The sequence below is a fragment of the Pinus tabuliformis genome, chromosome 4_1, assembly GCF_031772625.1.
Source record: "Pinus tabuliformis cultivar Carrire ecotype Pingquan chromosome 4_1, CPIR1, whole genome shotgun sequence".
In the NCBI taxonomy this organism is placed as follows: Eukaryota; Viridiplantae; Streptophyta; class Pinopsida; order Pinales; family Pinaceae; genus Pinus; species Pinus tabuliformis.
The window spans coordinates 700264262-700336350 of NC_142303.1; the positions used below are offsets into that span (position 1 = coordinate 700264262).

Consider the following 72089-nt stretch of genomic DNA (forward strand, 5'->3'; position numbering starts at 1 on the left):
ATCAGTTTCATGTAGATGGTTGCGTAGCAATGGCATGCAACACAGAAGGATTGGTGAGTCGGGATGATGGCGAGCTCTGGCATAGGAGATTGGGTCACCTTCACCATGGAGCCTTGAAGATACTGCAGCAGATTTCTACAGGGCTTCCTAAAGGCACTCTTGCACAGTCAGATCAGTGCAAGGGGTGTACTTTGGGAAAGTTTGTGAAAGCCACCTTTCACGAGAAGGATAGTTGTGCCACGACAATCCTTGAGAGAATTCACACAGATGTGTGTGGACCTTTCTCAGTAGCTTCGACAGCAAAGCACATGTATTATGTGATCTTTGTTGATGATTTCTCTCGAAAGTGCTGGATCTTCTTCATGCAGAAGAAGAGCAAGACATACTCAAAGTTCTGTGAGTTCAAAGCACTGGTCGAGAATTAGTTGGGGAAGAAGGTGAAGGCTCTTAGGAGCGACAATGGTGGTGAATACATCTCTGGCGAGTTCAAGGATTTCTGCAGCACAGAAGGGATTCGAAGAGAGCTCATAGCTCCCCATAACCCACAGCAGAACGGGGTTGCTAAGCGGAAGAACAGAACGATCGTGGATGTTGCACGGGCGATGTTGCATGATCAGAGCCTACCCCTTCACTTGTGGGTGGAAGCATGCAATACTGTAGTATATTTGCAGAACTGTTGTCCTCACAGGATACTTGGCATGAGTACACCCGAGGAGGCTTATTCTGGTAAGAGACCTGATATTTCTCATTTGAGGATTTTTGGTTCTAACGTTTACATGCATGTGATGAAGGATGCTAGGAAGAATTTGGAGTCGACCGCAGAGGTTGGGATATTTGTGGGGTACACTGATATGCACCACAACTATCGTGTGTACTTTCCAGACAATGGCAAGTCTTTTGTGCGACACGATATAAAATTTCAGGAGGAGAAAGCCATGAAGTGTTCACTTGAGAGGGAGCCACACTTGCATGCAGATGAGGAGCTATTAGTTCTTAAGGATGAGCTTTAGGACGTGGATCAGCCACAGGACGAAGTTCATGGAGTGGAAGAGACCACTCATGCAGCGCCAACCATCAGAGGGCGAAAGTGCTTGACAGAAGCTGAGCGACTGGCTCATAATGCAGAGAAGGTTGTAGGACCACCTACAGCTCAACGTAGACAGAAACAGTCACCTGATCGGGACACTAGATAAATGGCTCTTGTGAGAAAATGTGTTGTGACTGAGCCATCCTCTTTCGAGGAAGCTACGGAGGATCCCGCATGGGTAGATGCTGTGGTCGAAGAGTATGATTCGATTGTCAGAAACAATGCATGGGAGATTGTCCCAAGACTGGAAGGGAAATCAATGGTGGGTTCGAGATGGATCTACAAAGTTAAGCAGGTAGCTAACAGGAGTGTGGAGAAGTAAAAGGCAAGATTTGTTGCCTGAGGCTTTTCACGGATAGAGGGGATCGATTATGAGGAGACCTTTGCACTTGTCACAAGGTATTCTTCCATACGGATGATTCTTGCTCTCTCAGCGCAGATGGGGTGGCACATTCATCATATGGATGTGAAGACTGCATTCCTCAACGGAGTCATTGAGGAGGAGGTGTACATAGAGCAACCCGAAGGTTTCGAGATCTTCAGTAGCGAGTCGCACGTGTGCAGGCTCAAGAGATAACTGTATGGGTTGAAACAAGCACCACGTGCTTGGTACACACGGATAGACATTTATTTCACCAAACTTGGATTCTCCAAGAGTGAGGCAGATCCTAACCTATACCAGATTGTGGTGGAGGGTAAGTTGCTTATCATTGTACTTTATGTAGATGATTTGATTCTAACAGGTGATGAGATGTTGATACTTTCATGCAAGGATGATCTTGCTAAGGAGTTTGAGATGAAGGACTTGGGCCTCCTTCATTATTTCCTGGGATTGGAAATTTGGTAGCGCAGTGATGGAATATTTGTTTCTCAGGGTAAGTATGCTCGGGAGATACTAGAGAATTTCAACATGCATGGCTGCAAGCCTGTTGATACTCCTCTTCCTGGAGGTTGGAGGAACGAGGATGCTACTTCAGCAGAAGTAGTGGATGCCACTGGTTATCAACAGTTGGCGAGGTCGCTTATGTATCTGGTCAATACACGACTTGATATATGCTATGCTGTTAACCAGCTTTCACAAGCTATGGTTAAGCCAACCAAGCTCTTCTGGAAGGCAGGCAAGCATGTATTGCGATATCTCAGAGGCACATCGGGATATGGATTGTGGTACAGACAGGAGGATGAGGTGAAGCTATGCGACTTCACGGATGCAGATTGGGTAGGGAGCCCAATGGAAAGAAAGAGCATATCTGGAGGGGTCTTCAGTATCGGGTCTACAGCAGGAAGCAGAGATCCGTGGCACTCAGTTCAGCAGAGGCCGAGTATATGGCAGCAAGTTTGGATGCATGCGAGGCTATATGGATGAGGAAGATTCTGGTTGGGTTGTTCGGTTCTTACTTGGAGCCTACAGTGATTTATTTGGATAACCAGAGTTGCATTAAACTCTCGGCTAATCCAGTATTTCATGATAGATCTAAGCACATTGACATCAGGTACCATCATATCAGAGATTATGTGCAGCGGAGAATTATGTTCGTAGCCCAACAGAGTGGTCAGTTGGGAGTGTTTTTGTTCCTAATTTTGTTGGAGCAAGTGGACCGGGCAAATGTGTTGCATGCAAAACATTCCAGAGTTGTAGGATAGGGGTTGCAGATAATCCATATCTTGTTGAGAGGGAGTGTTGAAAATGCAACAAGATGATGGAGCTTAGTGAAACTAAGTCGCCTTCACTAAGTGGGCCCGCAAGGCGATTTTTGGCACAAAGTCTATTTTTAGACATATGGATCATGGTCTATGAGTTGCAGGATGCTATTTGTGGATGATTGGTCATGTTGGTAAAAATAGATGGACTTCTATTTTTAGACATATGGGCGGAGTCTATTTTTAGACTGCCAGGCTAAAAGTAGAACAGTCGAATATTATTAGCTCATAATAATATTTGGACTATAAACATTATCTTATCCTCTTGAAGCACTTCAGTTCAAGCTACGGATGTGGCACATGCAACTGTCAGAAGGAAATATGCTTTTCCTGGTTCAGTTGAGCTATTGCATGCAGGACTTCAGTTAGAACTCATGTGGTTGAGTTTGGTGGAGTTGATTGTGGAGTTGATGGAGTTGTGTTCAGTTTGACTTGGTTAAACTAGTTGTATTTAGTCTAACTGTAGAATACACTAGTGATGAGTGATGTGAATTAATTGTTAAATTAATTCACTAATTATTAACTCATCAAGCAACTAAAAAATACATCAGTTAACTCAGTGCATGAACAGTTTAGTGGAGACAGGTGTTAGAGGTTGAGATTGCTATCAGTTGTGACTATAGTTATGCATGAGATCTTGCACAATCAGTGGGATTGAGTAATGCCAATGAGGATTGCGTGGTTCAGCCAAGGAAATACGAGTTTGCTTCATCCATTCATCATTATGCTCTTGCAGGATTGTGTAGTGGAGGCAGGCAAACAGTGGAGGAGATTTGAGGCATCAGATCTGAGCTAGTTTGTGTATAACAGGTGGAGATAGTACTGAGTACTTGTGAGGAGTATTGTACTATGTATTGTTACATGTTCTCAATCATTATAATATACAGATAGTGTGGGGTTTTCAGTTGTATGCTTTCCCCGGGTTACATATTGTGTTAATGTGTGCATGCGATTGATGTTTCATTATTTTTAATGCTGCTAAATTGATGATCAACGTAGAGGAGGTTATGTATTATGCATGTCTTCCACAATAGTGTATAATCGGGATAATCTCTGTGAATAAGTGTCATATTATTCAAAATTTCTACACCTTCTTCACCATTATTCCATTCATCCCTTGCTTTGTTTATCAAATTTGGTTGGATAATTATACCCACCTCTACCATTTCTGCAACCATATGTTCAATTTCACTCCTTTGGGCATTTGGATATCTATAAGGCCTGACGTTTGGAGGAACACTTCCTGGAATAAAATGAATAGCATGATCATGATCACGAATACATGGGAGACCCTTGGGAGTCTCAAGTACCTTGGAATGATTGTCCAAGACTTTTTGGAGATCTGGAGAAATAAATAATTTTGATGTGGGAACCATTAGCGAACATAATTGTGCAATTATGCCTTGTTGTTCTTTCTTTAGGAGCTTTTTCATTATTCCAGAGTTGACTGTCTTTCCTGGTTTCCCTGTGATACCCCTTAATTCAACTTCGTTTCCTTCCGAAGAAAATTTCATGAAAAGTTCTTGAAAATTAAAAGCTATTGTACCCAAGGATTGTAGCCATTGGAATCCTAGTACAAAATTAGTACCACCCATTGGAATGGAAAGCATTGGGCTATTCAATACATATTATTTCATGGATAGCTTGATATTATGGCAATTTTTAGAGAAATTTATGGTTCCTTACTTACAACCATCACTTGACACTCTGGTGCTGGATATAGGAAGCAATTCAATTCGTTGGCTATTTTACAATTAATAAAATTATGGGTACTACTCGAGTCAATCAACACTATTACCTTTTTCTTCTTGATATGTCCTTCTATCTTTATAGTTTGAGGAGTGGTAATTCTGACTAATTCATTACAAGATATGGTTGGATTCATTTCTTCATTCTTTGGTGTTGGTTCCTGGTGAGTATGCTTTTCTTTTGATGTTTCTTGATAATTTTCTTCTTGATATTTCACTGCTTGAACCTACTTCCTCTTGATATTCCCTTCTATCTTGGGAGTTTTAGGAGTGGTAATTATTGTCATTGAAATACAAGCTATGGTTGGATTCATTTGTTCTTTCTCTAGGGTTGGTTCCCAATGTATATCCTCTTCCTTTGATGTTTCTTGATCCTTTTCATCATTAGGAGGCCTTTCTTGTAGTGGCTTTGTACCACCTTCCATCAAACTTTCCATGTATTTCTTCAAATATATATGCCTTTCTTCCAATATGCTTTCATACCATTGATATCAGCTTCCATGGCATAGATAAAACTATTTATCTTTTGCTTCTCTAGATTATCATTTACCCTTATATTCAATTTTTGAAAGTCCTCAATATGCTCTTCCGTTGAAACCTTTTGTTTGAGATTTATCAATTGGTTAAAGAAGGTGTTTCTCTTGGTATCATTATAGTGTGATATCATTTCCTCCGTGAAAATTGACCACGTGACAAGTGGTTTACAAGAACAAAGCTCTTTATACCATAAAAATTGATTCGGTTCTAAATAATTAGACGCAATACATACCTTTTGTAGTAGTGGTACACCATGTATATCAAAATATTTCTTCATCTGTAATATCCAATTTACCAGATCCTTGCCATCAAAATTCCTCATCTCGCTTTTTCTTGATTTTAGGAGCTCGATCTTGAAATGATTGAAATCTGTACTTTAGAATATTTAAGCTCTAAAATTTCAGTCTGTAATATCCCTCTGAGTCCTCTTTCTAACCCCACAAGTCTGATCAAGATTGGATTCTCCAAGGAAGAGTTATGCAAAATTGCCCACGGTGACCTGATTATAGACTTGTTCAGTAGAGTGAACTTGTATGACATTCTGCGGATCACTGTTTCAACCTTAGGTTCTAAAACTAGTACCCAAAAAGCTACAGTCCGTCCTCTTTTTGTAACTTCTTACGAAAATTCATTTTGATGCTCACAGAGAAACTTATAACTAATTTCCCAAGCTGACCTGTTTGGAATGTAATTCAGGGGTCTACAAAAACCCTAAAGTCCTCAAATTACATCTTTGAAAATATAGTGCAACAGGATTTGAAATTCAAAGCCAAGGTTCAGACCGATGTCTACTAAAATGGGTTTTGTTTTTAGCTTCTTAAACGTTTTTGCAAAAGAATTATAGCGAAAATTCCATGATGACCCATTTTAGATGAAATTTTGAAGCTTGCAAAAATCCTAATTTCCTTAGATCATATCTCTGAAAATATAGCGAGATAAGATATTCAATTCAGACCCAAGGTTCACCAAGATTTTGTCTCAAATGGGTTTTTCTTTTTTTACTTCTGAAACCTTGCAGGAAAAAAGTTATAGTGAAAATTTGATGATGACCTGTTTGGAGCAGCGAAACCCTAGAATCCAAAGCTCTGATACCAAATGTTATGACACGAACTCACAAAAAGATAGAAAATATAGATGAACACCTTAGAAATAAGGTTCTTCGAGGGGGCAACCTCCCTTACATTACACAAATGAACAATTATTGGATGATACAAATGACAAGACCTCCTTTCTATATATAGGAGTCTAAGGGGTCATAATATAAGCAGAGTCGACATAACAATAATAATGTGAGGGCACAATAATAACAACAGTGGGCTTCTATGGGGCACAATAATAACAATATTTGGACTACATGGGCACAACAATGTAATAAGGGGGTTGTACTTATAACAGTAAGATTCAAGAAGCCATATTAAAGGAAAATAATGATGTTGGATCAAATGGGAAAACATAATCATATGAAACTATGACAAAGGTGAAAGGGATGTTTTGAAAGTTTGAGTCTCGAAATAAATTTCAAAAGAAATTTGACTTTTATAATATTTAGTGCTATGAATGTAATGAATATATGAAATTCAACAAGAATTCTCCTAAACTCAAGAAAGGGAACAAGAAAAGGAAAGAAAAAAGTGAATCCCATTTTACTGAATAAGTAGAAGAATCAGAAGAGAAGAAATCAAAAAAGGAAGAAGTAAAAGACCTCTATTATTGAAGGTGTCACATAAATTTGGTTTATTGTTAGTATATAGAAGTTATAAATGCATGATAGGGAGCATTACAATTATAATAATATGCATTGTAGTAGCATCGAGATGGAATCATATTAGAAGCATAGATAAAGTAGCAATTTGCTTGGTTGAAGCAAGTCATCTAGAAATATTAGAAGATAAGAGGTCATCACACCTCATCATCATTAGAATAAATTATTTGAAGAAAAGGGATCGTCAAGATCCTCCACAAGAATCATTTCTAAAAGCGTTCATCCCTGCTTCAATGATAAAATGATACATAAACAATCTACATTTCACTTAATGTGTGATCCACAATTTAGAAGGATGAAAGCATGATGATGAGAAGTAGAACATAATGATTTCCCATATTCAAACAAAGAAAAAAGGAAACTACTAAAGGAATTCTATATGACCATACAAAGAAATAGGTATGCATACATTTGATAACTTTTTGATACATAGAAAAAGTCATGTCTTCAATTTGTTTCTGGAAAGAGTGATTTAAATGCTATATCTCATGAGCATGTTCGAAGAAGAAAAATCTCCTATGGTTGTTGCATGATGTCATACATATAATGTTCCTTGCACTGATCTACATATTGATAGAATCAACATTATATGAATCCATGAATAATATGAGGTAATGGGAAATAATTGTTCCTTTAAAGAAAGATTTATGAATAAAAATCTTGAGGAAACATTATGTGAAGAAGTTGAAAGGAAAGTCTATAAGATGCATTTATAGATACATAGATATGGATAATAAACATATGATGTAAACAAGGATTTGTTATGACATCTTCAAGAAGTGATGAATACCTTGATAAGTATGAAGGACAACCTTGGTAGTGAATATGTTAAAGATGTATATGTATAATATGTAGGATGTTGTTGCAGAAGCAGATGATATGACAAAAGGAAATCATCAAGAGGTAATTATATTATTGATATTCACATTTTTCATTTTTGAAAGAATGCATCTGGTTGTATTCGAATAGGGTTACATATAAGTGGTTCTATAATAAGATTCGATGGATTATTCTAAGAGGAATATGACTTGTAAGAGGTAGTAGTATGAAAGACAACTAGATGATTAGAAAGGAAGGTCACTTTTTGATGAAAAGAAGATGACATGACTAACATTACTTGGTTCAACATTATGTTTCGCTGAAAAGAAAAAGGGGAAGTGAAGTAGAAGATGGTGAAAGCCATATAAAGAGGTGATGGAAGAATATGGCTTCATGATGAAGAAGTTCAACTTTATTCAAGACACGATGATGAAGAAAGAAGATTCCTACGAATAGTTGATAGTATCATGATCTCCACCAATGAGAAGACAACTGTTATTCGAAACAAGTCCCAAGTTAAGAGGGGGCATGGGTATATTCCTTCTATAGCAATGAGTAGATCCTACCTAGTTAAGAGGGAGAGATAGACACATCATTACTGTATTCAAATTATGAAGAAAGAATGGATTATTGAGTAAGCAGCTAAATTTTTACACTCTTAGAGGATGAGGTAGGGCATCCAATAGGTAAGAGTAGTCGAAGAGTAATTTCCTTGAGGATGTGTAAATCCAAGACAAGAATGGTCTTAAAAGTACATACCTTGTGAATGTATGTATGGGGTATGTGGCTTGAGAGACAATGATGATGGTGCTTATAAATCATTATCTCCCAACCATTTTACTCTAATAAAGTGGAGATATATATTTGTTAGTCAAGGACTTTCTATATGACAAAGCTAGTTGATATGATGAGATGCATCAAGGTAAGTAGAAAATATAGCTTTTGATTTGGCCTAACAATACAACTCCTCTTATAGCATGGGTTTGATGCTCAAATCCAATTTGTTCTAGATCAAAGCATTGATTGTGTGATTTTAGGGTTTTTCATAGAGTTAATGATTCAAAAGAGTCCATGTAGTATGTAATAGACCCTATTCGACATCTTATATGACGTCAAAAGAATTAGTTTTAAGTGAAATGTTTTAGTATACCACTTCAACATCAATTAGGTCTACAAGAGAATAAGTTTTCCTACAGAGATGAAGTCCTCCTCATTAAGGGCTATTCAAGTCTCACATAAAGGGTATATATAAGAAGCCTTCAACCTCACTTGAGAGATAGTCAACCAAGTTCATCGAAGCAAACACAAGGAAAAAAATAATAGAGAAGAAGAGTATAACAAAAGGAATAAATATAGAGGTTTTGAAGATTGATTTTGGGCTACATCCTCTAACACATGCGAAGGAATTATGACATCATTTTGTTGTAGGATAATCCAAATTGAAACTATTTAAAGGGGCCAAAGATTGGAGTTAAAAAGATGAAGCTTGAAAGTCAAATCTCTAAGGAGAAGGTAGCACCCTAAGAGAAGGAAGAATGAGAATTATTCTACCATATTTCACCCACACTTACAAATTATGGTTTCTATTGTAGGTCCAAATCTGCAATCAAGAAGTTGCAAGTTCGAACTTGTGATCGAGAGTGAATTTGTTGCAAATTTAGAAAAATTTTACTTGGGTTTTATTTGTAATAAAATGGATCACCAAGAGAAGCTTTATGTGATCTTGGAGATCTCTTTGTATCGGGTCTAAATATCTTGGCATTCATCATTTGAATATTCTATAAGAAGAGAAGAATTTATTGTGTGTTTTGCCCTCTAGGAGAGGCTTTGGCCCTCTCTAGAACCCTATATCTTGTGTCCATTTTGGTTATTGATATTCATAGTTTTGTAGTTTTTTTATAATAATAACAATGTAATAATCAATAGAAGAAAAAAATATATAAATGCTACAACTTGAAGTAAATAAAATCACAAGAATTTACCAAATTAATGAGAAATCACCATAATCCAGCTGCCATAGATTTCTCAATAGAAGAGAGGGAGGGAAAGGAACATGGAGAGAGAGATATGGGAGAGAGGGTGAGGGTAAGATCGAATGAAAAATATATACATAAATATAAATACATATATTATATAGTATTAATAGTATTGAATATAATTAACCATAGAGGAAGAAGAAGTAATGATTTTACAAAAGGTAAAAGAAGTTAGATTTAGAAATCCATGAAAATTTTGGTTTCTAATTTAAAAAATGCATTGAATTTAGTGTATATTTTTATTTCCAATCATATTTTATTGATTGGAATGGGAAAATTTATTTATGTGTATATGTTACCTTTGAATTCCATTTGATTCCTTGCACTAACTACATTTATCAGTGTATTTATTGATTCCTAGTTCTATTTAATTACTAGCACTAGATGCCATGATATCAATGTAGATTTTGATCTATGATATGATGTAACCATATGTATGATGTACATTAATTTCAAATTAATTATTACTTTGTGTTTATTTTAGTGTAAGCACAAACAATTTATTAATGACCTATATTGGTTTTTGTGTTACATTAATTCAACCACAAAAAAAATTAATTGAACCTTCATCTTAAGTAAAATGTTCACTTACAAGACATTTCTACTTGTTGAAACAGTAAATTACTTGTGATTGACTACATTATTATTATTCCCATTTTCATTCATTTAACATTGTTAGTCACTACGCATTCAAATGAGGTAATAAAAAAAATGTATCATTGAAACATACTTGGGGTTTAATACTACATAGGTCATAATGATTATTTTAGGAGAAAGCTACTATTAATATTAATGAGAGAGAGACAAAGTATGATGTTTACTAGAATATCTCGAGTTAAATATTTGAATGGTCTACATTTGAACCACCCTATTCATATGATTGACATGAAAAGATGGAAAAACTAACATGTGTGACAATAGAACTATAGAATAAAATATTTTGTGATTTATCACAATGAAGATTATTTGTAAATGACTACATTCTCATTATTTTCATTTTCTATCTTTCAACATTTTTTCATTACCACTTTTCATTCAAAAAACATATTTGATCATTTTTCATCATTTAATTTATTAACAGTTTATATCATCTGAAAAAATTGAGGTAACTGAGAAAATTGAAAATTAAAATGCCCAAACTATTCTTAGACATATATACCATATTTAAAATGATCATAATAATCAATTGTTCAATATATTTTGTGTGATCACATTTGAGTAAAACTAATATACTTCCACATTAACCTAGGATTTATCAAGTGCTAAGAGGGGTGAAATCTCTCAAGGTGAAAACCTCTCCTCAAGTTTTTCACTCAAAAAATAGGTTTGCACCTCAAGGCATTTCATACCTCTTAATGCTTGATATATCCAAGATTAATATGGATGTATTTTGGTTTTAGTCATTGATGGTAACATAAAATATTTGTATATATCAGTGTTTATATATGTTTTGATACTTTATGCGAATGTATTCTAGAAAATGAGCCTTTTATTTCTGGGAATTCTACGAGCATAAATATAAAGACAATGAGTGAATTCTAACTAACACAAGCTTTGAAAAATCCTTCTAAGTGTAGTTTAAACCCATTTTCAAATATAAAGAGTATTATTTAATTTATTTAAAATAGGCATTTATAGTAACTTAAATAAATAATTAAATAAATATTTCATATTACCTATTATAATTGACAATTTTATCATTTTAAATATTATATAAAAATTAATAATAAGAATAATTTGATAAAGTAAAATAGTGCTATAGTTTAAATGCTTGGTAAAGGTTGCTAAGCATCAAAACACTTACTTTATCACATATTTATAGTTTCTACAATTAAAAAGTAAAGCCATGAGAGTTAACTAAATTATAATTTTGTTTAAAAAAATTATTATTATTATTAAAGTTAAAAATAATTAATATATAAGTTAATAATATATACATTTTAGAAAAACATGTAATAGTATTCCTAATAATGAGATTCACCCTCACTTTATCTTGGAGATCCGTAATCTCTAAATATGTCTAGTTATAATACTATGGCTTATCCATACCACATGCCTAAAAGACCATAACTAATGCCATATGAAATTTCCTTTTTTAATTCATGAATTTAATTAAATGGGGAAAAATGGCATAACTACTTTGGAAACAAATCCAAACCTTTGATTGGTGTATACTACTATGAATATTTTATAGTATTCCATGGAGGTGAAATCCCTACAATCCGCTTAAGATCATTGATAATTAAATCAAAATTCTAAAAGTCATATTTCAAAATAGACATGTCTCTCGACGTAAATATAATTATTTCCCAAGCTAAGTAGCTCTACTAGGGTTAGGATTTGATTTTGTAGAGTTTTTCTCCAAACTCCATCTGTTGCTATTGACTATAGGTATTCATAAATATTTGATTTATAATTAGATACCTCCACTATAGTCATACGTAATTTATTGTATGAGTTCCCATGTGGGGAGGTGTATCATACCTCCATTTACCCAAGATTTTTTTTTTATTACTTTAATTATAGCAAAAGTAATATCCTAATTCCCTTTTTTCTTCCATCACTACATTGGTTCTTGTGGATTCGTTAAATGGTTTCCATAAATTGTGCATATTTTGGTAAGTATATCTTTCGTCCTTTTATAATATTAAAATTTTATATCCTAATATTTCACTATTTTTCTACAATTTATTTTCACCGTAACACATACTATAACATCTTGATTCTTATGTACCAATAAGTCAACTCTTTATAATTTATAATGGGTACCCATGTCAACCTTAATAACCATGTCAATGAGCATTACATTGATTCTCAAAGAGGAAATTCCTTGAGGATGTGTAAATCCAAGACAATAATGGTCCTAAAAGCACATACCTTGGGAACATTTGGACGGGGTATGTGCCTTGAGCGACAACAATGATGGTACCTATAATTCATTATCTCACAAACATTCTGGTCCAATCTAGTGGAGAGATATATTTATTAGTCAAGGCCTTGCTATATGACAATTCTAGTTGATATGATGAGATACGCTAACATACACTAAAAATATAGCTTTTGAGATGGCTTACCAATCTAACTCTTCTCATGAGAATTATTCATTATGAGAATGTCGATGTACTTTCTATGTATTATGAATACCTCCCTAGTTAATAGGGAGTGCTGAAATAAATTGTATCTAGGATCGGTATTCATAACATTTTAAGTAATATTGATTTTATGTAGTAGATGTAAATGAGAAAAGAAAATTATCGTTGATACTTTTATAACATGGGTTTCAAGCTTAAAGTAAATTTGTTATAGGTCAAAGCATCTAGTTTGTGCTTCTAGGGTTTGTCACAGAGTCAAAGATTCAAAAGAGTCATTGTAATATGTAATAGACCTAATTGGGAATCTTATATGAAGTCAAAACAATAAATTTTGAGTCAAATGTATTAATATACCCCTCCAAGGTCAAGTCGGCCTACAAGAGAACAATTCAACTTGAAGAGATGAAATCAGCTTCATTAAGGACTATTAAAGCCTCACAGAAAGGGTATATATAACAAGCATTCAACCTCAACTGGAGAAACAATCAATAAATTTCATCGAAGCACACACAAGGACAAAAATACTAGCAAAGAAGAGTAGAAAATAAGGAATAAAGATCAAATCTTTGAAGATTGTTATTGGGTTAAAAATTTTCACACGTGCGAATGAATTACAACATGATTTTGCTGTAGCAAAATTTGAATCGCAGTTATTTAAAGGAGCTGAAATTTGGAGTTAAAAATTTCAAGCTAGAAAGTAGAATTTATAAAGAGAAAGGAGCACCCTAAGTGAAGAAATAAGGAGACTTATTTTACCATATTTCACCCACACATACGAATTAGGGTTTCTATGTTAGGGCCAAAATATGCAATCAAGAAGTTGTAGGTCTAACCTTGTGATCAAGAGTGAAGTTGTTGTAGATTTAGAACAATTTGACTTTGGTTTTATTCATAAGAAAACAACTCACCAAGATAAGGTTGATGTGGTCTTGGAGGGGTATTTATCTTGGGTCTCAAGGTCTTGAAATTAGTCATTTGAATATTCTAGAAGAAGAGAATAATTTATTGTGTGTTTTCCTCTCTATGAGAGGTTTTGGCCCTAGCTAACAACGTATATCTTGTGTCCATTTTTGTTATTGATTTTCATTGTTTGGTAGTTGTTTGATAATAAGCAAACTATAATAATCAAGGCAAGAAGAAACTAATTATAAATACTAGAAGTTGAAGAAAAGAAAATCACAAGCAATTATCCAAGTAAAGAGAAATCATTGTAATCCAGCTGACATAGATTTTTCAATGAAAGAGAGGGAAGGGGAGGTACAAGGAGAGAGATATAGGGGCGAGAGGGAGGGGGCGAGAGGGACGGAAAAATATACACATAAATATAAATACATACCTTATATAGAATTAATAATATTTAACATTATTAACGATAAAGGAAGAGGAAGTAACGATTTTGCAAAAGGTAAAAGAAGTTGAATTTACAAATCCATGAAAATTTTTGTTTTTCATTGAAATAGATGCACTGACTTCAATGTAGATATTGATTCCCAATCCTATTTGATTGATTGCACTTGGTGCATTGATTTTGGTGTAGATGTTAGTTTATAATCACATTTGATTGCTTCCACTAGATGCATTTTTTCAGTGTATATGCTGATCATGGAAAATTTTAGGGGCTAATGTTTGCCCAGTGGGCTAATTTTCCATGATTTTTCCAAAAAATGATTCGCCAATTTCCATTTTTTATAAAAGATGATTCGCCCAAATTTTAGAATATAAAATTATTTTATCTTAAAAATCGCCAACATTATATAGAGACTATATATAAAATCATTATAAATTTGAATAATTTTGCAAATATATCATTAAAAAATTTATAGTTTGCATATTAGGGATTAGTGAGATTCGCCAATGTTTTTAAACTTCCAGAAAATTTTCCATCCTTAAAATTTTCCTTGATGCTTATTTCTAGTCCTATTTGATTGCTTCCACTATATGCATTAATTTCATTGTTGATGTTTATTTATGATATGATGTAACTAGATGTATCATTCACATTAATTTCAAAGCATTTATTAGTTTATGTATAGTTCAGTGAAAGCACAAACAACTTATTAATGATCTACATTGATTTTTGTGTTACATTAATTCAATAATAAATAAAATACTTTAAATTTTATTTTAAATAAAATGTTCACTTACAAGACATGTTTACTTCTTGAAACTGTACACTATTTGTAATTAACTACATTATTATTATTCTGATTTTCCTTCATGTAAAGTTGTTAGCCACTCTTCATTCAAATTAAGTAGTAAAACAATTGTCATTGAAACATACTTGGGGTTTAATTTTTTAACACTACATAAATCATAATTATTGTCTTAGGAGAAATCTACTATTAATATTGGAGAACAAGAAAGACAATGTATGATGTTTACTACAATATCTCAAATTAAATATTTTAATGGTCTACATTTGAACCACCGTATTCTTATGATTCACATGAAAATATGGAAAAACTAATAGGTGTGGCAATAAAACAATACAATAAAATAGTTTGAGATTGATCACAATGAAGATTATATATACTTGACTACATTCTCATTATTCACATTTTCTATCGTTCAACACTTTTTCATTATTACTTTTCATTCAAAAAGCTTATTTTCTCAATTTTCATCATTAAATTTATTAACATTTTGTATCATCTGAAGAAATTGAGGTAACTGAGCAAATTTGCAATTAAAATGACGAGACTAGTCGTAGACATATATAACATATTTAAAATGATCATAATAATCAAATTCTCAATAGATTTTGTGTGACCGTGCTTGACTAAAACCAACATACATCCATATTAATGCAATACTTATCAAGTGTTGAGAGGGATGAGATATCTCAAGGTGCAAACCTTTCTTCAAGTTTTGCACTCAAAAAATAGGTTTGCACCTCAAGGCATTTCATACCTCTCAGTTCTCGATATATCCAGGACTAATACGGATGTATGTTGGTTTTAGTCTCTCTCACACACACACACACATATATATTGATATTGTATCTGAAAATATTCCAAAAGAATGCTTATTATTTCTAGGATTTTTTATGAGCATAAATATGAAGACAACGAGTAAATTCTAACTAACACAACCTTTGAAAAAATCCTTCCATGTTTAGTTTAAACCCAAGTTCAAATATCAATCCTATTATGCAATTTATTAAAAATGAACATTTTTAGTAATTTAAATAAATAATAAAATAAATATTTGATATTACTGATTATAATTGACAATTTTGTTATTGTAATGTCCTCTAATAATAATAAAAATTATAAAAAGAAAATAAAAAACTATAATATTACAATATAGACAAATAAATGACATACAATGAAGAAAAGATAATAATAGTAAATAAAAAATAAATAATGAAGAGAATATAATAACAATAAATAAATAAAATAGTAAATAACTAAACTAGAGTTCTAAATAAACATATATACAAATGAACTATAAAAATAGTAAAAATAAATAAAGTTAACCAAAAAAAAGAGTTAAACTAAAAGAACTATAAAAATAGAAAAATTATGTAAAGTTAAAAAAAAAGGAATAAAATAAGAAAGAATTAAATTAAGAGAAATATCAAATTAAAATAAAATTAAAATAAAAAATAAAAATTTCTTATTGAGACATGGAGTGTGTGCCTGCAGAACCCTTTCCATTGTTTGGTTTATTTAATAGATAATGAGGAAGATGAGATTCATCATTCCTTCCCTCATTCTCCAGGGAGAAAAGTGTCCTAAGACAGAGGATTTATTGGTAGTAGTACGTTTATTGAGTGCTCTGGGGTGGCCAACTGTATAAAGATTCAGTGTAGGTGAGCCTATGGTTAGGTGAAGAGCCGTCCCCAAAATTTTGTTGTGGTTAGCGAGATTCTAATAGCGTTCGACTTTGAACTTACAAGTTGCCTTTACTCTTATTTCTAAAACATTCTATGATAATTAGTTGAATAAAGGTGTGTTGATTGTAAATGTCATAATTGATCTAATTAGTTGTATATTTTAATTTTAGGGTTGTTATATATAGTATCAGAACAAGGTCACAACCCTTGAGACCTATAAATCTTAATATAAATGTCTACTTTTGTTAAATTCTATTATATATATAAATAATTAAAGCTTATTTACCTATAAAAATATAATATATATAAATGATATAGACACAATTTTATGTCATTATTCTCTTTTTTAAAATAATAGAGGATTCAAATTATTTTATTATATATTTTATTTTGAGAGAGGGAAAATAAATTGAATAAATATTAGAAATCTATTTGAATATAATATGTAAGAATTTTTTATTACATTTAAGAGGCGAAGAGATATTAGTGTTTTCATATAAAAATTTAATAAGAAAAAGTATGAAAATTATGTTTCAATAAAATATGTAAGATCTTATTATTAGGAGGAGAGATCTTATTGTTTTTAAATAAAAAAATGAGTAGGAGAAATAATATTGTTTTTATATAAGAATTTAATAAACTATGTTTTTGTTTTTTAATAATAAAATAGTTAGTTTATATATATGAAAGAACAAAATTTTGAAGACACCTACCACATTCACGCTTACAAGTCCTGCTTATAGAAATTACCAACATCATAATCATACCAAAAAAAATTATTTAAAAAGGGTTTGTTGAATCTTGGAAAAAAAAATCTAACTCAGTTTAATGCCACGAGATCTTCTTTATATTTAAAAATGGGTTTGTGTTCTCTTGAAAAAAAAAAAATCTAGCTCAGTTTAATGCCACGAGATCCAAGAAGGATGCACTTCACTAATGTTTACCTAAATTTTAAGATCAAGTTTGATTCCTCTAATGCTAGCAAATTAACTCGGTGCCACCAGTTTGGCCTTAACTTATGGTTGGGCTAATGTACAACATTGCCTTTTCCTTCTGCTCGCAACTAATTGACCTCCTCACATTTCATGCAATATATATTTTGACATACAAATTAGCGAGGACCGTGGCTGGGTACTGTATAATACCGTTGCTGAATCAAACTTTCGCCTTCTTATTACGGGGTTGCAGTAAATACCTCGTGCTAACGACGAAGAACCTAAATAGCTATTAACTAGCAATTGTCCCAAAAGGTACAAAGAGAGGCTGATAGGATTAGTGAAAGGAAGAAAGTTCTATAGATAGTCAAGCATATGTAAAGGTAAGTAGTGACGAAGGCAATAACCACGTTGACCATCCTGTACCAGTACATTTGATATTAGAAGAACAAAACCAAAACCAAACCATTCATATTAATATAGTAAGTGTAGAACGCGTTCATACTTAAAGCTCAATAGGTTCAATAGATTATTGGCAGCATGGTTTTTTTCTAAATGAAAAGTAAATTACAACGTTGTACATGGTAAATGACATTACTGGTTGACAGTAGAACTAAAACATTAACATTATTAAAATTTTGAAACCGATTTTAAATTCATGTATTGTATTTTTCAAAGTATTTTGTTTTACATACTTAAGTCCTCAAATATAGTGGTTTTAGATTCCATTTTGGCAAACCCACCATTCAAAACAATATGTATTTCTCTGGCCCTCAAAGCAAGCTTTTAGCACTTATTAATCTATGCTCTGTCCAAGATACAATTCAAACTTTCATTTTCAAGCATTTTAAGAGGCAAAACAGTGCAAATATTTTAAATGTTCTATTTACTTGTCTGAATTTCTACAAATAAAATATATATCTTACATCCCCACCCCACCTTTAAGGGGTTTAAAAAGAAGAAAGAGCACTCTCAAAAAAATAAACCTTTAATATAAGGTGAATTTTTAAAAATTTACATCAAGAATTTGATTCTGGAAATTTCTGCAATCCCTACACATCCTTCCTTTAAAGGGCATTTTACAATTTGGCTTTCCAAAAATGGAAATAGTCTCAACCAAAATTTTCAGTTATACTCTAATCTGTGTCTCCAGATAACAACTCGCAATGATCGCCAGTTCACACAAAACATTGGTCACACACCAGTTGCCCCCACTTAACACTGGTTATGCATCACTCATTCGCAATAGGTTAACAAGTTTCTTTGATATCCAATTCTAACAATAGTTTTAGACCATATTTGTGTTTTGCTTCCTCACATAATCTGTGTCTCCAGATATTTTTCCTTCTACACTCCCATACTCCCATACACTCGTTTTCCTTCTACTCAGACCAATCATCTTCAACTTTGATTTCAAACCAAGAAAGGGGTTCAAGGTTTCTACAATTTCAAATTCAATTAAAATGATTTCAATTTCTTGGAATTTTCTCTGGATCAATCTTTGTTGCCCCAAAACTGTTTATACCCTTTTCCATAAGTAGGATACATACGCAGCGACATTTTTCACTCAAACCCTGAAAAAGAACAAGCCTTCAGGGAATTTCGTCTGGATCTTTTATCATTAATGTAAACAAAGAAACACAATCTATAAATTCTCACTGTTTTCTTGAAAAAGGAATCATAAGAATTTACATTTTAAATGGCAAATATGAATACTTTCGAAATTGTGATGAGTTTCTTCTTCCGTATCTATCACATAAGTAGTTTTAGTGCCACCCCATTGTTGGCCACTCTTCGCCGCTACATCTGTAACCTGGACACTTTGCCTACTTCAATCGCCCTGCACAATTCACATCTCTCTTGCTACAGGATCTACGCATAAATTCTGCACTCAATGGCTCCACAATTATAGCCCCAAGCATAATTTGTCAGGGATTACCCTAGATTTGTCACGGTAACAATCTAGAAAGCAAATACTCAAAACTAATTGATTGAATATATATATATATATATATATATATATATATATATATATATATATATATATATAACAATAGTGTGGAGTTATTTCAACGAGGCTTGTCAAGGTAATCCCAGCTATTGTGGATCATGAGGCATTACTTTAAGAGACAATTACGAGATCAGTTTCAAAGCAGAGCTGTAGGAGATGGATCAAACAACAGAGCAGAACTTAATGCTTTTTGGTAGATTCTGAAAATAGCAATAGAGAAAGGTTTAAATTGTCTACAGGTGATAAGAGATTCCAAATACATTGCAGAGAGGTCAAATGGAAATTTCAATCAGGAAAATTTGCAGCTGGCCCATCATTGGACGAAATCAGAGAAGCAAGGAAAAATTCCATGTCATTATCTTTTCAGCATGTCTGCAAGGGATATATATGAAGGCTGATATATTGTTCAAGTAAGCACTGAGGATGCAGAACAGATGGATGGAGACGATTGAATACCCCATCTGGACCTTCTCATTCAATTTATTTCTAATCAAGCTATTATAGTAATGACCTTTTGGATGGCTGTTTTGGAAGCAGTGTCAAAACTTAAACATCATACTTACCCTAAAATTATTATAATTGTTTACATGCTTTCCACGACTTTAATTGCATACCATAGTTACACATAAAAGCCACGACATTAATCACATAACAGTTTGAAATAGTTCAGCATGCCTTCATAACATTGGAGATATTCCAACTGTGTTCATATTTGTCACTAATCCTGGATGACTTTAATTATAGTTCTCAGACCCTCTCCTTTAAGCATGTGATCAAATGCCTTGTTGATATCAGCAAAAGAAACCTTGTCTGTAACAAATTTATCCAGTCCAAGCTCCTACAAATTTAACAATAAAGGAAGGAAAGATTAAAACTGTAATTATAACTCTAATTAGATATGATAAGCATAGATTGCTCCCGTCATGGTACGGACAAAAAAAAAACAACTGGGAAATATGACCTGTTATAGACATTTTTGTGCCTTACAGGATGAAGCATGAAATGTCGATAATCTAAGGGATCCAAAGTCCCTAAACATGTTGTTCCTACCCCTAGAGGAACAAGGTCAGCAAACCACAGCACTGAAAATCAGTTCTCCACCTGAAAACACTCAAAAACAAGCTATTTCTGGATCATGTCAGCTGCTCCACTGAGCATCTGCGCTGAATGTCAACTGCTCCACTCTGTACCTGCGTTGAATGTCAAAAGCAATGAAGGCTACCTGCACTGGGCGAGATTGGCCAAGTGGCACAGTCATTCTGCAAGGTGTCAAATGCCCAGGAAGCTTCCAAAATGACACTTGGATCAGGGAATTCGCCTTGTGATGAGTAAGAGGATCTAGATCTCCAAGTGGAAGCAAGAAACTCCAAGTGGACTCAAGAACTGAAGTATAACTGAAGTGGGAGAGGACACTAGTCAGCTTCATGCCAACCTCAAGCTGACTCATCCTTTCTCCAAATCTCCTATATATAGAGCTCTCTCATGAGGTCTATGGAGGCTGGAATTTTGTGCAAGTAAGGAAGTGCTGTTGGTTTGAGTATAGAACTATTGGGTGATTGCTTTGAGGGAGGTGAAGAGGAGATTTCTTTCTGCTGGGAGGTGTTGCTGGATTGGGCCTCTTATGGTTGTAACACTCTCAGAACTTTACTTCTTCCATTAATAAAGCATTTGAGGTTCTTCTATATGCATGTATCTTTATGGTGTATTGATGCTTGTATATTTGATTTATTCTAATCCTTGAATCAATTATGGATGTATGCTTCTTGTAGTTTCCCTTTCTTGTGCTTTTGCAGGATCTTTGTGTAGCTGGGACAGTGAAAGAGCAAGGAGCTGGGAGCAAGCAGCAAAGAAGGAAGATTGGATCAACCATTAGCGGAAGATAACGGTTAGTGGATCCCTTTCTCCTCTCTCTTACATCTCATAAAGAAGTAATCTTGAATAGCTTTGAATTCAGTTGTTGCTGAGGTACTATCACCCTTAGAGTGGGATAGGGTCATTCCGTATTGGGTACTTTTCCCAACAACAAATTGGCGACTCCACTGGGGATCGTATCTTGTTGGTTGTTTGTGTTTTTTCTATTCATTTCATAAACAAAGGGAGTACCGAATCGAACTGTATTTGAATCTTTCAAATGCAAAGTAGAGGGCAGCTACTCTAGCTCAGTTTCTGATTTGAAGAGCTGATCCACAAGGACTCTAATAAGCTCTTAGTGATAGCTTTTCATCCTCCTTGTCATCCCTTAGTGTGTCCTTGACTGATAGCTTCTGATTTGAGCAAAAACTGTGAATTTTTGAGCAATCCGTGACCCGGAAACCAAGAGAAACGAAAGTTTCGTTCTTCAGTGCAGGCTGTACAAAGGCTGTCTGCATTTCAGCGCAGTTCTCGAAGGGGCTACCTGTGCTGAAGGTCAAACAGGCAGTGTACCACCTGCGCTGGACCAGTCCTGCCTTGTGCTACTGGGGTTTCCTGCTGTTTCTTGCCCTGTTTTCACTCTTGTTTTTGCTGTTTGTTACCAGTCAGTGTGCCTATCTGAAACCAACTTTCCTTGTCACTATTCCGCCTTGGTTGTATAAAGAAACTGTGTTTGTTCTTTGTGTATTTCTTATACATTTACAGTTTCCCATAACGAAAGTGAACTAGTCTTGCTGTGGCCTCTTAGATCTAGACCTGTGATAAAGTGTCGTTTTGATCTTAAGAGTTAGTTTGTTTGCTGTTCATAGCTGATTGAGCTTTTGCTTTCGTCATTTGGTTTGAGTTTATATATTTCTAGTGTCGAAACAAGTAAATCTTAAGGTGTCTTTTGATTTTGGACAAGCTTGTTTGCTTTCACTTGAAATTGAATTCAAAATTATACAACAGCTTTCTTTTTGCATTACACCAACATTAAGAAAGAGAAAAGAAATACTTGCATTGTGCATGTGCATTATGACAGTTTGCATGTTGATTTAGGAAAAAGTGCATTAGTGTGTGCTCTATGATCTGTGTGAAAAGATGTTATCTTTCTTTTCCCTCAGTAGTTAAGATTTTCAAAGTTGAAAGATTGAAAAGCTTGCTTATCATCTTAGACTGCATTTAGGAGTGTTATCATACATCTCGTGGTGATCCATAAAGGCAAACTGCTAAACAAGATCAACCTTAAAATAAATTGAATTTACATAACAACGCATTGAAACATAACACAAACACATAGAGGTCTAAGCTAGAGACGTGTTCCGGCGTCGTTAAACGTGATATCTTAGCGCTGAGTGGTTGGGTGATTCCTCCACGGTGAAGCGATAAGTATCAATACGGACTTGTGCTCCCACGTACCGTCGCGTATATATTGGGAGACCCCTATAGGAATAAAGCCTTTATCCAATAGGAAACCGTGTCGGCCGCCCTACTGATCGCAATGCAGTGAACACAACATTCACGAAGATCGACCACTCATACCGTAAAACGTATTCTGTGGTTTTGCGAAAAGTTTGGCACACCCTCTGCCTAGAACTCCAGAGCAGTTTCTTTTGGCCTTTTTCAAACTCTATAACTGAAAAAGTCCATCCGAGCATTTGTCACTTCGGGCTCGTTAAAACATCGAAGGAGACTAGAGTCATCTTTAGCTTTTTCTCGACTCTTAAAAAGTGAAAAAGCAAGTTGTGTCTAAGCATCGTTATAAAATTTATTTTAAACGGAACATAATCACCTCCTATTCCCGCGTTGATCTTAAGTTGAGAACATGGAACGCCCCAACCAAGGAATTCCACATGATGGAAATCCTAGTCCATTCTCCTCTTGGGGAGAAGTTGGTGCGCCCCACATGGCCACATTGTCACTTCCAGGACTGACAATTGGCCTGCCTATTTGGCTATTCTCAACCAATGTAGTTCAGAACACCATAGTTCCTGAACAGTCGAGTCAACAGTTAGATGAGTCTAGAGCTGCCCACCAGCCTTCAACTTCCTATAACTCTCCCTCCAATCCTTCATCTTCGCAAGGTAGAGCCGGCAAAAGCCAAGCTCCCATGGAGAAGAAGGAGAAGAAGAAGAAGGAGCCTAAGGCGACTGGGGGCAAGCAAAAGACATCTGACAAAAATCCACACACAGCACAGACCGGGCCTAAATCGCCATGTGTCATATGTAGAGGAGACCACTTCCATAGAGATTGTCCCTGTATTCCCCGGATACTAAGGGACTGGTCACCTCGTTTGCACAATTCGGGAGCATCAACCTCTGATAGCCACGTTGATTGCTTACCGTCAACCAGCGAAAGTGAAGGTTCAAGACAAAGAGGGGGAGCAAGATCCCCCTGCAGACTGTGTGAAGGCGATCACGCCATCCACCGTTGTCCCTTCTTAGACGAAGCGAAGAGAGTTTTGGAATATCGTCCGGTTTCACCGGTAATGCTTCCTCCTGGATACAAAAAACTCGTGCCAAGTCCTTCGTTGGTTGAAAATACAGCTGGCCCGCTCAAGTGGTCAGCTGAAGCGTCAGTCATTGAAAATGAACCTACTGAATCCAGACCAGACGAAATTCTAAAGGTCGATACAGCAGTTGACCCGGTTCTTCCTTCAGAGGTTTCATCCTCAAATGACACCGTCACTCAAGATTCATCTTCAAATGACACCCTCACTGAAGAGAATAAGGATGACACCATCCAGATTCTTTTCATCAACACAGATTCTGATGAGCATCAGGGCAATGCGCCCATTCCTTTATCGCAGGAAGGAACATCGTCAGGGTCATATCCGGCCGTATATTCGGTCCCACCACCAAGCAACCTGGTTGTGTCCTTTGATTGGAACCAACTAGGTAGACCCCGGTTACCAGCCAGTATACCATTCAGAATCATAGTCCAAATCTACAGAATGGTAATGGCTGGAACTATCATTGATGAGGGGGCATCTGTGAGTATCCTTTCCTCTATTGCTTGGAAATCACTAGGTTCCCCAGAGCTTTTGCCTGAGATAAGAAATCTCTCGGGTTTTGATAAAGGAACCAGTCGACCGTTAGGGATCCTCCCCAATGTACCTGTTACATTGAAAGGGAAGACCGTTCAAATGAACGTGATGGTCGTTCAAGGACCCTTGGATTATAACCTACTCCTTGGACGAGACTATATATATTGCATGGGAGCTATAGTCTCCTCACTCTTTAGAGTAATGTGTTTTCCTCACGAAGGAAGAATGGTCAAGCTCGTAGACCAACTTTCATTTCCGGGATCACGCATCGGAAATAGTCACATACCAACCCTCAATGGTCTATTCACCCAAGAAATGTCTCCACCCCCAGTCCTCCTTCCTGATGAGTGCGAGTGATTCAGAAAGATGGGACTGGAACCCAGGGGGCATGCATCCTGGTCTGCTTTGGGCAGAAGAAACCTTGGGTATAAGGTAGAATTTCCGCGAAAGAATGTGACTAGTCCGTACCCCGTCCATGGATGGAAGAGGGGTTGTTCTAGAACATAATTCTTTTGATAAGGTTACTTGTCTGAAAAAGGTCATTCACCATTGTCTACTTCGGTAGACAGTGCCGAAGAAAGAGATTGATTTGTGGAAGCAAATAGAACCATCTTTGGGTAACCAGGAAGAGGCAAACCTCACCCTTTAAAAGAAATGTTTTGACGGATAAGCAGGGGCAGCCTTGAAATTTTACTTTATACTTGGGGGCATGCAACCTTTTGGAATGCAAGCAAGGGACGACTATTTATTTTTTTAAATTTTTAGGTCCTCCCTTTAAACCTGTAGGTCTAACCCTTTAAACTCGTAGGATTAGCCGTTTCCAAACTTGCATGAAGAAAGGAGCGGAGCATAGCTTCGTGAGATAAAGCTCCATAAAAAATAGCTATCTCATAAGAGACATTTCTTATCTTATGACTGGTATAATCGAGCAGTTTTACCGCGGAATTTATGCTCGTTAAAAAATAGAAAAGCGAGATCCGAGCAGTTTTAGCGTCATAGTTCATGCTCGTTAAAAAATAAACATAAGCTTTTGAGCAGTGTTTTGGCGCATTCAAGCTCATTAAAAAATGAACCCATCTCGGTAAATAACCACTGTGATCGTAAATTTATTAGCCATAAAAAGCCTTGGTCGTGTTTACACCCGCCACCTCCATTTCATTTGGCCAATCGTTCACCTCCATATGATTGTTTACCCATTTTGAGGAACATCTGCGAAGAGTGATTTCACTTAGCCATCCTTGTGACACTGCCGTGATTGGAAAATTCCAACCTGTACGTGGAATCTGCTGCTATCCCTGTTTATCACTCGTTCCTCAAAAGACGAGTCTTCTTTGAGCTCTTTTCTCCTGACTCGTAAAATATGAAAAGTTTGCCGAGTTTTGGCCTTCCAGCTCGTTAAAATGACCGGAAGAGCTATCCCTCCTCTAGATTTTAATCTTTTTGGACCTGAGGGATTATTGCACAAAAAGATCGAGCGCTTGTTTTGTTCGGCTCGTTAAAACTATCGAAAACGCATCTCTTCTGTATTGTTTTATACTTTTTCGGACTTAAGGGATTAGATGAAGAAAAAGGAATTTTGGAGTTAACTTTCTGTACCTTTTCAGACTCTCTAAAAATGAAAAGGACCGAGTTTTCCTTGTCGTTAGACTTGTTAAAATGATTAAATAGCGACAAACTTGTCTTTAGACGAGAACGAGTTTCCCTATCGCTAAGCTCGTTAAAACATAGCGATGGGCTTGCCCGAAGGGCAGGTTATAGAACAAGCATATGTTATCCTCCTCAAGCTTGACAAAAATAAAGAGGTACTGGTTAGAAATGACTGGGGAAAAATTGGGAGAACCTCAAAGCTTTAATGGTAGCAAGTCGCTCTTGAACATGACACTTTGTCCTCCGTATCACATCGGGTTGGGTTGTTTCATTCACCGGTCTCGTCACCATGGTCCTCGCCAAACCATCCACATTTGGGGTAATGCTACCGATCCATCACATCAGTGTCGTTATATGTTCAAGAGTTGTTGTTCAGAAAGAGTCAACCGTGTCCCATCCACTGCCATATATTATCCTTCATCCACCCATGATCGCCACCCTGAATCATATTTCAAAGATTGTTTTCACCTCCACTAAAATTAGCTCCGTTCCGCGTCACTGATGTGGGATTCATTAAGGCCCTCCTTTGACGGATCGCTTCTTGTCGACTTCAGCTCATTATCCAAGAAGTTGATCTAGGAACAACCCGCTCAGTACTTTGAAGCTTGCATGCCTCAATGGCAAGTTTCTCACTTCCGGCGACAGGTATACATCAATGACCTTCAACCAGAAGATTTTGCGTGGTGTTCGACGCCAAGTCCTTTATTCACACCACGTGAATTGTACTGCAGTACCTTGAGGGTCATTGTCATTATTGGTGATTCCTCTCGCGCTTGTTAACGGTTTACATTATTGACCGGTAATCGAGCGATGTCTTTCCATGTTCGACTTCAGCGCAATTCTCACATGGATCGACTTGTACTTAGAGTGAAGATAGAACGAGTTTGAAGACCCCGGATCTAGTTTCATCCATCCGGGATGCGATATATATTCAGGATATAAAGACATTTGATATGTACATCATTACAACAGATGATCATCCTACTCAAAGGATGATAATTTCAGCAGAGAATTATCAGTCTACCATCAGACGATCGTCTGTTCTATGTACCAAAATGAATTTATAAAGCTGAGCATGGGAATGCCCGCCTCAGCTAGATCATGAAAGCAGAATGAAAAATAATGTATTGTATTGTATTTTATTACAGGGCACCTCTCAGCGATTGAATGAACTTCGGATCCTCCTGATAAAGCATTTCACCCGATAAACGACCTCATACTTTAGGGGGCAACTGTTATAGACATTTTTGTGCCTTACAGCATGAAGCATGAAATGTCGATAATCTAAGGGATCCAAAGTCCCTAAACATGTTGTTCCTACCCCTAGAGGAACAAGGTCAGCAAACCACAGCACTGAAAATCAGTTCTCCACCTGAAAACACTCAAAAACAAGCTATTTCTGGATCATGTCAGCTGCTCCACTGAGCATCTGCGCTGAATGTCAACTGCTCCACTCTGTACCTGCACTGAATGTCAAAAGCAATGAAGGCTACCTGCGCTGGGCGAGATTGGCCAAGTGGCACAGTCATTCTGCAAGGTGTCAAATGCCCAGGAAGCTTCCAAAATGACACTTGGATCAGGGAATTCGCCTTGTGATGAGTAAGAGGATCTAGATCTCCAAGTGGAAGCAAGAAACTCCAAGTGGACTCAAGAACTGAAGTATAACTGAAGTGGAAGAGGACACTAGTCAGCTTCATGCCAACCTCAAGCTGACTCATCCTTTCTCCAAATCTCCTATATATAGAGCTCTCTCATGAGGTCTATGGAGGCTGGAATTTTGTGCAAGTAAGGAAGTGCTATTGGTTTGAGTATAGAACTATTGGGTGATTGCTTTGAGGGAGGTGAAGAGGAGATTTATTTCTGCTGGGAGGTGTTGCTGGATTGGGCCTCTTATGGTTGTAACACTCTCAGAACTTTACTTCTTCCATTAATAAAGCATTTGAGGTTCTTCTATATGCATGTATCTTTATGGTGTATTGATTATTGTATATTTGATTTATTCTAATCCTTGAATCAATTATGGATGTATGCTTCTTGTAGTTTCCCTTTCTTGTGCTTTTGCAGGATCTCTGTGTAGCTGGGCCAGCGAAAGAGCAAGGAGCTAGGAGCAAGCAACAAAGAAGGAAGATTGGATCAACCATTAGCGGAAGATAACGGTTAGTGGATCCCTTTCTCCTCTCTCTTACATCTCATAAAGAAGTAATCTTGAATAGCTTTGCATTCAGTTGTTGTTGAGGTACTATCACCCTTAGAGTGGGATAGGGTCATTCCGTATTGGATACTTTTCCCAACAACATGACCACACAGTATTATCTACAATTATGGTTTGAATAAGCTGTTACAACTATGTTATGAAGTCTTACCCCATTCAAATACATCTCTACAAGGCCTGGCAAATCAGTACGAGGCTTATAATTTCCAAAGAAGGTTCCTTTCAACGTTTTCTCGCTCAGAAAGTTTACAGGATTCGTTTTAAAGACTGCGTCTGAACGAGGGACCCCTGTTAAAACGGCTACACCCCAACCCTGCAAAAACAGAACTCTGATATCAAACATATGCATTGCCTGCATTTTCTTAATTAAATCGAAGCAATCAGTTTAAACTTTAAAGCTACAACTTAGAATTGAAATGATTGATGTATCTTAAACCAAAGGAAACCAAGAGCTAGTACATCATGGCAGCATTCCAAAGCTTGAACCATGGCCTCAATACTCCCTGTGCATTCGACGCTGCAGTCCACCCCTCCATCAGTTTTTTCTGCAATTACCTGTAAACATTTTTTATAAGTGTTTGGAAATTAAGAGTCTACATTGCTTTGAATGGATGGTGAATGAGTGCACTCCATGCGAAAACTTAAAATCTTCCCCACCTAAGTACTAAAGTACCACACTAGTCAAAAGCAAGCAATACTCTGATCTGGGAGAGAGTTTTATGATCATTTTGGGCAGCTCAACCTACCTGCTGAACAGGTTTTTCGTACTCTTTAGGGTTTATAAATTCCGTTACTCCAAATTGTTTTGCTGAGAAAGGAAAGATTACAAGAAAGGGTTAAAAAGGCAATTCTACAAGTCAACATATCAACAAATGTACACAGATTTTCCAATAATGGAAGTGGGAAATATACAATTACCTCGTTCATATCTCTCATTATTGAAATCGATTCCAATTATTCGAGCAGCTCCTGCAATTCTTGCACCTTCACAAGCCTGCGTAGTTAAACTCGGGTCAGAAGGCTAACATATAATTAAACTCTACCCTCATCATATTGGTCCCAATGAAAATGCAGGTAGGTGAAGTGAACAGAATAGTCCCTAGAAAAAGGTTTGAGGACTTTAAAACTGCAACATATACTAATATGCATACAGTGGAACATAAAGAGGGCACTTGTTATTAGTACTTACAACAAGCCCAACAGCCCCCAGGCCAAACACTGCTACTATCGAACCCTTCTTGGGTTTTCCTGCGTTCAAAGTAGCACCCATCCCTGATTCCACAACAGAGAAGAATTTTACACAACAATTCCAGTCAAAGAAACCATTATCTTTACACTGAACATTAACGTCTGCTCATTATCACAAAAGTAACAACAATCAATCATATGATCCCTATCAATCATAATCACCATTCATCCATCAAGAATCAAAACCACCATGGGCCATGGCGTGAAGATTGAAATTAAGATTCATGAACCAAAATAAACCAAGGTACTCAAACATTAAACTATCCATTGTCAAGAATCTAGAATCAAGAGTCAAACCTGAAATCATAACTCAGTAGTTTTATGTTTGAGTGAAATTTCTGCCAAGAATCAGCAGATTTAGGAGGGGTTAGGTAGCTTCAGGAGGGTCAATCTTGCTCTGGGGCAGACTGCCGGGTCTAGCTCAAACCAACTCATCTAGGGTGGAGAATCACGTAGACTCAGCGACTCGAGAGTCTGCGAAGAGTCATGTAACTATATAGGTTTCGTTCCAAACAAAGTCATTCTTTGTAAGGTTGAGCCCAGAAACCCATTCTCATTACTTGAGTTACAGAAAGCCTTTATGTCGCTTCAATCCATGCCTCGTTGTAGCTCATTCTTTTGTGTGAGCAATATATGTACTGCTGGGCAATTCCTTAGTGTTATGGTTTGTTCTATCGCTTGGAATTATTCCTTAGTTTCCTATTGTGTGATAAAGTGTTGATGTGTTTCCCCTTCTTCACTCGAGATCGTCAACACACTGTATTGGTTATTTAATGATCTACAACTTCACTGGTTAATCTTTGCAATACTCAGAACTGCCACCGCACTCTTATTGATCATCATATGCTTCTGCTGGGCTCGATTGCTGCTTACAGTAACTGCCCCTGTGTTGCACCGATCCATTAGGGTCCACTTGTTTTCCTTTCACCTAGGGCTGAGCAAAATCAATTGAGTTCTGCCCTCATGTGCAGAATCAGTTTTCAAATATCTTTCAAACAAAATATGGAACAAGCACAATTGTGTCCAGCCAAATGTAACACACTACAATGCTTAACAAACATTATGATAAATAAGCTAAATTAATAAGTGGATGAACACATACAAGAAGAACATGTCACAATCCAAGGGTTGGATTCCAATCCTTCTTCAAAGTATTGACACAGATCTCTCCATTGTTTGCAATATTAGGGTGGAAGATTTTTGTGACAAAATACCCTGCAGTCCAAGCCAATTATTAATATCAAATGACACAAGTTTATTTCTCAGTTTTTACATGTCATGCATCCCCCTTATACTTGATTTAGATAAGCAGTAAGCAGAAAAACGGAAAGGATGTCCTTCTAAAGCAAATATAATATCCATTTAAGAGAATGAAAATAGGATGAAGCATCATAAGGATCAACAATTACCCTTGGGAGGAGAGTTGGGAAAATCAGGAGTTAGAACTAGTTTCATTTGAAAAACACCAGATTCATATGTAGTGCCAGCTGCAATAAAAAGCATCGACATGTAAATATAGCTATGCTTCAAAAATCTAGTAATAACCATGCAAAAAAATAATGAAACTTATGAACAAATGATCCCTTTCTCAAGCATTGAACATCCAAAATATGTTGCATTGTGCTTGCTGAATTATTCATTTATAATGTACCTGGTCCTTCAATGTCCGCAAATATGGTCGAAAAGTTGTCATCATTCACCACCACTTTTATACCTTCGGGAGGTGATTCATCGAGACTCTTCAACTCCTTTGCAATTTATTTTATCACCCTGGGTGGGAGGTTCTCGTTTTCAGCCTGTAACAGAAAATTTAAATGTATTTATGTATGAAGATCTACTTCAAAATGGAAAGCATCGCAATAATCTACGCCTGACAGCAACCATATTAACTGATCATAAGCAACTAAAAAAATATAACAGCCTACATGCAATATGCACCACTGTCTAGGATGTTGGGGTTTTACATTCTGTAAATTGAAGACTAGTTGGAACTCTGCATCTTTAATTTAAGCATTGAGGAGATGAAAGGAAAAGGGACTTTCTTGCAGTGCTGAAGAAACAAAACTATGCCAAAAATATATGTATTGGTAAACATTCACAACATGCCAATTACTGATAGCTATTTATGTATATGCAAATGGTAGTAAGAGCTGAAAGGCCCCAACTATTTACTGATGTAAGGTTTTTACTTTTGAAAGGAAAACAGACTTTCTTGCAGTAAAAAATAAACAAATCTATGCATAAGGAGCTAAAAGGTCCCATCATCCATCAGCTGGGTCAGAATTTCTGCCATGTCCCACTGATACAATTTGCCTGGAATTCAACTTGTAGCAATGGCTGAAAACATCTACTTGTTGATTTGGCGGAGGGAACCCTCCCTATCTAGCAGGTAAGGTAAGAATGACAACTTCAGTTAAAGAATGTGGTAAGGGAAAAGAATAGATAACATAGTCAAGGAATAAAAACCACTCGCCATGACAAGATAAAGGGGCCAGGTATTCATTTCTATCCATATTGACCAAATTTGACAAGATAAAGGAGCCAGGTATTCATTTCTATCCATATTGACCAAATGTATCGGGGTGCAAAATGTGCACATCATTAACATAATTGCCCGTATTATGATTTGTCATAATTTTTTAGAGTTTCCACCTACCGATCTTAGAAGAAAAATAAAACCCTAATATTACAGGTAAAATCAGTTAAAAGTTACCACAATTCCTGCTTAACTTTAACGTTTTATCATGAAAGATTTTTCACTAAAGAATATGGAACCAGGAAGCACCGAGAAAAACAGAGAAAGCAAACAAATGCAACTCGTTTATAATAAAATAATTTTGCACCTTGAAAACAGAAGGCATATTTTACTTACCATGAAATCAGAAGCAAAATAGTTTACTACAGCGCATATAATGCTTGTCCAAATTTCTGAAAACCCTAAAATTGGCTGTCCACACCTTTGGTTCTTCTTTACAAGAAAATATCTCTTTTCAGGTTATCTCTGTCTTCAGCTGTATGTACCGGCAAGATGATCAAAAGTTGTCCAAAACTGTCTCAGCATTCACATACATGATCTCTTTCGAGCGGTTGATCTTCCAATCACACTTGAATTTGGACGGAAGGCAATATCTGCATATTTCAGAATCCATGTCAGAATGTTAAATTTCGAGTCCATGCACGAACTCCCACCAAATAATGACAATCAGAAAGTCATCTAGTTTATGCATTTCGCTTCCGTAGTTCTGTTTTCTTAGCAGAACCATGAATTAAAGCCAATATATATAGGGTCAGTTTCAGTGACACCCGGTCACAGGGCTCGCATTGTCTTTTCGACGTGTGAATCCAGAAAATTTGTACTCATGTGTGCAACTTAAAAAAGTGGGTGCAAGGAAGAGTTTTCGAGCCTGTGACCACCCACCCAGCAAATGCAGGCGATGATTCCACAAGACTCGAAACCATGACCTTATAGAAAACCCCAAAACAGAACCAATTAAAATTTAAAAGAAATACAAGAAGTCGTGAATTCTTCTACTTGTGAGAAATCTAAAGAAAGATAAACTGAATTTCTACAAAGAAATGTTGTCTTGCCCGGATTTCTCCATGAATGTAAAGTTATATTTGTGCATACGAATAATCAACAATTCCAGTAATTCACATGCTTAAAAAAGCCCAGAACGCAAATTTCAATGCCCATATTTGCAAAGCCCTTAAAAGATGCAACTCCCGAAAGATATCAGAAACGAATCTCTGAAACCGGGGCCAAAAAACCAAGCAGCAATCTAAAAAAGACCTCGTCTACTGAATTGAATTCTCAAAGCCTCAATCAACAAAATTAACCGATTCCCATGACATAAAACCCTAGCCCACTTGAAACCGGGGCCAAAATGACGCAAGATAGAGCCGATTCAGAGTGCGGCAAAGGAACCGAACCCCATACCGAAACCCTCGCGAGCTGCGAAACAAGATTCAGAAGTGAAGATTCGTTGGATCCGTTTTAGCTTGCGCTAGCATTTCTGTCGATTGTCTAGTCCGAACCTCGAAAACAGAAGAAACTGAAGATCGGCCCATGCATTCAATTCAAACACAATTTCACAGAAAACACAAGACAACAAATTAACGTCAGCTGAAGAGAATTCCAGACACTTACTGTTTAGACGATAATTCACTTCACTGAAATCGAGCTCTGTCAAACCCTCAACGGCAAGCCTGCAGTCGATTAACAGAAAGAAGATGACAATTATCAGAGTACCAACACAGTATTAAAGAAAGCAACTCCAGTCGATTAACAGAAAGAGGGAAAACAAGTATCAGAGTGCCGACACAGTATTAAAGAAAGCTGAAGTTTACTTCAAAGAGACGGTCCGAACCTAACGGAAAATTCCCGCTCCAAACCCCGCTTATCGCAGAAGAGAAGAAGCGCCGACGCGGAAGACCACGGCAGGGCAGAGGCCGTGCGGAGTCACCGGATTCCGGCAGGCAGACGACTCCTCGCTAGAATCCGTCAGGGTAATCTGCAGGCGAGCGAGCCTGGGAAGAATCGGAAAAGAGTGAAATAATTAAGCAGCATGGAACAGAGATCGAGTAGATAGAGCACGAATCACGGAGCTGTAGATTGGGAAGATAACTGCAGGAAGTTAACACGACCCGCCATTCCCTCGAAGAACCACTCCCTCGCAGAACTGTCCCGCTCTATTCACGAGACTGAAAAACTCCTGGTTATGCCATTCAGAATCCGATGCCACGTGTTAGTATGAGGAACAAAGGAGCCATTCAGAATCCGATGTCACGTGTCAGCACGAGAGCCAAAGGAACGACGAAAGTCTGTTCCAAAGGAAGGCCTATCGGCCTAATTACTTATGTGTTACTTTGAGAATGAAAATAAAGACTTGGTTTCCCGTTATCATTGTCCAATATGAAATTAAACATTTAACATTATGCCCCGAATATTACTTGTGCATGTTTTTATTATTTTTTAAATATGGTTTAGTGTTGACATCGGTGAATCTCAACGATACTATAAGCATAAAGAGAATATATATATATACCTTGAAACCGTGATAAACACTTTCTAAAGAGAGAATAGGAAAAAAAAAAATTATGATGTGTGTGAAACGAATTAAGAAACAGTTACAATTTTTACATGGTTATTTTCTTTTTATTATATATATATATATAATTTTGTTATGTTTTAGGATTAAAAAATATGGAAATGGAAAGTTAAAAATTATTATTTTTATTAGGTTATTTTTAAAGTATTTAATTATTGTAATTAATTATTAATTAAGGGAAATCGTTAAAACATGGGAGTCAATTCGATATTATTTAAGAAAATTCACAAGTTAGTGTATATTGATGAAATTAATATTTAAAAATTATGTGTTTGAGATTTTATTTATTGATAATGTCACTAGCCATTTTTGAACTATTAAACCAACATAAAAGTAGTTATAAAATGTTAACTCAAGAAATTTTAATGTGATATGGTTCAATCTATAGATGATAAAAATTAATATATAGAACATAGAAGTAATCATATTATGGTTAATAGATGTAATATAGATTCACAATAAGATAGATCATTTTATTTATTAGTGAAATATATAAGATTGGGATGTTCATGAAATGTGAGAGAATTTTAAAATATAAAGTAGTGGAATGGTGAGATGGTATTGAAGTGTTTTAAGATAGAACATCAACATCAAGGCTATAATAACCATGTCGTGATAATATTTACAAGGTTATTCATATGGAATAGATTGCATGTTTTGCTAAATATTGATTACTAAATGATAATCCACTAAGAATGTTGTAAATTGGAAATTAGAATTTGTTATTGAAGGGTAATTGGTATCTTGATAAATTGACACTAATAGTATTCATGAGATAGCTTAGATCCTAGATGGATGTTGAATAATATTATCTCATAGTTGGTATTCATTATTTATGCAAGGAAAGGAAATTATTTTTGATGAATCGTGATAAGAGTACTTATACTATATTATTGATGTATATTTGATATGTATTGCAATCATTCTCATATTTATGATGATATGATATAGGGTTATATTGACATGTGGTTAGTTTAGTATGTGATGTCATGATATATCTTTGATGCAATTATGTTGATGTTTTGATTTATGATGATATTTCATAAGGTGAAGCATGTGGTAGTTGTGTGCAAATTTTATGACATGCCTATACCTGCAAGGAAGAATATGTAACAGAATATGGGTTGGGGACATACTCAATCAACACTACATATGCCATTGGTTCCTTTGTCTTGTACAACCCTTGTTCGATAACTCTTGTGGGGTGATGAGACCATCTTGAGGAAGGCAAATGCTTGATGTTATAGGTTAGGTGCCTGACAATGAATTGGGAGGCAGAAGTCTAATGATGGTGTAAGGAATTCAATGCCTGCAGTAGTGCACCTTAGTAGGTGTGGAGGGAGTGGGCTAGCCTTGGGAGATGTCTAGGGTCATTGAGTATTGGGACCCTGCCTTGGGGAAGATGAGATCTGAGATGGGCACGAGCGTTGGGGTTGGCCTTGGGCTATGATATAGACTGATGAGGCTTATGTCTAGTTCCAAACGTGGGAAAAATGACAAATATTCTTTGAGATTTCCCAGTTGTAGTGGAAACTTTCGATGCATGTTGGATATACTAGTTCAAAAATGGGTATAGTGCAAACGTGAAGTAATAAATAACTAAATAAATAAAATGTTAGATGATTCAACTTAACTTCGGGATGAAGTTCCTTAAAGAGGGGGAGTATGTAATGTCCCCTAATAATAATAATAATAATAATAAATAATATAATATAATACTAAAATGTAAGCAAATAAATGATAAGCAATAATGCAAAGCTAATAATGGTAAATAAATAAATTAATGAAATGATAATAATAGTAAATAAATAATAAATAATGAAGAGAATATAATAATAATAAATAAATGAAATAGTAAGTAATAATACTAGAGTTCTAAGTAAGTGTATATATATATATATATATATATATATATATATATATCTATATATATATATATATATATATAAAGAAACAATAAAAATAATAGAAATAAGTAAAGTCAACAAAAAGTAAAATAAAATAAGAAAGAATTAAACTAAGAGAACTATAAAAATAGAAAAAATAAGTAAAGTTAACGAAAAATAGAAGGAAATAAAATAAGAAATAATTAAATTAAGAGAAATATCAAATTAATTAAAACTTAAGATAAAGAAATAAAAGTTGCATTTTGACACATGGAATGCATGCATGCAGACCCCTTTCAATTGTTTGGTCTATTTACTAGATGATAAGGAAGATGAGATTCATCATTCCCTCCCCCATTCTTTAGGAGAAACGTGTTGTGAAACAAAGGATTCCCTGGGAGTAGTAGGTTGATTAAGGGCTTGGGGTGGCTAGTTGTAGAAATATTATGTGCAGTTGAGCCTACAGTTGGGTGGAGAGTCATCCCAAAAATATTGTTGCAGTTAGCAGGATTCAAATAGCATTCAACTCTGAAATTACAATTAAGGAATATCATCGCTACAAGTAAGTTGCCTTTGCTCATATTTCTCACAAATTCTATGCTAATTAGTTGAATAGAGGTGCGTTGATTGTAAATCACATAATTGATATAATTACTTGCATATTTTAATTTCGTATTTGTTACAATTGTTTTAAAATTATATAAAAATTACTAAAAGATAATTCTTTGGTAAAGTAAATTAGTGTTATAAGTTAAATGCTTGGTAAATGTTGATAATCATCAAAACACTTACTTCATCACATATTTAGATTTTCTAAAATTAAAAAGTAAAACCATATGAGTTAACTAAATAATAATTTTATTTAAAAAAATAATAATTATTATTAAAGATAAAAATAATTAATATATAAGTTAATCATATATACATTTTAAGAAAAAATGTAACAATATTCTTAACCATGAGATTCACCCACACTTTATCATAGAGATTCTTAATCTCTAAATATGCTTACTTATAATACTGTGGCTTATCAATACCACATGCCTAAAAGACCGTAACTGATGCCATATGATTTTATTTTTTTTAATTAATGGGTTTAATTAAAAGGGGAAAAATGGCATAACTACTTTGGAAACAAATCTCAACCTTTTATTGGTGTATACGACTATGAATATTTTATAGTATTCTATGGAAGTGAAATCCCTACAATTCACTTAATATTATTGATAATGAAATCGAAATTCTAGAAGTCATATTTGAAAATAAACATGTTGATTGACATAAATATAATGATTTCCCAAACTAAGTAGCTATGCTAGGGTTAGGGTTTGATTCTATAGATTTTTTCTGCAAACTTCATCTATTACTAATAGCTAGAGGGATCCATAAAGATGGGATTTATATTCAGATACCGCCACTTTAGTCATTTATGATTTACTCTATGAGTTCGCATGTGGGGAGACATAACGTATCTCCATTTACACATACAAATTTTTTTTTACTTTAATTACCCCAAAAGTAATATCCCAATTCCCTTTTTTCTACCATCGTTTCATTGGTTCTTGTGGATCCTTTAAGTGGTTTCCATAACTTTTGTATGTTTTTAGTAAGTATAGCTTTCATCCTTTTGGAATATTAAATTTTGATCTCCTAATATTTTACTATTTTTCTCCAATTTATTTTCATCCTAACACATACTATAATATCTTGATTCTTATGTATCAATATGTCAACTCTTTATAATTTATAATGGGTACCCACTTGAACCTTAGTAACCATGTCACTAAGTGCTACATTCATTCTCAAAGAGGAAATTCCTTGAGGATGTGTAAATCAAAGACATTAATGACCCTAAAAGAAGATACCTTGTGAACATCTCAATGGAGTATACGCCTTGAGAGACAATTATGAGGGTGCCTATAAATAATAATCTACCAACATTATTTTTCCAGTCTAGTGGAGAGATATATTTGTTAGTCAATTCCTTTCTATATGACAATGCTAGTTGATATGATGAGATGCAGTGACATAACCTGAAAATATAGTTTTTGAGATGGCTTACCAATCTTACTCTTCTCATGAAAATTCTTAAGTATGAGACTATCGATGTACTTTCTATGTATTATGAATACATTCCTACTTAAGATAGAGTGTTGATAAATGTAGCTAGGATTAGTCTTCATAACATTCTATGTATTATTGATTTTATGTATTTGATGTAAAAGAGAAAAGAAAATTATTGTTATTATTTTTATAGCATGGGTTTCAAGCTCAAAATCAAATTGTTCTAGTTCAAAGCACCCATTGTGTGCTTATAAGGTTTTTCATAGAGTCAATGATTAAAAAGAGTCATTGTAAAATAAACCCTATTGGAAATCTTACATGAATTCAAAATAAGTATTTTTGAGTCATATGTGTCAATATAACCCTCCAAGGTCAAGTCGGCCTACAAGTGAACAAGTCGACTTGTAGAGATGAAGTCGATTGCATTAAGGATTATTCAAGCCTCACAGAAAGGTTATATATAAGAAGAATTTGACCTTAATTGGAGATACGTTGAATAAAATTCATTGAAGCACATACAAGGAAAAAAGGACTAGAGAAGAAGAGTATAACAAAAGGAAGAAAGATTAAAATTTTGCAGAATTTTTTTTTGGCTACATACTTTGACACATGCGAAGTAATAACTACATCATTTTGTCATAACAAAATTTGAATTGCAGTTATTTAAAGGAGCTAAGGCTTGAAGTTAAGAATATCAAGCTTGAAAGTTGAATTTCTAAGAAAAGAGTACTCTAAGCGAAGGAAAGAGGATACTTATTTTACCATATGTCACCCACACGTATGAATTAGGGTTTCTATAGTAGGGGCAATATCTAAAACCAAGAAGTTGAAGGTATAAAGTTGTGATCAAGAGTGAAGTTGCAACAGATTTGGAACAATTTGACTTGGTTTCTGTTCATAAAGAAATGGCTTATCAAGAGAAGGTTTATGTGGTCTTGGAGGGGTATTTATCTTAGGTCTAAAGGTCTTGGAATTCATCATTTAAAGATTTTATAAGAAGAGAATAACTTAATGTGTGTTTTCCTCTGTAGGAAAGGGTTTGGCCTTAGCTAGCAGCATATATGTGGTGTCCATTTTTTTATTGATATTCATATTTTTATAGTTGTTTGATAATAGGAACACTGTAATAATCAAGACAAGAAAAACTAATTAACAATACTCCAAGTTGAAGTAAATAAAATTGCAAGAAATTATCGAAGTAAAGAGAAATAATCGTAATCTAGCTGCCATATATTTCTCAATAGAAGAGAGGGAGGGAGAGGGGCAAAGAGAGAGAGAAATATATGGGAGAAACGAAGGGGGCAAGGGGGAAAGAAAAAGATACACATAAATATAAATACATACAATATATAGTATTAATAATACTTAACATTATTAACCATAGAGGAAGAAGATGTAACGATTTTACAAAAGGAAGAAACACTGAATTGATGACTAGTCGCTCAATGAAGCATGGAGACTAGTACTCCGGATCAAAGAATATAACCTTTGGCAGTGGGTCCTCATGGAATCCACATGCCTCTAGTCCTTTTAAGTCTATCCTAGCCTCTCGGACACGGTCTCCTCAAATATCTATCCAAAATATATCCTGCTAGTCCTCTGAAGACTATCGTAGCCTCTCGTGTAGGGTCTCCTCAAATATCTATCAGAAGGATATCCTCCTCGTGGAGGTTGGGGGAAGAGATTTGAGTCCTCACTACTCTGACATCTGAATGAAATATAAGTCTTTGGCTATTGTTTTCTACTCAAACTTGTTTGGACAACAATGAAGAAAGCATTGATCCCATTAGACAAATCTGGTTGTAGATTCCTAATTTGATGAGTCACAATTCCTATAACGAGAAACATATTCCCACTCAATTTAATTTATATATACTCTATGGTAGTGCGAATCTTGTTACCTCCAAAACCTACCTAACACCTCATAAGGGAAAGAACTATATGTACTAGAATACATACACCCTACCCTATATTTGATACCCAAATGATATTGTCTTAGGAATTTCCAACAATGACATTATTGTTAATATGATATTCAATTTTGATGGTTCTCTGTTGGGTCCCTATAATACTAGTGATTACCCCATTACTATTGTAGTTATACCCCTTATTTATATTGTTGTGCCCCTATTACCCCCATATTGTTATTTCTGTGTCCCATAGAATCCCTCTATTGTTATTTTTGTGGCTTTATATTATTATTGTTAGGTCGTCTGGATTATATTGTGACTCCTTAGACTCCTATATATAGAAAGGAGGTTTTGTCATTTGTATGATCCAAGAATTGTTCATTTATGTAATGTAAAGGAGGTTGCCCCCTCGAAGAGGCTGAATTCTAAGGCGTTGATCTTTCTTTTCTATCTTTTCTTGAGCTGGTTTCATAACATTTGGTATCAGAGCTTTGGATTCTAGGGTTTCGCTGCTCCAAACAAGTCATCGTGGCATTTTCGCTATAACTTTTTTTCTGTGACGTTTCAGAAGTCGCAAAAAAAACCCATTTGAGAAGAAATCAAGCTGAACCTTGGGTCCGAATTTCAGAGCTTTTCGCGCGATATTTACGGAGATATGATCTGAGGAAGTTGGTCTTTTTGCAGACTCCTGAATTACATTCAAAACAGGTGACCTGGGGAAAATCGTCATAACTTTCTCTCTAGGGATCGGATTGAAATTTCGTAAGAAGTTATAGAAAGAGGACAGACTTTATTTTCTTGTGGGTGTTTTTCAGATCCAAAGGTCGAAACAGTGACTCGTGGCATGTCGTACAAGTTCGCTCTACTGAACTAGTCTATAATCAAGTCACTGTGGGAGATTTCGCATAACTCTTCCTTGGAGAATCCAATTTGGGTCAGACTTGTGGCATTGGAAAGAGGGAATAGAGAGCTACTAGAGGTCACAAGTTCAAAACTAGATGATCGGAAAGTACAGAGATACATCAGAGGCAATATCGAGCTCCTACAAAGTGAAAAAAGGTGTGTAGATTTTTTTTAAATTTTTGCTTAAGTTTGGTTTGAAAATTTATTTTGAAGGAATTCAAAGGGCATAGTAGAGCATTATTATCGGTAACTGATGCCCCGAGGAAAGAAAATGCAAACACCTAGTAAGGAACCTGAAAGCTCTAGCATGACTCATGAAGAAGAGGAAGAAATGCTACATGATATATCAAAATTACAAGAACAAGTGCAACAAATGTCACGCTCACAAAAGTTAACAGATGCTAAGATAAATGGCGTGGAAGCTAAGATAAATGGCGTGGAAGCTAAGATGAATGGCATGGAAGCTAAGATGGACAATTTGAAGATATATTTGAACACAAATTTGAAGACAGGCATGGCAGATTTGAAGACAGATTTGACTAATTTTCTACAAGAAATACTTACTAATGGTGAAAAGGTAGTAAAGGAAACTCATGATGAGAACAAAAGAAATGTTAATCATGATTCCATAGATGCTAATGTTGGATCGAAGAATCACCATATTCCAAAAATCGATATGAGGAAGTTTGATGGCAAGGATCCCGCCACATGGATATTACAGATGGAGCAATTCTTCGATCTCAATAATGTGCAAAACACACAAAAGGTACGTATGGAAACTTTATATTTGGAACCAAATCAGTTTGTATGGTATCAATGGCTTTGTTCTCGTAAACAATTTATCACTTGGGCAATTTTTACGGAAGAATTGATAGCACATTATGAGGATACAAAAAGCAACACTTTTTTTAGCCAATTGATAAGTCTCAAACAAAAGGGTTCAATAATGGAGCACATTGAGGAGTTCCAAAAATTGAACATAAGGGTAAAAGATATTCCAGAGGAGCATAGGATTGATGTGTTCATAGGGTCTTTAAAGGATAATATCCAACATGATGTGCGCCTTTGGGAACCTGATTCATTAGAGAAGGCATTCAGGTTAGCAAGAAAAATGGAAAGCAAAATTATGGCAACTAGGAAGCATACCATTCACAACTATAAAGACGGAAGTGTTGTTGCCCATAGTCTTCCACAACCTACAAGGTTGACACCACAACAATTGGAAGAAAAAAGAGCAAAAGGGCTTTGTTACAATTGTGATAGCAAATACACAAAAGGTCATAAGTGTGCTGAGAAGAAATTATTCTACATAGATTGTGAAGAGGAAGAAGAAAAGGAGCAAGAAAGGTCAAAAGAAGAGGATATATTCCAGGAACAAAGCCTAGATGAAGAACAAATAAATCCGACCATATCTTGTAATGCATTGGCGGGAATTACCACTCCTCAAACCATCAAGATAGAAGGACAAATCAAGAAGAAAAAGGTAATAGTGTTGATTGATTCAGGAAGCACCCACAATTTTATTCATTGTAGGGTAGCAAAAGAATTGAATTGCTTCCTATATCCAGCACCAGAGTGTCAAGTGATGATTGCAAATGGAGGAACAATAAATTGTTCTGGAAAGTGCCATAATATCAAGCTATCCATGGGAGAATATGTATTGACTAGCCCAATGCTTTCCATTCCAATGGGAGGTGCTGATGTTGTACTAGGAGTCCAATGGCTACAATCCTTGGGTACAATAGCTTTTAATTTTCAAGAACTTTTCATGAAATTTTCTGTGGAAGGAAAGGAAGTTGAATTAAGGGGTATTGCAGGGAAACCAGGAAAGATAATCAGCTCTAATGGCATGACAAAGCTTCTAAAAAAGGAGCAAAGAGGTGTAATTGCACAATTATGTTCGCTAGATGTTTCCACATTGGAATCATCTATTTCTCCAGATCTCCAAAAAGTCTTGGACAATCATTCCAAGGTATTTGAGACTCCCAAAGGTCTCCCACCTATGCGTGATCATGATCATGCTATTCATCTGATTCCAGGAAGTGTTCCTCCAAACATCAGGCCGTACAGATATCCATATGTCCAAAAAAGTGAAATTGAACGTATGGTTGCAGAAATGCTAGAGGCTGGTATAATTCAACCGAGTCAAAGTTCTTTCTCAGCTCCAGTAGTATTGGTGCACAAGAAGGATGGATCATGGCGCATGTGTCCAGATTATAGGGAGCTCAACAAGCTCACTATTAAAGATAAGTTCCCCATTCCTGTCATTGATGAATTACTGGATGAATTGCATGGATCAATTTACTTCACCAAGTTGGATCTTCGTTCGGGATATCATCAAATCAGAATGAAGATTGAAGACATTCCGAAAACGGCATTTAGAACTCATGAGGGTCATTATGAATTTTTGGTCATGCCTTTTGGCCTTACCAATGCACCTTCAACATTTCAAGGTTTGATGAATTCAATTTTCAAACCATTCCTTAGAAAATTTGTGTTAGTATTTTTTGATGATATACTAATCTACAGCAAGTCTTGGAAGGATCATGTTGAACATGTTGACAAGGTGCTACAACTATTGGAGGAGAAACAATTATATGCAAAAAGATCCAAATGTTTCTTTGGAGTCCAGGAGGTGGAATATTTGGGTCATATTGTATCTCATGAAGGAGTTAAGGTAGACCCTAGCAAAATTAAAGCCATTAAGGAATGGAAAATCCCCACATCCATAAAGCATCTGCGAGGATTTCTTGGGTTGACAGGGTATTATCGCAAGTTTGTTAAGAATTATGGGAGAATAGCAGCACCTCTAACAACATTATTGAAGAAAGATTCATTTTCATGGACTTCGGAAGCAACAAAGGCCTTTGAACATCTTAAAGAGGCAATGTGCCAAGCACCGGTCTTAGCTACACCGGACTTCACAAAAACCTTTATTGTGGAATGTGATGCTTCAGGAAATGGAATTGGTGTTGTTCTAATGCAAGATGAAAGACCCATTGCTTTTGAAAGTCGTCCAATCAAGGGAAAGTTTTTAAGCAAAGCTATTTATGAGAAGGAAATGTTGGCAATACTCCATGCACTTAAGAAATGGCGACCCTACCTAATGGGAAGACACTTCAAGGTAAAAACGGATCATGATAGCCTTAAATACTTTTTAGAACAAAGATTATCCTCTGAAGAGCAACAAAAGTGGGTCACAAAGATGTTGGGTTATGACTTTGAAATCATCTACAAAAAAGGGAAGCAAAATGTGGTGGCAGATGCACTCTCAAGAAAGGATGAGGATGTGGAAGCATTGTTGTGTGCCATTTCTATTATCCAACCAGATTGGATAAACGAAGCAAAGGAGGAATGGAAGAATGACGAAGAAGTGTGGGCACTTATTCGAAAGCTACAACAAGATTCCAGTACTTCTGATACATTTAGCTGGCAAAATGATTCGTTATGGTACAAAGATCGCTTATACCTCTGTAAGAATTCCCAGCTAAAACAAAAGATTCTTATGGAATTGCACACTTCTCCCTTAGGAGGGCACTCAGGATTTTTAAAAACTTACCACAGGGTTAAGAAGGAATTTTTTTGGGATGGCCTTAAATCAGATATTCAAAAGTTTGTGGCGGAATGTTTGGTTTGCCAACAAAATAAAGTTGAAACAATTAAGACACCGGGTCTATTACAACCTTTATCCATTCCAAGCCAACGTTGGGAGGAGGTTTCAATGGATTTTATCACAGGTTTACCCAAGTCTGAGGGAAAGAGTGTCATCATGGTGGTAGTTGACAGACTTACCAAGTATGCACACTTTTGTGCATTATCACATCCATTTAAAGCCAGTACAGTTTCTACTGCATTTATGGAAACAGTTCAAAAGCTACATGGAAACCCAAAGATTATTGTAAGTGACAGAGATCCCATTTTCACTGGAAATTTTTGGACAGAATTATTTTCTTGTCTTGGTACTCAGTTAGCTCATAGCTCATCTTATCATCCTCAATCTGATGGGCAAACTGAGATAGTAAACAAATGTTTGGAAGGATATCTTCGTTGCTTTGTATCTGATAAACAGACACAATGGGTCAAATGGTTGCCTCTGGCTGAATGGTGGTATAACACTTCCTTCCATACAGCAACAAAAATGACCCCATTTATGGCACTTTATGGGTATCAACCACCATCCATCACATCATATTTAAGAGAAAATTCTAAGGTTCAGGCAGTGGAACATCACATCGAACATCAACAACAAGTCCTCCAACTCTTAAAGGATAACCTCGTGTTGGCACAAAATAGAATGAAACAACAGGCAGATCAACATCGCAGTGAAAGAAGTTTTGATGTAGGTGATTGGGTATTCCTACGGCTACAACCATATAAGCAAATGTCCCTAAAGCAAGCTAAGAAGGATAATAAATTATCACCAAAGTATTATGGTCCGTACAAGGTGTTGGAAAAGATTGGTACTATGGCATACAAATTGGAGCTTCCTGCAGCTTCTCGATTGCACCCAGTTTTCCATGTTTCATGTTTAAAGAAGGTTATAGGGACAAGCTCCCAGTTCAAACAATATTGCCAGAACTTGACGAGGAAGGAAAAATTATATTGGAACCGAAAGCAGTCACAGAAACAAGAACTCGACAGCTACGAAATCGATCAATTTCAGAGTATCTTATCAAGTGGAAGAACTTATCCGCTGAAGATTCCACATGGGAGGATGAGAATTTTATGCAGAAGTATCCAGAACTACTCAAGCGTTGAGGACAACACTTTTTTGAAGGAGAGGGGCATGTTGGGTCCCTATAATACTAGTGATTACCCCATTACTATTGTAGTTATACCCCTTATTTATATTGTTGTGCCCCTATTACCCCCATATTGTTATTTCTGTGCCCCATAGAATCCCTCTATTGTTATTTTTGTGGCTTTATATTATTATTGTTAGGTCGGTTGGATTATATTGTGACTCCTTAGACTCCTATATATAGAAAGGAGGTTTTGTCATTTGTATCATCCAAGAATTGTTCATTTATGTAATGTAAAGGAGGTTGCCCCCTCGAAGAGGCTGAATTCTAAGGCGTTGATCTTTCTTTTCTATCTTTTCTTGAGTTGGTTTCATAACATTCTCTTAAAATTATATGGAAAGTTATAATACTACATAAATTACCTATGTGGGTCATTAATATTATCCTAGCCAATTTTCTTAAAATCCCTCACCGGAAAGTTTCATGGTGTTTGTCAATAATTTTTTAAAATTTTGGAAAATAAATATTATTTTATATAGCCTCTTTGAATGAAAAATGTACATCCATCAAAAAAAATACTTGTGTCTCAATTACTTAGTTTTTGTCTCTTTATGCATAAATACCCATAAACTATATCCTTTATGAATGTATTGCAAATTTTCTATATAGCATCAAAAGAACTCCTAGAGTATTGGAAACCTATTCGTGCTATTATTTGTTGCAGGGGAAGCTAGGGATTGGAGCAGAATGTCCCCAATATGGGGAGAATTCTGTCAAGAATGGTGGGAGCATGGGTACATTCCAAATGATCCCACCATATCTGGGGTAGTTTGGGGAACATTCCTTGAATGATCCCTCTTGTTGAGGAATGATCCGTAGATGTGAATGTTCCCTCTTGTTGAGAAATGTTCCCTATATGTGCCTTGGCAGTGCGTGCCAATCACCAATTATTTCGCAGAAATTCCCAACATTCCCTAGATATTCCCTAGAGAATTCCACTTGTTAGTTAGCCACAATTCAACTTTTCTATTGTATTTTTAAAGTTAGGTTGAAATGAATGTTTTATACTCCATTTAAGAGTGATTCCTAAAACTCAAAGTTCATTGGTTGCAATTTGACCTCTTTATAGTTTTTTTTTAACATAAAAGCTTTTCTGCATTATACTTTTTCCATTTATAATAAGTTTACAATTTCCCAAATTAATCTTGAATATGAAAATGGGCCATTTGCAGCCAGATTATAGTTCTCTTGTAATATGCTTTTGGAAACTTGAGGTTTATGTTTTTGGAAAATTTATTAAATTCTAACTCAATAAATTTGATGGTTTTGTTTATGCTATTATTTTTGAATTTATACACCTTTAGTTTTGAATAGATTGAACAAATTGTGACACAGTTTTTGTTTTTTTTCTTTCATAAGTTTTTAAAACATTGCAGTTTATTGCCTAAAGGTAGGGACTAGCTACAAATTCTCCTTGTTATTCCTTGAACCATCTTTCTGTATGGATTAGAATAGAAACAATTGGATTTTCACTAGGATTCATGAAATTTTTGGGCTTTGAAAATCCCCATTAGTTGCATTCTTGCAAGCCAAACTTGATATACAACCTGATAGAAAAAACTATCTAGCATTTTTTTTGCACCTATCACGCTGAAGTTCAAGAAGTCCATATGTTGATTGACTGAAGGCTAAAGTTGAAGCGCTTGCCCTCTTGACCTCACCCACTGGTCCACTGAAGAGGGCTTTGGAACCTGAACTGAAGTTTTAGTAGCAACTCAACAACTGGAAGTTTCAACTCGGGACTCGACAACTTGAGGTTTGAACTATATGAACTTGGTGTTCAACTTGTTACTAATTAGAAACATATAGTCTTATTGCTTTATTGGCCCATTAGGTAGTAATCATTTATCTAGATTTTTTGTTTGGAACTCAAGTATGATGAAGGAGTACACTAAAGAAGTTTTTATTTCTTCTTTTAAATTGTTTTATCTTTGCAGATTTACGTTATGTGGTTTTCAATTATGTAGTCATTAAGAAATGTTGTAAAGCGGTGGGCTTACAAGGGATGCTACCAACCATATGTATTTCTTCTTCCTTACAATATTTAGTGAGTGATTTATTTTGGAAAATGTAGTACAATAATAGGATTTTTGGAATATTTGTTTGTAAACCCTGGAAACCTAGACATATAAATTATGAAGAAAACATTAGACTAATAGCACTTTCTCCATGTAGAGCTGAAAGGAATAAATTTGGCTTATTAGAGAAACACAAGTACTATGTACTTAGGGCTCTTTATTATCAAAAGAAGTAGGAAAACATCCAAGTATGCCATGTAAAATTTCTCTATATGTTATTTTTTTGATAAATTGTTTTTGGGTTGAAGTTGTATTTCATAACATTTGCAAACTGGAAAAGCTGCATCTAATCACCCATAATCTTCTTTTTGTGAAATGGCATGGATCCATAGTGGCATATCTCATTTATGATACAGTTTTTTGTGTAATTTATATATATCGGCGTGCATTTTCTTGTGCATGTTCATATGTCATTTTGTTTATATGATTTTCTTCACTATCTTTCCTTTTGATGGTTTACGTTGTTATTGATAATGTAGAGGATTCAAGAGAAAGCAGTATCTAGAAACCCCATGAATTTTATTTCAAGATGATCAACACTAGGACTATTGATGGTGTGGACCATCCAAAGTAAGGAAATTCAAATATTTCATTATTTCTTGCTTCAATTACATAGAACTTGAAGATGTTAAAAGTTGATTATTTTTTGTGCTTAGGAGTCATGCAAAGCAATATTCCAATGAGGAACTGTTATTATTGAAGACCCAAGATATTCAATATGTGCTTCAGAAAGCACATAATGAAAAGAAGATACAAACATTCCTAAGTACATTAGAAAATGTGAAGGTGGATGACATTTTTATATATTTTTTTTCAATATTTCGATGTGTTTATTATGAATGATGCAGAAAGTAGAGCGACTTCAGTCTGCACTTCATTTCATTGGTTTCCCTCCTTTGAAAAGGCACACTTATTTATTCATGTCAAATTTATTCAGTAAGCCATAACAGACTTATTGAGAGATATTCATTATCTAACATATTTGTTAATAACTTATTGAGAGATATTCATTACCTAACATATTTGTCAATGATTTGTGTTAACTAACATGTTATTCATTGTGTGCTTTGTCATTGCACCTCTTTGGTATTTTAGATTCTCTTTGCTATTAAATTCAGTAAATCATATTGAATTTGTGCTTTTGTCTTGGAATGGAATAATAGAGGGAATCTTGGGGTGAGCCCTAAAGCAAGGATCCCATCTACTTCTACCACTGAAGCTCATGTGGAATAAACTTTGAATTGATGACTAGCCTCTCAATGAATCATGGAGACTAGTACTCTGGATCGAAAAAAATAACATTTGTTAGTGGGCCCTCATGGAATCCACATGGCTCTAGTCCTTTGAAGTCTATCTTGACCTCTCGGGTATAGTCTCCTCAAATATCTATCAGAAGGATATCCCGCTAGAGGAGGTTGGGGGAAGAGATTTGAGTTGTCATTGCTCTGACATCTGAATGAAATCTATGTCTTTGGCTGTTGTTTTCTACCGAAACTTGGCGTGACAACAAGGAATAAAGCATTGATCCCGTTGGACAAATCTGGTTGTAAATTCCTAGCTTGATGAGTCACAATTCCTTTAACCAGAAACATATTCCCACTCAACTTAATTTATACATAGTCCGTGGTAGTGAGAATCTTGTTACCTCCAAAACCTACCCAACACCTCATCAGGGAAAGAAATATATGTAGTAGAATACATACACCCATCACTATATTTGATACCCAAATGCTATTGTCTTAGGAATTGCCAATAATGACATTATGATCTTCAGTTTTAGTGGTTCTCTTAAAATTATAAGGAAAGTTTTAATAGTACATAAATTACCTATGTGGTTCATTAATATTATCCTAGCCAATTTTCTTAACATCACCCCCCCACCCCCTCCTAGCCCCCGTGCGGAAATTTTGATAGTGTTTGTCAATCATTTTTTAAAATTTTGGAAAATAAATATTATTTTAGATATCCTCTTTGAATGAAACATGTACATCCATCAGAAACAAAGAATTGTGTTTCAATTAGTTATGTTTTTCCTCTTTATGCATAAATAACCATAAATTATATCCTTTCTGGATATATTGCCAATTTTCTATGTAGCATCAAAAGCACCCCTAGCTTATTGGCAACATGTTCGTGGTATTACCTGTTGCAAGGGAACCTGGAGATTGGAGCAAAACGTCCCCAATATCAGGAGAACGTTGTCAAGAATGTTGGGCGCATGGGCACATTTCAAATGATCCCCCCATATCTGGGGTAGTTTGGTGAACATTCCTTGAATTTTCGCTCTTTTTGAGGAATGTTCCCTAGATGTTCGTTGGCAGTGCCTATTAGTCCCCAATTGCTTCCCTGACATTCCCAATGTTCCCTACATGTTCACTGGAGAATTTCACTTGGTCATTGGACTTTTGTCTGTTGTTTTTGTTTAAATCAATGGCTATAAATTTAGTTTTCAGGATTGTCATAACTCTTCACGTAATTCTTTAAAGTGTGCTAGCTCAATGGAAGAGCACATGCCTTACAAGAAGGAGGTTCATGGTTCGATTCCACCATGCGTTAACATGAATTTATCAACAATTTTGTAATTTATTTTTAATTAAATGATTTTTATATCGATTTATTTCAATGGTGAGATATTTTTTGATTTATTGTTTTATATTGTCTCTAGAGAGACAAAAGTGATCTTTAAATAAATAAAAAAATTCTCGAGACAACCAATAGCTAGTATTAGAGACATATTGTCTCTAATCATAGTGTTGTCTCTAAATAGACAAAAATGAAATTGTCTCAACAGAGACAAAAATGAAATTAATGCCAACAGCTATATGACTCCTACTCCTCCACGACGGAGCACTCAAGAAATTTCCACCGTAAATAGGTGTTCAGAGTCTAGACTAATCAATAAGTTAACACGAGACTCCTCCACGAAGACGGATAAACCAAAGCACTCAAGAAATTCCCACGGTAGATAGGTGTTAGAGATTTTTGTAAACATAAATGATCCCAAAGCCCAAAAATCACAAACAATAATCTCAATTTTACTTTTTTTTTTAATTTTAATTTTTACAAAATTTACCAGGTTACAATATTTATATAACAAATTAACATAACTTATCATTACAACATCTCTTTCATCTGTCCAAAAACAATATATAACATGCAAAACCATTAACCACATTGGTACTAGCCATACACATAGAAAACATATATATTATTTTATATTCCAATTAAAGCTAAAGGTTACCTTATAAAATAGAACATGAAATTCGTATTGATGAAAAATTGCTTTTTATATTAGCAACGAAACAACACACATCGAATATATGATGAAAAATTGCTTTTTCATACTCACAACAAAAGAACACATTGAATATATGATATTTAGATGAACATTAAAATGAAAAAGGTAGTTTAAAAAAGAAATTCCTAAACAAATACTAAACCACTCAGAACCAAGAAAAAGAAAATATTAATTGACAATCAAGCCATTAATACTGCAGTAACCGTAGCATTATACCAAAGTAGATGAAGCATCTATAATGAGACTGAAGACCGCCAAATGGATATATATAAAAGTTCTATTAAGAAAAAGGAAGCAAGCAGAGAGATACGGTTAAACTGTTTTTGAGGATTCCTAGCGTAAGAAAGAGAGAATGGAAGGTGTGAAGTTTGTTGAGAGAATTTAATTGAGCATCTATTAACGCTTCAAAAGACCTTCAGACTCATTCATACCAGTAGAGTTGGTAAGAAATTGCTGGTCCGGTTGTGGTAGAGATTGATACTCACTAGCAGTGGCAGCGGCGGTAGCAGAGGCTGTGAAAGTCCGTATTGGTTTTGGGTTATCGTCTACTGATCTGTTCAGGTCTGTTGTCGTTGTACCAAAATGCTTTCCTACATCTTGACAAATGGCGACTAAACGAGATTGTCGAAGAGAAAGACGGTGAAGGAGGCGGCTGATGCGGGGACCCTTCATGCGGCTTTCTCTGATTTGCCTGATTTGCCTGGTGGTGGTAATAAGGAGCTGTTGCATATTCTCTTCCAGCAATTGAAGATTCATATTTCTAGTCCCATTTGTTCTCTGCTGCTCTCGCGATTGCTGATTTGTGTTTCTTATTCTTTGTTTCTGTGTCGGCTGCACATGCAGACGAAGCCGGCTATGATGCCGCTGTCCATGTCCCGCCGCTTCATGATTTCTGTTCCGCGCCTGCCATGGTTGAATATTGTTGTGAAGATTCAGGCCCCCCATTTGCTCTTCTAAATCCACCATGACTGTGGAAGACGGTTCCTGTTCCATTGTGCACATATGGGCGGAAGCGGATACCAGCTCCTCCTGTACGAGCTGAGCCTGCCCAGATTTCGCAGAATTATCCCCCATCTTATTACTTCTTCCACGACTCGAATTTCCGAACGAACTAATCCGAATATGTGTTCCACTTTGCCTATTGCTCTCCAATAGTTTCTATACTATCTATATATATATATAATTTCATTGTTCTAATCAAAGATTGACTGCACATGTACCTCCGCTTTTAACTCACTCATTCAAGCATAATAATTTATCAATATTAACTTAGACTAAATGTCTATCTCCGCTTATTAAAATAAATTATTTTATAATTTTTTAAAATCTTAATTTTGTCAATCCAGAGTCCGTGGGTTTTCATAACTGACCATAGTAGTGCATCTATTCTTCTCTGCAAGTTGAAGTGTGATTATATATTTAGATTATTTGTTTTTTTTAATGAACTGACAGTTGGTATTTGTGAGTTTAATTGTTTTATTTTTGGGTGGAAAAGTTTAATTCACTGAACTGAGAGTGGGTAGGTTTTAATAATTAATATTATTTCTTTTCGCGTTGTACTGTGTTCTGAAGTTATATTTTCTCTCACACTGTTCAACTCTAGTAAAAAGGAAATTTACATACAGTTTAACTTTCAAAAATTACTTTACTAAATTTTTATAAATTATAGTATATATAAATATTATTATATTTAATTATAAAATTTTATATTTAAAATTATATATATATATATATAATTTTGATTTTGATTTTTAATATTATATAATATAAACTCTTTAAATATATTCTGGCATAATTTAATCTCAAGAGATATATGTGCATGTAAATTTCGAAAAAGTTTAACCTCCAAATTTTACATATACTAAACATAATGTTGACTAATGTTAATTTAATGTAAACTATATTATTAAAATTTGTTTATTTTATAGATCAACGCTATATTGAGTGAAGTCTAAAAATTTTAAGTCATCGTCTAAAATATTTAGTCATCAACTAAAAAATATTAGAATTCAAATAGTTTGAATTATTGTTTTAATTTTTTAAAATAAATTTATTGACTTATTTATTTTTATTTTGTTTAAAATTTGTGATATATTTTTTAAAACTATGAATTAAATAATTTACAAAACCATAATATTTTAAATTTTTTATTGATGATGATGATGGTGGTTAAGGTCCGCTGAGACCAAACAGTGATCTATCAGACCTAAATAAACAAATTATTTATTTTGATTTAAGATTTTATTCCTATACTCAAAAAGCTTGGAGAGAAGTCTCCCGAGCTCACTATAATTTTGACATTGTAAAAGGCTAGGAAGGTCAGTATTGTAACAAAGATTGTGAAATTGAGATCTAATAGGAAGTAGTTGTCATCCTCGATGCTCCTATTCTCACAAATATGGCAAATCCTTTCCATCCATGGCGTTTTATAATGTGGTTGTATGCAGGGCACTCTAAGAGAAAGTGGTTGTCATCCTCGATGCTCCTATTCTCACAAATATGGCAGATCCTTTCCATCCATGGCGTTTTAGGAACTGCCCAACGAACTGTTTCACTATGGAGCTCATGGGAATTCGTTCTAATCTTTGCTATATTAATTTTCTTCTTTGAGCTAGTTAAAATAGAGAGATACTTTTGATCTTCAAGGGTGGGGTTGATGACCTTCTTATAATAACTTAATTTTCTTTTAGATGCTAAATCTTTCTCACACTACAATTTTTCTTTGAACTTAGAAGTAACAATATCTTTAATGTTATTTATGTTTTGCAAAGCATCATTCTCGTTGATCTCCCAATAGTTTAACCAGGCCCTTGTGTCTTTATGCCATCCTCGATTGAGCCTTAGGTGGTTTTGGCTGGGATTTAAAGCTAGCTTAGGAAGTCTATGATCATCTATGTTATTGAGCTTGTGCTTGTACAACAGAAACCTAAGCATAGCTAGGCTCTCAATAGAGGAAAGACGTGCTTCTATAAGGAGAATAGGATAGGGTGTATTACTTTTAATTTTCAGGTTATAAGTTATAAAACGCTTCTGGATTTGCTCAATATTTCTCCATGATTCTCTAGAATTATTAATTGTAATTGTAATATATTTAATATTACAATTATTTTATTAATATATATTAAAAAATATGATGATATTTAATTTCATTATTAATATTTATTAAATTATTTTCTCCATTAAACACATTCCTCCAACAAAAAAGTTAGAACAGAAAATTTCATTCTATTCATTTTAAAAAAATAAAGTTTCAACAACAAATTTCATTCTATACATTTCATAATCTTTGAATGTTTTGGATTCTAAACACAATGAAATATTTCCATTAACAAATTATTAACAAATAGTCAAAGGAATAGGACGACATAGAAATTGTATATTTTTTTTATTTATCTCATTGCGATTTAATGATTTAATTTATTTTTCGATTCTAAATTTTAATTGTTGAAATATTTCCATTAAGAAATAGGATGACATTGAAGTTGTATATGTTTTTTATCTTTCTCATTGCAATTTAATGATATAATTTATGGGTTGATTTTAAGTTTTAGTTGTTTACCACATGTATAGATTGAAGATTGTTTCAGTGGCTTAACAAATTTCTAAAGCTTGATTTTTTCATATTAGATAATTGAAATTTATGATTCTAAAAAATAGCTATAATATTTTAGGAAAATTTTACCAAAAGAATAGCGCAAAAAAGCAAGAAATTATTTAACATCTATTTTTATTAATAAACAACTAAGGATATATAAAACATTTTTATCATTTTTTAGTTCAATTATGAGGAAATTATTGTGGATATTTTTGAAATATATATATATTAGGTAGTGTGAGTTTTGAGATGACTAGAACACTTAACTTATGGTTTGAATAGCCACCTTAAAAATTACCAAAGGATTGCTCCTAGCTTGGGCCATACCAACCCTTAAGATCCTTTAATATTTTCCCACAAAGTTTCAAAAGGTGACGTTTTTGCCATAAAGTTCCTTAACATACTATATTCTTCATGTCATGGGATCTTATTTAACATACTAACAAACAAAGTTTCAAAAGGTGATCCCTAGAGTAGGGATCCTCTCTACTCCTACTACTGCAACTTGTGTGGAAGGAACACTGAATTGATGACTAGCCACTCAATGAAGCATGGAGACTAGTACTCTGGATCAAAGGAGTAACCTTTGGCAGTGGGCCCTTATGGAATCCACATGCCTCTAGTCCTTTAAATTCTATCCCAGCCTCTCGGACATGTTCTCCTCAAATATCTGTCCGAAAGATATCCTGCTAGTCCTTTGAAGTATATCCCAACCTCTCGGGCAGGGTCTCCTCAAATATCTGTCAGAAGGATATCCTACTGGCGGAGGTTGGGGAAGAGTTTTGAATCCTCACTGCTCTGACATATGAATGAAATTTAAGTCTTTGGTTGTCGTCTTCTACCTAAACTTTGTTGGACAACAGCGAAGAAAGAATTGATCCCGTTAGACAAATTTGGTTGTAGATTCCTAGTTTGACGAGTTACAATTCCCATAACCAGAAACATATTCCCACTTAATTTAATTTATATACTCTGTGGCAGTCAAAATCTCGTTACCTCCAAAACCTACCTATAACCTCATAAGGGAAGGAACTATATGTAGTAGAATATATACACCCTACCTTGTATTTGATGCCCAAATGATATTGTCTTAGGAATTGCCAATAATGACATTGTTGTTAATATGATCTTCAATTTTGGTGGTTCTCTTAAAATTATATGGAAAGTTATAATAGTACATAAATTACCTATGTGGGTCATTAATATTGTCCTAGCCAATTTTCTTCACATCCCCACCAGAAGGTTTGATAGTGTTTGTTAATAATTTTTTAAAATTTTGGAAAATAAATATTATTTTATATAGCCTCTTTGAATGAAAAATGTACATCCATCAAAAAAAAATACTTGTGTCTCAATTAGTTATTTTTTGCCTCTTTATGCATAAATAACCATAAACTATATCCTTTAGATGAATATATTGCCAATTTTCTATGTAGCATCAAAAGTGCTCCTAGAGTATTGGCAACCTATTTGTGGTGTTATCTATTGTAGGGGAACCTGGGGATTGGAGCAGAATGTTCTCAATATGGGGAGAATTCCGTCAAGAATGGTGGGAGCATGGACATATTCCAAATGATCCCACCATATCTAGGGTAGTTTGGGGAACATTCCCCAAATGTTCCCCCTTGTTGAGGAATGCTCCCTAGATGTGAATGTTCCCTATTGTTGAGGAATGTTCCCTAGATGTTCCTTGGTAGTGCATGTCAGTAAAAAATTATTTCCGAGACATTCCCAACATTCCCTAGATGTTCCCTTGAGACTTTCACTAGTTCAATTAGGCGCACTTCAAGTTTTCTATTTTATTTTTAAATTTAAGTTGAAATGAATGTTTTATATTCCATTTAAGAGTGATTCCTAAAACTCAAACTTGATTGGTTGCAATTTGACCTCTTTATAGTTTTTTTAATAGAAAAGTTTTTCTGAACTATACGTTTTGCATTTATAAGAAGTTTACAATTTCCCAAATTAATCCTGAATATAAAAATGGGTCATTTGTAGCCAGATTATAGTTCTCTTATAATATTCTTTTGGAAACTTGAGGTTTTTGTTTTTGGAAAATTTATTAAATTCTAAGTCAATAAATTTGATGGTTTTGTTTACGCTATATTTTTTTAATTTATACACCTTTTGTTTTGAATGGATTGAACAAATTGTAACATAGTTTTTGTTTTGTTTCTTTTATAAGTTTTTAAAACGTTGCAGGTTATTGCCTAAAGGCAGGGACTAGCTACAAATCCTCCTTGTTATTCCTTGAACCATATTTCTATATGGATTAGAATGGAAACAACTGGATTTTCACTAGGATTCATGAAATTTTTGGGCTTTGAAAATCCCCATTAGTTGCCTTCTTGCAAGCCAAACTTGATATACAACCCAAGAGCAAAAAAATATCCAACTTCTTTCTGCACCTATCACGCTAAAGTTCAACAAATTCATATGTTGATTGACTGAAGGCTGAAGCTGAAGCGGTTTCCCTCTTGACCTCAACCACAGGTCCACTGAAGAGGTCTTTAGAGCCTGAAATGAAGTTTGAATAGTAGCAACTCAACAGCTGGAAGTTTGAAGCCAGGACTCGACAGCTTGAGGTTTGAACTATATGAACTTGGTGTTCAACTTGTTACTAATTAGAAACATATAGTATTATTGCTTTATTGGCCCATTAGGTAGTAATCATGGTATCTATATTTTGTCTTTGGAACTTAGTAATGATGAAGGAGTACACTACAGAAGTTTTTATCTCAATTTTTAAATTGTTTTGTCTTTGCAGATTTACGTTATGTAGTTTTCAATTATGTAGTCATTAAGAAATGTTGTAAAGTGGTGGGCTCACAAGGGATGCACCCAACTATATGTATTTGTTCTTCCTTAGAATTTTTAGTCAGTGATTTATTTTGGAAAAATTAGTTCAATAATAGGATTTTTGGAATATTTGTTTGTAAACTTCAGAAACCTAGAAATATAAATTACGAAGAAAACATTAGACTAATAACACTTTCTCCATGTAGAGCTGAAAGGAATAAATTTGGCATACTAGAAAAAAACAAGGACTATGTACTTAGGGCTTGTGATTATCACAAGAAGCAGGAAAACATCCAAGTATGCCATGGAAAATTTCCTTATCTATTATTTTTTTGATAAATTATTTTTGGGTTAAGTTGTATTTCATAACAATGTTTGCAAACAAGAAAAGCTGCATGAATCACTCATAATCTTCTTTTTGTGAAATGGCATGGATCCATAGTGGCATATTTCATTTATGATACAGTTATTTGTGTAATTTATATATATCGGCATGTATTTTCTTCTGCATGTTCATATGTCACTTTGTTTATATGATTTTCTTCAATGTCTTTCCTTCTTATGGTTTAGATTATTATTGATAATGTAGAGGCTTCGAGAGAAAGAAATATCTAGAAACCCATGAATTTTATTTTAAGATGATCAACGCTATGATTGTTGATGGTGTGGACCATCCAAAGTAAGGAAATTCAAATATTTCATTATTTCTTGCTTCAATTGCACCAAAATTTAAGATGTTAAAAGTTGATTATTTTTTGTGCTTAGGAGTGGTGCAAACCAATATTCCAATGATGAACTATTAATAATGAAGATCCAAGATATTCAATATGTGCTTCAAAAAGCACATAGTGAACAGAAGATACAAACATCGCTAAGTACATTGGATAATGTGAAGTTGGATGACATTTTTATAATTTTTTTGAAATATTTTAATATATTTATTATGAATGATACAAAAAGTAGAGTGACTTCAGTTTGCACTTCATTTCATTGGTTTCCCTCCTTCAAATAGGCACACTTATATATTCATGCCAAATTTATTCAGTAAGCCATAACACCTTTAGTGGCCAAATGTATGATCACATATATGGAAAAAGCAAATGCATACATCGAAGTTAATTTCATTCATGAGACTCATTTATTTCCCTAATAGACTTATTGAGAGATATTCATTATCTAACATATTTGTCAATGATTTGTGTTAACTAGTAGGTTATTCATTATGTGCTTTGTCATTGCACCTCTCTGGTATTTTAGATTCTCTTTGCTATTAAATTTAGTAAATCATATTGAATTTTGTGCTTTTGTCCTAGAATGGAACAATAGAGGGAATCTTGGGGGGATCCCTAGAGCAAGGATCCCATCCACTTCTACCAGTGAAGCTCATGTGGAAGAAACTTTGAATTGATGACTAGCCACTCAATGAATCATGGCGACTAGTACTCTGGATCAAAGGAAATAACCTTTGTTAGTGGGTCCTCATGGAATCCACACGCCTCTAGTCCTTTGAAGTCTATCGCGATGATCCAAATTGGATCCATGAAAGGAATCAAAGTGCTATGACTGTATCAAATCAGGATAGACTTCAAAAACTTGTGAAAAAAGAGCCATCAGCAAGACCTCTGGATAGTGGCAATTTGTAGTCAACAAGGAATGACGAGGACCTCAATCAAAGCGCGCTGATTGAGGCCATGGGGACCATGCAGGATGCAAACTAACAGTTAGGAAGTATGGATTGGAAAACAGAAACTGTTTCTGATGCGCGATTAGCTGGGAAAAACTGCTCAAGAAGGAAAAGCCCCGGGAAACCATAGGGAAAGCTCTAAAGCAAAAGGTAGGTCCCGCGCTCCAAAACCGGTATAATATTAGAGGCACTTTGGGCAGTAAGCGTATTTGGTAGAAGAATGAGCGATACCACACATTTCACGATGCGTTTCCAGCGAATGAGAGAGAAAGCCGCCTCTCATCGCGGGCTAACAGTCGAGCAAGTCAACCGCAGAATAAGAGCAAGCACCGTAGGATTTGGGAGCTCCAGATCTAACGGCAGAGATTCTGCCTGATGAGAAACCAGATCTAGAAGGAGAATTAAGCTACGGAATATAAAAGTTTGAAGTTTGATTTGACCGCTGAGTTGGCGAATGAATCATTTCACAACTAACCGAGATACTGAACCGTTTGATGAAGAGCTATTATAGTTCATGGGAGGACAAGTGGCCATTTCCTTGTGAGACATCACACAGTGGCGACGACACAGAGGCAGGGAAATCCCAGTGAAAAATAACAGGGGATCCAAAGAGGCGGAAGAGGAAGCGAACAGTTAGAGGACGTCTTGGCTTTAAGCCATGAACAAACAGAGAACAAACGGGATCGAGAAAGAGAACAATGAAGAAGAAAGCAAGAAAGAAGAAGCCAATGGGACAGAAAAGACAGAAGCAGAGAACAGAGAGTCGAGCTGACCTAAGGTAGCATTGAATAGACAGAAGCCTTGAGAGATTCAAACAAATCCCTGAGAGGACATCTGCTGGGAACTGAATACCAAATTGGACTCATCCCATTTAAACTAGTTGAGGTCGAGACTTGGTAAGGAAGAGTCTGTTCACTCTATTAGCTTGGATAATCTAAGAACCACCCTACTAAGCATCATCTGTTTCAGGAGACTAAAATTGAGCTTCTCATTGTAAAAACTCTGCTTTAAAGACACAATAAGAAAAGGCCACCATTGAAAGCTGGACCGAAGACGTAGCCCAAGAGGATTGGGTCAACTACTTATTAATTTGTTGTTTTCTTGTATTTTCTTACTATGTTTCTCTTACTGTTTTCCATTATCCAGTGTCTGTGTATTTTGCAGTCTCATCGATCTGTTGCCTAAGATAACATAGACACACACCAGCACATGAGTCTGTAATACCTTCATTCATTAATTAATTAACTGAGATCACTCACGAGTGATTTTTAGATCAAGTGGTATCATAGCTTTAGGCTATTAAGGTTAGACAAGCTTGTGTTGGATTTAGCTGTTGAATGCTAACTAGATCAAAGCTCAAATTAGGAGAAGGAGAGTTGGTCGAAACTAATCCTAAAATTGGGAGAGTCTATCCTCGGAAGACAATGTCAGAAGAAGGTTTGGTAGGGCCAGATCCTTAATTGATAGATAGTTTCCTAGCCTTCATAGATAGTTTCCTAGCCATAAAGTCCATGGTAGAAGAAATGTATAGGGACTTTAGAAAACATAAGGATGAAGATTCATCAGGCTCTAAACAAGACAAAGGAGAAGATGAGTCTCAGTTTCATGACCACTCAAAAGGCAAAGGGAAAGAAGAAATCTTTCTCACACCTCTTAATAGCCCTGAACATAAAAATAAGGAATCTTTGATTAAACTAGATGTTAAATTTTATTTGCCTATATATGATGGAGAGTTGAATGCAGAAAAGCTAGACAATTGGATTAGGCAAATTGATGTTTATTACAAAGTATAGAATATTGATTCAGACAAGAGAAAGATTCATTTGGCAAGCCTACGCCTTGGAGGTACTGCCTTGGTTTGGTGGGAAGGTACGACCCAAGCTGACCTAAACAGACATGGTAAGACTATTTCTGTCTGGAGTGAATTTTTTTCTGCAATAAAAAATAGTTCTATCCATTCGCCTGCATGTAACAAGCCATGGTGAGATCGCAAACTCTTCGATAGTTGAAGGGGCAAAGTGTACAGGGATACACTCAAGAATTTAGAAAGAGAGCATTGATTCTAGGAATCTCATTAGACTCACCCGAGACTCTATTGAAGCACATCGATGGTTTACACAGCTTCATGAGGCACATTATCCTCATGTTTAATCCCACTAGTATAGATGAGGTATCTATTCAAGCTACTCATTTAGAAGCTAGAGGAAAGAATGGAAGTCCAGAAGTTGGGGGATCATCCCAACCCACTGCAAGCAAGAATAAGGAGAAAAGAAAGAAGAAATGGAAAGCATGGAAGGCTAACACTGCACAGAAAAGCAAGGCTTCATGCATTTACTGTAAAAACGACGGGCGTGATGATAAGCACTGTTGGATTCTGCATCCGGAGCTAAGACCTAAGAAGTTCAAGGGAAAGAAGAAGAAGACTGCTGCAACTATTCAAAAAGATTTGGGGTCAGAATCAGGAGACGAAACATCTATTGCAACCACGGGTATAAAAGGTAAGAATTCTGAAGCATCTACTAGTAATTCTACACAATCTACTATTGATGAAGAAAATGAGAGAAAAAGGCATGAGCTTTTCCATATTCGAGTTATTCCCAAACATTAAAAGATTGATACTTTGTTTGATAGTGGCTCACAAGTAAATTTAATTTCTGAAGAAATTGTAAAGAATTTGGGATTAGTGAATACACGCCACAAGAAACCATACCAATTAGTATGGTTAAATGATAAAGCACAACTGCAAGTGACTAGACAATGCAAACTCAAGTTTTCTTTGGGTCAGCATTTGTAGATGAGTCTGAGTGAGACATAATTCCTTTGGTTATATGTGGAATTGTTTTAGTAAGTCCTTACTTGTATGACAAAAAATCTATCTTCTATAGATCCAAGAACAAGTATCTACTTGTTAAGGATGGAATCAAATATTTTGTAAGAGCTCATAAGCTCAAGAATAATTATACTGTCATAAACTCAGGGCAGATGAAACGAATGATAAATTCATGTAAACAATTCTTACTGATGGTTGTAAAGGAAAAGAAACCTGACAAAACAAATGCATTTGAGGGCTGTAATGCTAAATAGCAATCTGATTTAGAAAAGATTGTTTCAGAGTATGATATCTTGTTTCAAGAACCTAAAGGTCTACCACCCAATAAGGAAATAGTGCGTGATATTATTTTGCAGCAAGATGCTCCATTGCCTAACATTGGAATGTATAGGTTGTCCGCTTTAGAGAACTTAGAAATAAAGAAGCAGGTGTAGGAGTTGCTCAAGAAAGGGTTCATCAAACCTAGCACATCACCATGTGGGTCACCAATTATCTTGGTGAGAAAGAAAGATGGCTCGTGGAGAATGCGCATTGATTACCGAGCACCGAATAAGATAACAATAAAAAATTGTTATCCCCTTCCTCACATAGATGATCTTTTAGATCAATTGGAAGAAGCTGTTTATTTTTCCAAGCTAGACTTGCACAGTGGATACCATCAGGTCAAAGTTGCATAACAAGATGCTTGGAAGACTACTTTCAAAACAAAGTAGGGATTGTATGAGTGGCTAGTTATGCCTTTTGACTTAACTAATGCTCCTGCTACTTTCATTAGATTAATGAATGATGTACTCAAACCTTTTCTCGATGATTTTGTTATTGTGTATCTGGATGATGTCTGATATTTAGCGAAACATTGGAAGAAAACTTAAAGCATGTTAAACAGACACTAGATGTTTTGAAAAGAGAAAAACTTCATGTTAAACTCTCAAAATGTGAATTTGGCAAAACATCTTTGAATTATTTTGGACATATAGTAGGGGGTGGTGAATTGAAGATAGATCACTCTAAGGTGGCAGTCATTGTAAACTGGCCTAAACCCAAATCTGCTACAGAAGTTAGAAGCTTCTTAGGAGCAACACAATATTGGACAAAGTCCATTTCTAACTTTTCCTCAATTGCAGCTCCCTTACATGCTTTAACAAGATTGAACAAGGTGTTTCAGTGGGGAGGAAAACAGCAAAAAGCCTTCGACACCTTGAAAGAAAAGATTAGTATAGCCCCTGTGCTAGCATTGCCTGATCTTCAAAGACCATTTGAGATCCAAACGAATGTTAGTGACTATGCCATGGGAGCAGTGTTGACATAGCATGAGTGTGAAAAAATGGAAACATTAATTACTGGGAAAAGAGACAGTAATACATACCAATCACCAACCACTTCAATATCTACACTCCCAAACTAAGTTGCAGCAATCAAGACACTATAGATGGATGGGTTTCCTACAACGGTTTCATTTAGTCATCAGATATAAAAATGGCATAGATAATAAAGTTTAAGATATGTTATCTAGACCCACTATAAATGCATATACTATACTTAAGCATAATTTTGTGTTACATGAGAGTTAGGTTGAACAATATGCTCAAGATATAGACTTTAAAGATGTATATGCAACTTTAAATCAAGGAAAACGAGTAGAAGAATTGGATTATCATGTAAAGAACCAGCTCTTATATCGTTGTGGGAAGTTATGCATTCCATAAACTGAAAGAGTAAAGATAATTTGAGAAGCACACACTTCTCTAATATCAGGTCACTTTGGGGTAAGTAAAATAGTTGCACAACTGCAAAGATTTTGTTATTGGAAAAAAGTGAACGAGACAATTTCTAGATATGTAAGAGGGTGTACTATGTGTGCAAAAAGTAAGCCCAACAATAGAAAAGTAAGCTTGTACACTCCATTACCGATTCCTTCTCACCCTTGGGAAAATGTTTCCATGGATTTTGTCGGAGGACTGCCTAAATTTAGGAAAGGTCATGATTATCTGTATGTTGTTGTGGATAGGTTGAGCAAGATGTGTATTTTGATACCTTGTAATAAATAGATTACGAATGAAAAAACTGCAAAGTTGTTCTTTCAACATGTATGGGTTCATTTTGGATTACCCACTTCCATTGTATCTAATCGAGACACCTGACTTGTGGGGAAGTTTTAGTCAATTTTGTGAGAACTAATGGACACCAAACTGAAGAAAAGCACAACTTTTCATCCACAAACTGATGGCCAGATAGAATTAGTTAACAAGACAGTGACCCAGTTACTCATGGGATATTTCAACAAGCATCCTAGGCTTTGGGATGAACATTTATGTTATGTTCAACATGCTTATAATAGAGAAGAACATTCTTCTACACAAATATCTCCTTTTGAGACCTGTTTTGGTTTCACACCAAGGTCTCCTTATGATTTTGTCTTCGGTAAAGACACCAAAGTTAAGGGACACAGTGATGTGGACAAGGCAACTAGGTTCATTGAATAGATCCAAGAGATCCACCAGGAAGTATAGGAACAACTACAAAGAGCCAAGCCAAATACAAGGAAAGGCATGACAAGCATCAGATGGAGCATAGTTTCCAAGTTGGTGAACAAGTCTGGCTGTATATCAACAAGGATAGGATGCAAGTTGAAGGTAAAAAGCTAAAACCTATTAGGTATGAACCTTTCAAGATACTTGAGAAGATTGGTGAGAACGTTTTTCATCATGATCTACTAGCTTACATGCACATCTAGTCAGTAATGAATGCAGATTGCTTGAGATTGTTTGAACCTTCACTAATTGAGGATCCTAAAGAGCAGATTTAATTGCTTGATGACCTGTTACCTAAATAACTTAATGAATTACAGGAAAACAAAGTTTTGGACAGGAAGATGAGGATGATGCGCATGGGAGATGTAGAGTACCTCAGAGTTGGGCTCAAGGGTTCAAAGCCGAGCAATGCAGAATGGATAGAGATTGGACAAGTGAGAAAATTGTACCCTCACTTAGTCGATGCTTGAAAAGCAACTTTTGGTGGTCCAAAAGCTTTTTCAGTGGGAAGGCCATGATCTGAATTGGATCCATGAAAAGTATCAAAGTGTTATGACTATATCAAATCATGACAGACTTCAAAAAATTGTGAACAAAGCGCCATCAGGAAGACCTTTGGACAGTGGCAGTTTGTATCCAGCAAGGAATGACGAGAACCTCGTTCAAAGTGCACTGACCAAGGCCCATGGAGACTGCGCAGGATGCAAACTAGAAGTTAGGAAGTCCGGATCAGAAAACGGGGGTTGTTTCTAATGCTCAATCGTGCTAACTGGGCAAAACCCCTCGAGAAGGAAAAGCCCTAGGCGCTCAGTCACATGGGAAGCCGAGAAACTGTAGGGAAAGCACTAAAGCAAAAGGTGGGTCCTGCGCTCCAAAATTGGCAGAATATCGGAGGCACTTTGGGTAGTAAGTGGATTTAGGTGGAGAACGAGTGACTCCACACATTGCACAACACGTGTCCAGCGGATGAGAGAGAAAACCGCCTCTCGTCACGGGCTAACGGTCGAGCAAGTCAACTGTGCGATAAGAGCGAACACCGTAGGATCTTGGGGTTCTAGATTTAATGACAGAGATTGCACCCGATGAGAAATCAGATCTGCAGGGAGAACCAAGCTATAGCATATAAAAGGTTGAAGTCTGATTTTGCCGCTGAGTTGGTGGATGAATCATTTCACAACATAACCAAAATATCGAACCATTTGAGGAAGAGCTGGCACAGTTTGTGGGAGTAAAAGTGGCCACTTCCCTGTGAAATGTTACATAGTGGTGATGACGCAGAGGTATGGAGCTCCAAGCAAATAGCAGTAGGCGATCCGAAGAGGTAGAAGAGGAAGCGAACAGTCAGAGGACATCTTGGCTTTAAGCAATGAACAGACAGAGAATAGAAGGGAGCGAGAAAGAGAACAGTGAGGAAGAAAGCAAGAAAGAAGAAGCCAATGGGACAGAAAAGACAGAAGCAGAGAACAGAGAGTCAAGCTAACCTAAAGTAGCATCGAATAGATAGAAGGCTTGAGAGGTTCAAGCAAATCCCTGAGAGGACATCTGTTGGGAACTGAGTACCAAATTGGACTCATTCCATTCAGACCAATTGAGGTCGACACTTGGTAAGGAAGAGTCTGTGCACTCTAGTGGCTTGGGGAATCCAAGAACCACCCTACTAAGCATCATCTATTTCAGGAGACTCAAATTGAGCTCCTCATTGTAAAGACTCTACTTTAAAGACACAACAATAAAAGGCCACCACTGAAAGCTGGACCGGAGACGTAGCCCAAGAGGATTGGGTGAACTCATTATTAATTTGTTGTGTTCTCATATTTGCTTACTGTGTTTCTCTTACTATTTTCCATTATCCAGTGTCTTTGTATTTTGCAATCTGATCGATCCATTGCCTAAGATAACATAGACACATACCAACACATGAGTCTGTAATACCTTCATTCATTAATTAATTAAATGAGATCACTCACGAGTGATTTTTAGATTACCCAACCTCTCGAGCATGGTCTCCTCAAATATCTATCAGAAAGATATCCTGCTAGTCCTTTGAAGTATATCCCAACCTCTCGACCAGGTCTCCTCAAATATCTATCAGAAGGATATCCTGCTGGCAGAGGTTGGGGGAAGAGATTTGAGTCGTCACTGCTCTGACATCTAAATGAAATCTATGTTTTTGGTTGTTTTTTTCTATTGAAACTTGGTGTGACAACAGGGAAGAAAGAATTGATCTTGTTGGACAAATTTGGTTGTAGATTCCTATCTTGACTAGTCACAATTCCTCTAACCAGAAACATATTCCCACTCAACTTAATTTATATATAGTTTGCGGTAGTGAGAATCTTGTTACCTCCAAAACCTACCTAACACCTCATTAGGGAAAGAAATATATGTGGTAGAATACATACACCCATCCCTATATTTGATACCCAAATGCTATCATCTTAGGAATTGCTAATAATGAAATTATTGTTAATATGATCTTCAGTTTTAGTGGTTCTCTTAAAATTGTATGGAAATTTATAATAGTACATAAATTACCTATGTGGTTCATTAATATTATCCTAGCCAATTTTCTTAACATCACCCGCCCTCCTAGGCCCCAGCGCAGAAAGTTTGATAGTGTTTGTCAATAATTTTTTAAAATTTTGGAAAATAAATATTATTTTATATAGCCTCTCTAAATGAAACATGTACATCCATCAGAAACAAATAATTGTGTCTCAATTAGTTATATTTTGCCTCTTTATGCATAAATAACCATAAACTATATCCTTTCTGCATATATTGCCAATTTTCTATGTAGCATCAAAAGCACGCCTATAGCATTGGGAACATGTTTGTGGTATTACCTGTTGTAGGGGAGCTTGGAGATTGGAGCAAAACGTCCCCAATATGGGGATAATGCCATCAAGAATGATGGGCGCATGGGCACATTTTAAATGACCCCCCCCATATTTGGGGTAGTTTGGTGAACATTCCCTGAATGTTCCCTCTTGTTGAGGAATGTTCCCTAGATGTTCCTTTGCAATGCCCGTCAGTCGCCAATTGCTTCCCATACATTCCCAACATTCCCTCCATGTTCGTTGGAGAATTTCACTTGGTCATTGGATTTTTTTGTCTGTTGTTTTTGTTTAAATCAATGGCTATACATGTAGTTTTCAGGATTTCCATAACTCTTCACATAATACTTTAAAGTGTGCTAGCTCAATGGAAGAGCGGCTGCCTTACAAGAAGCAGGTTGATGGTTCGAAAGGAGGTTGATGATTAAATTCCATTGTGCACTAACATGAATTTATCAACGATTTTGTAGTTTATTTTTAATTAAATGTTTTTTAGATCGAATTATTTCAATGGTGAGATATTTTTTGATTTATCGTTTTATATTGTCTCTAGAAATACAAAAGTGATCTTTAAATATATATAAAAAGAAAAGAAAAAAAAAATTATGAGAGAGACAATAGCTAGTATTAAAGACATATTGTCTCTAATCCTAGTGTTGTCTCTAGAGAGACAAAAATGAAATTGTCTCGAGAGACAAAAATGAAATTGTCTCCTAAAAGACAATAATGCTTTTGTTAAATATTGTCTTTATAATAACAATTTTTTAAGATTATTAAGACAATAATTTTTTAGACACCACAATATTTAAAGTAATACACAAGTTTTTTTTTTTTTTGTCTCACATTAAGACAAAAATTGTATGAAATATTATCTTAAACCCGTTTATATAGTAATGCCAACGGCTATATGACTCATCCACAACCACTCACTCATTGAAATTGCCAACGTAAATAGGTATTCAGACTGAAAATATTTGGTGGATAATCAATAAGTTAACACAGGACTCCTCCACGAAGATGGATAAACCAAGCACTCAAGAAATTGCCACTGTAGATAGGTGTTCAGACTAAGAATATTCAGTATATAAATTTAATTTTGGTAAATTATAGAAATTTTACTAAGATTTTGATAAAATTTGTTTGACATTTTTGTAAACTTAAACTATATCAAATAAATTTCAAAATTTTGAATATCTTAAAGATTATTGATGATGTAACTACTACTGCTAGAAATTCCAACTACTTTTACCAATCCAGACCATTCCTCGTCGACGTGGGTAAACAAAATATATTCACCTCTCGGCGAAGTAGCTCAACAGCACACCAATAGACGGATTAGACTTTAATTAATCTTATGAACTTACGACCATGTGAATACTCGAAGTAGAATTCAGAGAGTAGAAGTAGAATTCAGCCGAATCAATCCCAACCTGCGAAGGATTTTACCAAAAATTCAATTCAATACTAATTAGATTTGATCATTGTTAAGTGCGTTGGTGGCTCACTTGCTAACGAGCTAGTTCTCGATATCCGATAATTATTCTCTGAAGTTTCCACCAACTTATTTAAGATATCAAGTTGTCTGTAAGCTCAAGTGGCTGGATATTGATGTTTCGATGCTCCTTAATCCTCAAGTCCCCGGTGTCCGTTGTATTAAGGAGACAAGTCGGAGTTAACTTAGATCGTTCTCGTAACTATGTATAAATTTATATTTAAAAATTATAAATATATTAATAATTTTTTTAGAATGCGATTAAAAAAAATATAAAAAAAATCAGAATGTTGCAGTGCTCCCGTTATATTTTTGATAGTGGAAATGAATTCAGCTTCATCAAAAATCCATGCACAAAAAATTATCATTATTTTCAAAAGTTATAATCTTGCCCAATTTTCCATTAATCATCTTTTAATATAAATTATATGTAGTTTTGTTGCACCATATTAGACAACAACATGTTTAATTAGGCTACTTTAGATAAAGATATCATTAACAAAATCATGGGTTACCAAAATAAATTGAATTACCAAAACCCAAAGCCCAAAAATTACAAACAATAACCTCAATTTTACTTTATTTATTAATATTTTTAACTTTTTTTTATAAAATTTAACAAATAAACATATTTATATAACAAATTAACAACATCTCTTTCATCTCTCTAAAAACAATATATAACATGCAAAGCCATTAACCACTTTAATGCTAGCCATACACATAAGAAAACATATACATTATTTTATATTCCAATTAAAGCTAAAGATTACCTTATAAAATAGAACATGAAAATCGTATTGACGAAAAATTTATTAGCAACGAAAAAATACACATCGAATATGTGATGAAAAATTGCTTTTCATATTCAAAACAAAACACATCGAATATATGATATTAGATGAACATTAAAATGAAAAGGGTACTTTTAAAAAGAAATTCCTAAACAAATACTAAACCACTGAGAATCAAGAAAATGGCAATTGACGATCAAGCCATTAATACTGCAGTAACTGTAGCATTATACCAAAGTAAATGAAGCATCTATAATGAGACTGAAGACCACCAAATGGATATATACAAGTTCTATCAGAAGAAAAGGAAGCAAGCAGAGAGGTACGCTTAAAACCTAACTGTTTTTGAGGATTCCTAGCGTAAGAAAGAGAGAATGGAAGGTGTGAAGTTTGATGAGAGAATTTAACTGAGCATCTATTAACGCTTCAGAAGCCTTTCAGACTCATTCATATCAGTAGAGTTGGTAAGAAATTGCTGGTCCATTTGTGGTAGAGATTGATACTCACTAGCAGTGGCAGCGGCGGTAGCAGAGGCCGTGAAAGTCCGTGTTGGTTTTGGGTTATCGTCTACTGATCTGTTCAGGTCTGTTGTCATTGTACCGAAATGCTTCCCTACATCTTGACAAATGGCGACTAAACGAGATTGTCGAAGACAAAGACGGCGGCAGAGGCGGCTGATGCGGAGACTCTTCATGCGGCTTTCTCTGATTTGCCTGGTGGTGGTAATAAGGAGCTGTTGCATATTCTCTTCCAGCAATTGCAGATTTATATTTCTAATCACATTTGTTCTCTGCTGCTGTCGCGATTGCCGATTTGGCTTTCTTATTCTTTGCTTCTGTGTCGGCTGCGCATGCAAACGAAGCCGGCTATAATGCCGCTGTCGATGTTCCGCCGCTTCGTGATTTCTGTTCCGCGCCTGCCATGGCTGAATGTTGTCGTGAAGATTCAGGCCCGCCATTTGCTCATCTAAATCCACCATGACTGTGGAAGACGGTTCCTGTTCCATTGTGCACATATGGGCGAAAGTTGATGCTTGCTCCTCCTGTACGAGCTGAGCCTGCCCAGATTTCGCAGAATTATCCCTCATCTTATTACTTCTTCCACAAGTCAACGAACGAACTAATCCGAATATGTGTTCTACTTTGTGTATATATATATATATATATATATATATCGTTCTAAACAAAGATTGACTGCACATGTACCTCCGCTTTTATTTGTTTATTTTTTTGCTATTTTTTGACTCACTCATTCAAGCATGATACTTTATCAAATTAACTTAGACCAAATGTTTATCTCCGCTTATTAAAATAAGTTATTTTATTATTTTTTAAAATCTTAATTTTGTCAATGCAGAGTCCTTAGGTTTTTATAACTGAGAATAATAGTGCATGTATTCTTCGCTGCAAGTTGAAGTGTGATTTTATATTTAGATTATTTGTTTTTTTGGTTTGAACTGACAGTTGACTTTGTGAGTTTATTTGCTTTATTTGTTTGTGGGTGGAAGAGTTTGATTCACTGAACTGAGAGTGCGTAGGTTTTAATAATTAATATTATTTCTCTTCGCGGATGTACTGTGTTCTGAAGTTGTATTTTCTCTCACACTGTTGAACTCTAGGAAAAATAAATTTACATCCAGTTTAACTTCCAAAACTAACTTTATTAAATTTGAATAAGTTTAGTATATATATAAATATTATTATATTTAATTATAAAATTTTGTATATTTGAATTTAATTGTTATCGATAATTTTTATTTTGATTTTTAATATAATATAAACTGTTTAAATATATTCTCGCTGAATTTAATCTCAAGAAATATATGTGCATGTAAATTTCGAAAAAGTTTAACCTCCAAATTTTACATAG

The 72089-nt window shown here is 35.3% G+C and overlaps 1 protein-coding gene and 1 long non-coding RNA gene across 2 annotated transcripts; both read right to left on the minus strand.

The window, feature by feature from the left end:
* Nucleotides 1-20107: 20107 nt before the first annotated feature.
* On the minus strand, nucleotides 20108-30512 carry LOC149178072 (alcohol dehydrogenase class-P-like). The gene is made up of 7 exons (XM_089421968.1): nucleotides 30419-30512; nucleotides 29551-29711; nucleotides 29280-29355; nucleotides 29108-29169; nucleotides 28821-28916; nucleotides 28513-28674; nucleotides 20108-20404 (listed from the first exon to the last, which is right to left on the minus strand). Exons 1-7 carry the CDS (start codon nucleotides 30510-30512, stop codon nucleotides 20285-20287), a joined length of 771 nt encoding a protein of 256 aa, XP_089278094.1. The 3' UTR covers nucleotides 20108-20284.
* Nucleotides 30513-30695: 183 nt separating this feature from the next.
* LOC149178073 (uncharacterized) lies at nucleotides 30696-34297 on the minus strand. Its single transcript, XR_016258164.1, has 5 exons — nucleotides 33957-34297; nucleotides 33757-33815; nucleotides 32482-32738; nucleotides 31261-31405; nucleotides 30696-30824 (listed from the first exon to the last, which is right to left on the minus strand). It is a non-coding gene; the product is annotated as an uncharacterized LOC149178073 (long non-coding RNA).
* Between the last annotated feature and the right edge of the window lie 37792 nt (nucleotides 34298-72089).

Excerpts from the sequence above, each read along its gene's own strand:
- LOC149178072 (XM_089421968.1), bottom strand. The coding sequence starts at position 30,512 with ATGGATCGGTGCAACACAGGGGCAGTTACTGTAAGCAGCAATCGAGCC. Across the intron at positions 29,712-30,418 it reads GAGTGCGGTGGCAGTTCTGA|ACGTTAATGTTCAGTGTAAA; the intron begins GTATTGCAAAGA and ends GATAATGAGCAG. Across the intron at positions 29,170-29,279 it reads TAATGAGAGATATGAACGAG|CAAAACAATTTGGAGTAACG; the intron begins GTAATTGTATAT and ends TTCCTTTCTCAG.